A 72089-nucleotide genomic window follows, 5' to 3' on the forward strand; every position below is an offset into this window, starting at 1 on the left:
TAATAGGTGTGAGAAAAACTGCTCTCTATTCTGATAAGTCTGTAGAATAGGTTAGGTTAACTGTTTAATGGGGAGACAAGTTTAAATAAATAACCTAACCCATCACGGGTTATTCATCAGAAGAGCCCAATAATAATATCCATCAAGTGGTTTAGTGTTAGAATTAATATTAATTTCCAATAATTGATATATTAATAATTCAAGGATTACACATTCTAATTAAATGAATAATGCTAATTCATAAAATATCCAACAAGGAAGCGAGTGAAGGAACCAACGTGCATCACATTTTAATTCATAAAATATTCATTAAAATGTTGTTATATTTGCTCAAAGGTTCGGGTTTGGTAACCTTGGGAGCAATCAAGGAAGCAAGTGAAGGAACCCCACTGTGTGAAGCTGGATAACTTAGAGGTCAGGGCAACTTACTTTGCTAGATAATGACTTAGGCGTCGATAACTTCGACTTGCTTATTGTTTATGCTTATGATTGATTAAGTTGATCTGAAAAATGTTTTCTGAGTCTTCCGCCGTTGTTAATCAATAGAGACGTGTGTCTCCGTTTTCTAGGGCTTCGGCCGACATTGGTGTTGCTGATTGATTACTGTTATGATTGTTGATGATTGATTCACATGCTATACGTGCTAAGTGGTTAATCATAGGATGTGTTGATATATGTGCCCATGTTTTTCTGGATTGTACTAACTATGTTGTGCAATTATACATATATTTGTTGAACGTCAGAGTGTGGGGAAACGGGAAGTTATGCCATACTAGTGACGAGATTTTGAGAGAATGTAATCTGTCATCTAGCAGGTAGCATAGGTCTGATCTTCTATCCGTTTGTGTAGAGGTATGGAAATGTGATAGTGACACCACAATACCTTTTTCTTCAACATTGCATTGTGTCAGATCTTGGGATTTCATCTTGAAGACTTCTGACAAAGCTTTCTTGGCTTTTTCTTTAACGGAAAGTGTACTTGATTTTGACTTTGTAGCTTGTATTGGGTGTGAGCTTGATTCCTTAGATGATCTTCTGCTTCTTTCATCTCCACCTTTTTCAGACGATCTTTCTTTCATCATTCTTTAGTTCTTCAGACGACGATGATTCATGCTTCAAGCATTCGGCTCTCTTTCAGATGATTTGACTGTGAAGCTTGTTCTTCTTTCTTTCCTTCTGAAGCTACAGACTTCACTTCATGATAGACGTTGATTGCTTTAGACGTTCTTCTTTCATCGTTCTTTTAATCTCTGCAGACGATGCTTCTTTGCTTCAGTCGTTTTGCTCTTTAGATGATCTATCAGTTCAACACACCTTCATTTCTTTCTTCATTTGATCATTCCATAGTTGAGACTTTCAGCTTTGACTAAGTTCTTCTTCTTCTTCTTTAGAAATTGACTGTCTCGTGTTGCCTGATTTGGAGTAGATGTTTGTAGGCTTAGACAATAAGCTTTGTTTCATTTCTTCATTCCTTGTGTGAGAGAGAAAGAGAAAACTCTTGATGACTTGTTTCCTTGGTCAGCGTGCTTTAATTTGTAGAGTATCACGTGATGCATAGCATTTGACTTTCTCCTCAAGAATGTAAGAGATATTTCCATTTGAATGTGGCATTCTTTTTTCTAGACATTTCTTCCTTTGATCATAATTGAGATAGACGATGTAGTAGACGTTGAATACAGTCTTCTCAGATGATCCAATAGCTTGACTTGATCTTTCACATGGTAGTCCTCAAGCTTGATTCTTGCTGTGTAGAAGCTTGATGCTTGTGCTTTTCTTCGCATGAAAACGATCTTGATAATTTGACTATTCTTGTCTCTTGATCTTCTTCAACTTGAGTGTACTAGGAGATTTGACATTTCCTTTACTAATGTTGTTGCGTTGTAGCTCTGATCATCCTTAATTAGCTTATCCATGATGTGTGTTAAAGCTCTGATAATTCTTTTTCTTCTTTTTCTGTTCAGACTATTGAGTAGATAGGACGTTCCTTTGCTTGTACAGTCTGCCTTGATGCTTTGATTCTTCCTTTGACCTTCTTGCATAGACGATGATGCATGTTTGACTTCTTTAACTTGTTTCGTCTTCCTTTGATGTTGTGCTCTTGCTCGTTCTTGACTGGGTTAACTTCTTGTATATCCTTGTATGCTTTAGTCAGTTTTCTTCTTTAGAGATGTCGGCTTCTTGTTATCGTCTTGTATTACTTCTTTTGGACGAATCAGCGTGAAAAGTGTAAGTGATTTTCTAAAATGCAACTCACATGAAATATTTAATCAGTTCACTTACACTCTTAAAAATTTTTATCATTTAAAACATGATAGACGATATGTTCTATCCAAGAACATATAGATGAGGTACGGTACCCATAGTGAAAGGATCGTGATGTGAGAATCTAGAGAGAGTTTAGAGCGTAACTGCTTAGAGAGAGAAAGTAACTGAATTTCAAGCTTTTATTTCTCAAATGAGCTAAGAGTCACTTACAATTGGTAACCGTCCCCTATTTATATATTCGAGGGTTGGGCTTGACGCCCCTAATTTCTCTTAATGGGCCAGTCGGGCCTCCCGGGAGAAGGCCCGATTCCCTGGCTTGCACGCCGCCCCGGGCTGGCGCGCCTAGGCGAGGGACCCTAGGGTCTCGCCCAGTCCACAAGTCCACAAGACACCGAGTTCGAAGCATGAGAGCTAAGTGTGTCTTTTAAGAAGAAACCAGAGGCGACGATTATGAGAAAACTAACTAGTGCTAAAGCCTAGTGACTCAAAACAATCGCCAACATGGCTTGACAACTAAAGCCTAAGACTGATTTTTTCAATTTCCCCAGCAAGTTCCTTCGATCCTATGAGTCCACAAGTGGGCCCGTGGCGACAGTGCTTGGCTCCCTCGCCCTGCTTCAGCAGTGATCGCCATGGACCATGATGGATTGACGCGTGTAAGCCACATGCAATGTACTGAAATAGTACAAAGGTCAACGAATCTGTAGAATCTCAACCGCTACCTCTGATATGTCCCTTCAAATCATAATAAAGCCTATCAATTTGAATTCAAACCAATGAGCTTCAGCCGTTGTAACTTCTCATTTAATGTGTCGTTCCCGTCCCCCAACATCCACGTCACGCTCCCCTGAGTAATCATTTCATCTTGCCACGATGGGACACGATTTCCCAACCGCTATTCACCCTAACTCTTAAATTCCCCCTTGCCCTATCATTCACCACTTATTGCCAACTGCCCTCATACTTGCTCTTGGCTCTCGTACCGGCTTCCTTCAACAACTTCTGCAAACCCCGGCCCTTCTTGCTCCCCTTCACACAGCCTTCTTCCGGTTAGTTCTCCGTCCCCTCTCTCTTCATTTTTTTTATGATGCCCTCAACATGAGCCCTTCCCTCTATGGAGGAAATCAAAGCTCATCGCTTGGAAACCTTCGCCACTCTTCCTTCCCCTATCCAAGATGCTCCTAACCAAGGAATCCTTAATCAGCCATCAGAGCTTTCCACCAGCGACTCTATTTCCAACCTTGCCCGCAGGGCTGGCGGTCTCTGTAGCACCCTGCTGTTAGAGAACCTCCTTCGCACCACCGGATGCTGGGACCAAGACCGCCCCTGGCAACACCGCGCGTCCAATAACCCCAAGTGCTCCCATTTCTTCTTCGTATACGAGTATTTGTTTCTTGATCTTGGCATTAAACTCCCTTTCTCCCCATTTCTCACCCAAGTGCTGCGTGATGTCAATGTTTCTCCTTGCCAACTTCACCCCCACGCCTGGACCTATCTGAGGTGTTTCGAAATTCTCTGCAGTAGTGTCGCAGTAGCGCCTTCCCTTGCCCTCTTTTCCTTTTTCTTTGAAGTGGATTCCAAATCCCTGGGGTCCTACGACTGGGTTGCTCTGGCGCCCCGACCGGGTCGAGAACGGTTTGTTCCATACCAAGTTGGCTCCGAATCCCACTTAGCCCGCCGGTACTTCCGGGTCGTTGTTCACCCCACTTACCCCTCGGCATTCACGCAAAAAGAAGGGAAAGCCCTCTTCCCGTTTAACTGGACCTAATGTCCTAAGTCCATGGCCGGTCCCCCTAAGGCATTTCCCTCTTCCGGAGAAAGTTTTGCCTTTGGGGTCCTATCCCGGCTTCCCCGCCTTAGTTGCGCTGAATTACTCGGCGCTTCCCCAGGCTCCAAATTGTTCCCTCAATTAGGTTTCCCTTCTAAACGTCTCCTTCAAGCCTTCCGCTTAATCTTTTTGTTGCTGACGACTTTTTCCTTTGGCTGACCTGCTGAAGGCCTTCACCTCTGGGAACGTTAAGGCGCCCTCCTCGGCCCAGGTTGGAGGAAAAAGCCAAAGCTCGCCAGTGAGCGCCTGCTCACCCAAGAAGAGCAAACTAGGCGAGCCAAACCCTCAAGCTACTCCTTTGACTGGCGCAGGCGGAGGGCCCGTCGCGCTTGATCTTGTTGTTGCGGATAGCGCTCGCGATCCCTTGGTGTCCGACCATCATGGCGAGACTAGTGCTTCCCGGACTCCAGATGCCCCTCGCCCTGTGACCTCAGTGGAAGGTCAGCAATCACCCTCTTCCATCCACCTACCGTTTTCTTCACCTGTCCAGACAAGGAGATTGCTGTCTTGCGTGAGGAACTAGCGGGAAAGAGTGAGGCACTTGCCGAGGCCCAGTCGGATTTGGCATCCAAGTGTAAACTTTTGGCTGATAACGAGGCCGAAGCCGCCACCCTGGAAGAGAAAATAAGGGAGGAGGTTGCCCATGCGACTGCCAAGGAGCGTGTTCGCAGCTTACTTATCGCCAAAGCTCAAGTCAAGCTCCTCCATCCTACTAACAACCTTGACTCCTTGGGAGCCTTTAAAAGGGTTACTCCCGCTGGGTTGGAGGGTCCGGAAGACCCACCGGAAGTTTCTCATGTTGATCTCGAGGATGCTGTGGAACAAGAGAAAAAGATATGATGTTAATTTATTTTGAATAATTGTAATGCTACTTCTTTTGCTTTGTTTAATCGTTGTATTTTCGACTTTAGTTAATCAATTCAGTTTTATTTCCTATGTCTGTTTTAACGCTTCTCGAAGTTTTCTCTCGCACCCCTTTTAGTTTCTTTGTCTCTGAATTACGTTCGACGACATTGGTGGTGTGCTGGGTTTAACTATGACTTTTGCTCAGTTTTTGAACTGAGCAAAAGTTCACACTATGTTTCCTGTAAGATCAGGTGTGGCCTGACCAGTTTTGCTTGGCGAGGACTTACAGTTTCTCGGGTCCCAATGGCCATATAGGTTGCCCGAGACTTAGCCTAGTTAGGTTTGCTCGCCCATGTTTTAGGGAGGTTGTATGGATAAGAAGCTTATCCGCACACATCGCCGACGAGTGACGGCAAGTTGCGTCGGCTTTTCCGGAGCGATCCCCAAACATCAAGGTTGTGTTAGGATAGCCACCTTCAGGGAATTTTTCCCACCTAGCTCTTGCCGCAATTCAGTGTGATTGAAAGGGCTTGATACAATTTTTGTATTTTCAATCAGACGTTATAGTTAACAAACTCCCAATATGGAGAACAAGAACGTGTATTTGTTTTTACTATTTAGGCGATTTTGCCAACAAACTCCCGATATGGAGAACAAGAACGTGTTTCTTTGTTTTTAATCCAACAGTCTTCATGAGTCGCACTCAGCTGCTCGCCCTCGTGCCAAGCCGGGCTCTTCCTCAATCTTCAACCGTAATAGTACCTCAAGCTTTCCGCATTCCAAGACCGCGACACTCGCCTCTTGGATCTAGGTTCTCTTCTGGCACATCAACCTCGTTGCATCGGTGTCCTGTCGAGGCATTCTTTTTCCCATATCGTTGCACCGCGTTGCAATAGCATTCTCTTGCACTCTTCTGGTCCACAACAACTCTCCCAATACGCCCATCTGGTAACGGATACTTGACCGCCAAATGTGCTGTTGAGATCACAACGCACAAACGGTTCAAGGTATTCCGGCCGATTATCATGTTGTAGGATCTCACCGCTCCCAGGATTAGGTACCGTACCTTCAGCGTCTTAGCGTTCTCAAACTCACATACTATAGTATCAAGGTCGAGGACACCCCTTACCCATACTTGTTCGCCTGCAAACCCCACAAGAGTCCCTGCGTAGGGAGTAAGGTCTCCTTCGTTCAAACCGAACCGATCAAACGCGTTATCGTAAATGATGTCCGCCGAAGTCCCTTGATCCAGAAGCACTCGCTGTACATTGAGCTGGTTGACACGGAGTAGGACCACAATCGGATCGTCTAGGTGCGGCTTTATTCCGCAAAAGTCCACGGGCGAAAATGTAATGTCTAGGTGTGAAAAATCGAAAGGAACCTTCGTGACCGCGTTCACCGCCCTGGCGTATCGCTTTCTTGCTGCACTAGTGACTCCACCGCCGCCAAATCCTCCTGCGATCGTGCTCACATCTTTAATCGTTGAGGCCTTATCGCCCTGAGCTCTAATAGGTCCCCCTACCGCTATCAGATGCTCAACCGCGCGCTGCAAATCACAACATTCCTCTGTAATGTGGCCCATTGTCGGGTGGTAAGCGCACCATTCTTCCCTATCCTGCTGCTCCAGGTGGCTATTAACGTCACGAATTAACCATCTCCAATCTCTGTGTGCGTCCAACGCCTGAGATGATAGCAGTTCACCTCCCGATTCATTGCGCTGCATTCCACATGCGCGACGCGATGGTGGACCGCACGCGTGTCCCAGCCTTCTTCCACTTCGTCGACGATGTGTCTCCATTAAGCTTCACCATCGAACTAGGTATTCAACCAAAAATCCGAAAACCGAAGATAATTGCACATAAAATCGAACTTCTCTCAACCAAATCACAATCCACGTAGTCCGGGAATTGAAATCTACCGATCTCCACAAACGGCGCCAAATGTTCTATCCAAGAACATAGAGATGAGGTACAGTACCCATAGTGAAAGGATCGTGATGTGAGAATCTAGAGAGAGTTTAGAGCGTAACTGCTTAGAGAGAGAAAGTTACTGAATTTCAAACTTTTATTTCTCAAATGAGCTAATAGTCTCTTACAATTGGTAACCGTCCCCTATTTATAGATTTGAGGGTTGGGCTTGGCGCCCCTAATTTCTCTTAATGGGCCAGTCGGGCCTCCCGAGAGAAGGCCCAATTCCCTGGCTTACACGCCGCCCCGGGCTGGCGCGCCTGGGCGAGGGACCCTAGGGTCTCGCCCAGCCCACGATATGATTTGCGTTTGAACTTAACAATCTCTCTATTTTTCCCCTCTACCCGAAAAGTACTAGGGTGTATCCCTTTTGAACTCAAGTGACGGCACCCACTAGCTAGGATTGAAAGCTTTTAAAGATTATTGTTATATATTAATATTATGAAGGAAGCAAACTTGTCTATCTTTTTTCTACCCATAATACAAATGGTACCACATCCGAAAGGGAGATTCGTGTGCAAATTCTATAGCACAACAACTTTTTTTGTTTAATTAATGACAGTGAGAGTATGATATTACAGGTCAAAGTTTAAACTCCACTGATATTAAGTACTTAACTGCTTAGGAACATAATAATATATATATAAAATCATGGCAGAACTAATTATTTTAAAAGTTCTGAACTTGTTCAACTAAATTAAAGAAAAAAAATATGGACTCACTAGAGCCAGCCATACTTGATCTCCATCTGATATTGAACTACAGCAGAATAACACTACTGAGGGATCATAGTCGAGAATAGCGACACTGGGGCTGCAATATTTTATCAGTGCGCGCGTATTTTGTTGGGTTGTGATGAATGTTTATAGTACACTACAACATTTTCGGCTTTAGGCCACGCTATTCTCTTCAACGAACAGAAAACCGTGGCATAAGTACCGTATATGCCACGGTTCAGTAAATGTGCCCGAATGATGGCCACAAGTGAATGAAACTGTGGCATCTACGTTTGGATCAGCGGTTTAGTAATTGTGGATGAGTAATGGCCACAGCTTTCAAACCGTGGAAACCTTATCCCACTAAAACCGTGGCATAAAAATTTACATCTTAAAGCCCGCCCAACACAAAAAAATCCTTCCGCAAAAATTTTTGTGTATCCACGTTTTGAGTTTTTGCACTCAAAGGTTAATTTTTCTTTAAAAAAAACTGAAAGGTAATATGAAAAGAAAAACCCTTAAATAACATCAAAATTCAAATCCCTAATACTTCTCATCAGAACTTCAGAAAACAAATTGAACCCTAAAGGGAATGGCCAAGTCAAATTTGTTAACTTTCTTCATGATCTCTGCCATCGCTACCATTCTCGTGGCGGCGAGTTTGTTGCCGACGGTGGTCACCAGAGGGGACAGCCTCATGGCGACCGGGTGGGTACCGAGACGGCCACACTGAGGGCTCCATCGCGGAGTCCTGGAAGGTGAAGAGGGTGAGGAGTTCGAGCTGGATTCCGAGATCAACCGGCGCATTTAGCTGATACCAGATACATCAGCTACGGCGGTTTGAAGACCACCATCCCTTGCTCTCGACGCGGCGCTTCCTACTACAATTGCCGACCAGGGGCTCTGGCTAACCCTTACAATCGTGGTTGCAGCGCCATTGCAAGGTGCAAGGGTGGTTAAATTTCTCTTCAATTTCAATTTCAATGTTTTTTTCTTAAATTGGTTTTACGCTTTGTACTCTCCTATGTAAGTGCGACGTAAAGCTCCCTCTGTGCGACTCTTCTCTCCACGCTGAAAAACTATCGTAATGCCGTCTTCTCTGCTGAGGTATGTATTTATGTCTTGTTTCTGCCTTTTTCTCTTTCTGGGTTTTCATAAAAATGATTACTTTACTCTTTTCTTTTCCATGAATGCAGGGATCATGACGAGTGCTACCTCTGGTTGTAATAATACAACAATACAGAGTTCTCTTTCCTGAGAGCTATCAATTTTCGCCCTTCATTTCTGATTGTGTTTTCAAGATGCAAGCCGAAGCACAAAGCTAAGTAAGTAGCACTTACAGATTGACATTGGAAGCTGAAGTCCATTTCATCCTTATGATGCAAATTAGGGATACAGCTTACTTAGTTGAGGAAAAATTGGGAATGCTATTGCCTAGTTATATTTTGGTTTTAATGTTTGTTAAGTGAGCCTTGTAGTCATGCAGATGCAATGTTATGCTTATTCATTAATTCCTTGATATATCTTGCTTATAGTCTTGGTTTTACTGCACAATTGATATCTTGGAATGCAATTCTGCTGTAGCTTAATCACTTCTCTTGTGGGTCATTAAAATCATTGAATAGTTGCTTGCTGTCCTTGGAATCATACTGTTCTAGTTTTCATGTTGGGGTGGGCTATAGGCTTGGAGCTGTTTGTTTCCTTGGATCTTTAGCAGCTGCAAGATTCTTAACGTTTTATCCTATGCTTTCCTTAACTGTTAGCCTATTACGGGTTGATGAGGACTTGTTAATAGTATTAATTTCTTCTATCCTCTCTTTCTTTCAATAAAGGACGTAAGGGAACAAGAGGTAAAGATCGTAGAAAGTTTCTTGTGAATATTTTCTTGTAAAAATCTAGCTAGCAATTCAGAACAATAGACATTTGCTTGTGAATTTTTATTTGTGGCATAAAATGTGATACCAACTTCACCATCTATAGTTTTCTCTACTTCAATGATTTTTTTCTTTACTAGAAGTTCATCAAGTCCTCCTATTTTGTGTTTTCAGGTTGTCATCAAATGTGAAGAAGGAACCCAAATGAATCTGTTAAGATTTAGGTAATTCTCAACTAAGCCGAACTGGTTTGGTAACAACTTTTTTATCTTCTGATTGAAGGTTATAGCCTGATAATTGAAAATGAGCTTGACATGTATATAGTTTAGCTATGGCACTGGATAACTTGTGCAGACAAGTACTCTATTTTGAACTTTTAGTACTAATTGTTAATATTCTCTTGATAACTTTAGATCATGTTGAAATTTTTTTTGTCCATTTTTTACATGGCAGACTATACTGGTTTGTTGCAATTGAAGCTGGAATGGCTATAAACATTTTCTATTGTCTCAAGATTTTGAAGTCTCCGCATATCCACTTTTCCTGGCTTCGGATTTGGACATAAAGAAAGGGCACATACTTATCCATTTGTTTTTGCAATTTTAACCCGTGGTCAGAATTTTATCCTCTTTTCTATGCTATTTTATTGAGTAACCCCAGATGCTTGCTGCTATGGCTTGTCATAGGCTGAGATGTGATGTAAGTAGGCTAAATAAAAACTAGACTCTCTTCACTTTACCTTCTTCCTGAACATTTGAAGTCTTTCATAACATCCTTTATTTGAGTTCGTGGGTTTCTTTTGATTGTTGTTTGGTACCTCTGTTTTTGTTTTCTTTTCATTCAATGTTTTGGGTTGCCAATAATACTTTTAGAGGACAATTGGATCTACATGCTAGGTAATATGCAGTTAAGTCAATTTATAGAAATTTCTTATCATGTTAGCACATCTATATCATTGCATTAGGCTTAAAATTTCCATGTTAGATTACAACCGCAGGTGAAAAAAAAGTAGCTTAAAAGGTCCTAAAAAGCATTTGTGGTCTAATTTTTTTTGAAGAAACCACTTAATGGCAACGGTTAAAAAACTATGGCGTAAAAGGAATTAATAAAAATGGCAAAAAGTAACCGTGGCCAAACTTCTCAATAAACTGTAGTTGAAATTTCTATAGCCACGGTTTCCTAAATGCGGTATTACATAAACCGTGGCATTAAGCTTTTGAGCGAACCGTGGCTTTAAAAACACAAAACCGTGGCACTTGAGCTTGGCCACGGCCACATACACTGCGACACAAAAACCGTGGCCAAACCGCGGCGTAAGCTTTCAACCACAGTTTTTTAACATGATGCCGCGGTTTTCTGTCTGCGGCAGAAAGCCAAAAATGTTGTAGTGGTATGTCCTAAATAAGAGCTACCCCAGATAGAGCTCTCACCTCTCCCATACCAAATTTACATTGTTGATTTGCGAAAAAGATATGTGAACCACTCATTCTTGCGAGACATGCGTGCACATGTAGTTTGTAATGATTTTAAACCGTTATAAATTGTAGAATTTATAAAGAAATTAGTTCTGGGGTTTGTGGTGCAGGGTTATAAAGAATAATGTTGTGTGAACGTATCTATTTCACCTTCATCTTAATAAGTAAGTATGAACATAAATGAGAGAAATAAGTTATATAATGTATGATGTGACAGAATGTATAAAGAGAAATAAAAAAACATGTGTTGAAATGATATGGGAGAGAAAACGAAGTGTGGATAAATCATTACTCAATTATAAAATCATAACAGATGGTAGGGGTGTACAAGAGACGGGTTGGGACGGGTTTTGGTTAACCCTAACCCGGCCCTAAATATTGATCGGGTCAATTCATATACCCTAACCCGTCCCTAGACCCGAAGCAACCCGACATTATGCGGGTCCAATTTAGGACGGGTCTCTGTAGGACGGGACCGGGTTGGCCCGAGGGACAATAAGTTTTTCGGAACAAGTTAATTTCCGACTCACGCGTGGAATCAGTGTAAGTGTGACAGGAGTTTGATATTTGAGAAAGATTAATGAAGAAGAAAGTTCAGGAATTGCTCGAGGAATGTGGCGTTGTTTCTTTCGGAGCTAGTGCGAGTCGTCTGCACACCTGCCTTATGGCGAGCATGTCCAGAATAGGCTAATTTCGCTTTTAAAGCAATGTTTAGGCGATATTTCGAATTCTTGGAAAATTTAAAGATTCTCTTTATTTTTCCTTCGACCAGCATTTCATTTCGGAACTCTGGACTGTACGCACGATAGTATTTACTTTTCGGATGTCCGCCGACGCTAATTTCTTTTCTTCGAAACCTCAGTTTTGAGCGAAGGATGAAGAATTTTTCTATTCGGGACTTCTAACGAAGATTCCGTCCGTGTTGCCAAACTTGTTTCGACATTTCCAATCTTTCTTCTGTTGGAAGTTTTGTCGTCTGAGCATCACAGCAAAAAGTAGTTTTTCGGGACAGACTAACTTACACCGCTTTTGGCGTTTTGGATATCGTTTTTCCTAAATCTTAGATATTTGTTTTGAGTTCTGGAATTCTGACGCCAGAATCTCTCTTAGAATTCCACGGTGATCGTGCTGCAAAAATCGGAATCGCGAAATTTTCATTTTCCCGCGATTTCGCCTGCCTATAAATAGCTCAAAAAGCAAAAATTCCTTCATTTTCTTCCTATTGTGGCTGAATTTCGTGGAGAGCAAGGGGGGAGGAGATTTTCGCGAAAACTTGACCAATCTTCGCGCAGTTCGTCCCTACTTCTAGGTATCGAGGTAACTAACACGATTCCTACCTCTGATTGTTGTTTCTGTTGCGTTTCTAAAGTCGTTTCTGTGCTCACAGTTTTGAGCTTTTTCTAAAATTGTTCGATTTCTTCGATTTCTTGGTTGGGTTATGTTCCTTACGTTCCCCTGAGTCTAAAACCTCTGTCAGTAAACGCTGATTGTGATCCAGTTGTCCAGGATCTGAAAAACTGTTTCAAAACCCTTTTTGTCTCACATTTCGAAACTTTATTGTCGAAAAGACTTAATCTGACTTCGTGCCTTTAGGATTTGTTGTCACGGATGTCATGAGGATCATTGCTGTCAAATTTGTTTTCAGAACTGATAACTTTGAAGTTTTGAGCCTTTATTTTGGACCAAAATGCCCCTGGATAGTTGTATTTCGGCCCGATTGTCCGAAAATTGTTCCGACAGTTTCTTTGCCTTAGTTTTACCCTAAAACTACCTTGTGAATTGATTTGATCGAAGAAAAAGAGCCGAAGCCCTTTTCTCCTTATGGCCGTGGGCTATTTCCTAAGGGGGGGAGAGTTTTTCGTTTTCGAAAACTTGTCCTTTCGTACCCGATTGTCGTATTCTGAAGCTTTAATGCTTTGTCTATCGTTTATGTATTTTTTGCGATCGATCTAATCGATTTTGTTTGGTTTCTGCTTTGTTTTCCTCCGAGGTTCAGTTGAAGGAACTTTGGAATACTCAGAGCAATTGTTTGAGGAGAACTTTGTTTGCGAAGCTGGAACAGCTCGAGGTTAGGGCAACTTGCTATATTTAGCTATGATTGCATGATAGGCGTCGATAAATTCGACTTATGCTTTATCTGATGTTGTTTATGATGATGATTTATTGTTATGATTGTTTTCATAACTTATGATATTGATGATGTGTTGAATTGAGCGTTTTGACGCAACTTCGGAGTGGAGGTTCATTGACCTGGTGATCTTTGACATTTCGGGTTGGATGAACAACCCTAGGCAAGTCCGAATGTGGGGTTTGAGACTTAGCCATTTGTTGGGATTCGTTGGAATTCCTAGACTTTCCCCGGGAAATGTATTTTGGGTGGTTGATTTTTTGGAAACTTAGAATGATAGAGCTTTCGAAAAATAAAGACTTGGGAAACTTAGACTTTGAGAAATAAACTCATAATTTGACTAATTTGAATTGAAATCATTTTTATTAACGTTTAAGCATAGGAGAACTGAAGGGGAAAAATATTTACGAAAGGCGGGGAAAAGTCGACCTTTGTTGTGGGTTTGGAGAGTTATCGGAATTGGGAAAGCCACTAAGGTGAGCTATGGTGATGATTGAAAGTCACCGAGTACGTTAGTACTCTTGGGGAGTGTTGTGGAGCCGTGTTGTATTGACCGACACTAACTCTTGGGTTGTTTTGAGTTTGGGTCGGAGCAGTTTTTGACCATCGAGATTTGATGAGTCAGATGACTCAAGAAGTCATCAAGGGTGATCGCACTCCTTTCATAATTAATTGTCTTTTGTCGCCGAATCGACATATACCTTCGGGTACAGTATATCTATATACCTTCGGGTACAGTATATCTATATACCTTCGGGTACAGTATATACCTTCGGGTACAGTATATCTATATACCTTCGGGTACAGTATATCTATATACCTTCGGGTACAGTATATACCTTCGGGTACAGTATATCTATATACCTTCGGGTACAGTATATACCTTCGGGTACAGTATATCTATATACCTTCGGGTACAGTATATCTATATACCTTCGGGTACAGTATATCTATATACCTTCGGGTACAGTATATACCTTCGGGTACAGTATATCTATATACCTTCGGGTACAGTATATCTATATACCTTCGGGTACAGTATATCTATATACCTTCGGGTACAGTATATCTATATACCTTCGGGTACAGTATATACCTTCGGGTACAGTATATCTATATACCTTCGGGTACAGTATATACCTTCGGGTACAGCATGCCTTCGGGTAACTCGGGCATTCGTTGGAGGGAAAAGTCAACCCGCAGGGTTAGGACTGATCCGACTATGTCAAGGTTGTAAGTGACACCCGAGGGTTATGGTCGGCACAATGCTAGTGCTAGGACCGACTCGATCGTGCCCAACCTATTTCTTTCGGAACCTTCTTAATTGACGTTGCATTGACATATCATGCACTCTAACTATATCTGTTGAGATATTGATGATTTGATGTTGATAAACATCGTTATGTGTTTTGATGATTGAATTGTATTAGGGAGTTGATACAATACACAACTTATATGTATATATACAACATATATATATACCCCCTTTATCGCATGTTGATTGTATATCTATTGTATTCTGTAAGTTGACCTTAGCACCTTGGCTTTGTTTGTATGTTTGTGTTTGGGCGGTCGGCCTGCTGCCAGGCGTCTGTCAGCCGGTTCGTGATGATTCGTTGTGCGGGAAAGACCCGGAGCGAAATGTCTATTACTGAAGCTTTCGACGAGGACCCGGACTTCATGGCTGATCGAGGGAGAGTCGATAATAGTAGTGTGGGTTATGGGTGGTTAGAGTCTTTTGAGTTGGTTGTCACTGTCATAGCTCTGATTCGTCTTACTTTTGGGACCGGGTAGGTTCCCGATATATGGCTTTTTGTGTGGTTCTCTTGCTGAGGATCACAGAGAGTCTGTCGGACTATAGGGGTCTTGGGTTGAGGCCATTTTGAGGCCGACTTTCTCTTGGATAGTGGTATATTTGATGCTTTTGCGTACAGTTCTGGTTTGTATATATTCGCCTACGGGCACGCTACCTTGGAGTCACTGCGTGTGCGCGTGACGGGATAGTGCAGCAGAGGCTGTACCTTTGTATATGTTGTATATCGGTTAGTTTAGTTGTTGGGCTTTGTCTTTATTTCTTTATTGCTTTTATTAAAAGGAAACAATCAAAAAAAAAATTACCTGTTTTCCGCGTAAAGTTTATTTTTGGTTATTAAAGTGACACCTGGAAATCGGGGTGTTACAAATTGTAAAATTTAAAGATAATAACATACTAAAAGAGTTATAAGTTGGAACTATTTTTTAGAAGAAATAACTTGAAAGAATCCAATTCTTTCATAATCTATTGCACTTGAGAGATTTACATTTTGTTTGATCATTTCTTCATTTGTCTCACATATGCATAATACACACACATGATTTTCTTTTGTTAGAGCATGCAAGTGTCAATAGTTTGACCAACGTTTATTTAATTCATAAGGTAAATGTTAAACATTTTAATTTCATCTACATGGTAAGATAAATTTGAGCACCATGTATCACATTTTAATCATTATAACAAATTAAAATTTTATAAAATATATATGTGGGATGGGCCGGGTGACTCGAGTGTCAACCCGACCCTACCCGAAGTCGGGTAACTCAAAGATCAACCCGAACGTGGTCTCTTTTAATAATCGGACCAGGTTCAACCCGACCCTAAAGGCTTGGGCCGGGACGGATTGGCGGGTAGGGCAGAGTCTTGTACACCCCTAACAGATGGTACATGTCACAGGTGTCGCGGTATTTCAATGTGCATGAATTAGTGTTGTTTCGCTCATGGATTGCTCTATCTCTATGAGTCATACCGTCAGCATACTAAACACTTTTAAAATATAATATAAAATCGTTAAGGTGAGGGGTATAAGCCCTCCAAATTATAAAAAATAATAATAATTAAAGTGATCCTTACCTAATAATTTAAGTTTTTAGATAATTAATTATTTAAGAATCAGGAATAGAATGAAGATAATCCTATTCTTTTGAGAGATTCCCTAGCTCTTAATTTTAAAAGTTTATGATTACCCTTTTAGTTTTAATATGTTTATAAGTGGTTTCGCTGTTTATAGTTTACGGATTGTATAACATAATTAATTGTTCATGCAAGTAAACTCTTTGGCCAAATTAAAGTGACAATTAACCAGCTTAGTTGTTCTCAAAAGCTCAAATAACTCCAATCAGATTAGGTTGCAAGGAGTTTCATTTTCATCCCTATCGATCGTCTTCAATTAGTGGAACTCTGCAATAACTCTGCATAGTGCATAATAATGAATCACATCACACTATTATTGGTAAAAACAAAACAAATAAATGAAGGAGAGGGAGGGAGAAAGGCTTGATTCATGAAGCCTTGTATTGTGATGTGTGCTGCTAACACAATGACTCAAGTCGATCACAGAGTCGACCAAGAGACAGTAATAGTGGTAGGACACGCGTTCTGATTCTCTGACAAAAAGGTTCGCGCCCCGGTAAAGGCATAAACCCCTGCACTTTTCAGGAACAATTGGCTGCGTGGCTAGTGGATTTAGATGACACGTCATGCATAAAGGTATGACACGTGCGCCACTGCAGGCGTTTAGCTCTTTGGATAAAGATTGGATTATTTTTTTTACCCTCGAAACACTCATAGTCATACCTAAATAGATATATGAAGAAAAAATAGATAAATATCAGGGTGGAACCATAATTTTCACGGTGGGATAAAAAAATTAAACAGTGTATTTATATGTACGTCATTTTTGGTGAATTACGTGATTGAAAACATTATAGATTTGGGCTTAGCCCTCCTTGTAAAAAAAAACATTATAGAAAATTTATTGTGGAAACGGATAAAACAAATTAAAATAAAATTTGCTCTATCCGTCATGATTTGGTTGGCCGTAATTTCAATTTTTTGGTTAAGGTGGGTGCATCCCGATACTTACAGCTCCTCCATGTCCAGGACCCTCTCTCTGGCATGAAGGTTTTGCTCCTAGCCGAACCATGGTAGCTAGGCAGTAGAAAATTTTTTTTCTGTTTTGTTTTGCTTTGGTTCTCTTTGTATTAAGCATAAAAAAAATTGTATAAGAAAACATTTACTATGATTTAAAAGAATTTTTTTTCTCACAAACACTAATAGTTTTGGTATCATGAATTACATTTTTCATTACCTTTATACCTTTTTTTATTTATTTTGACATGCAAACAAAGTGTAAACATAATTAAGTGTCTTATGACTTACGAGTAGGGGTGTTCATCAGATATTTGATTGATATGATGAAACTGATGAACTGAACCAAATTAAAACAATTGGATTAGATTTTTTCTATTCAGTTCTAAACGATAAAACCAATGAAGATTCGTTCGTTCACGGTTTGAAAAATTAAGAATTGATAAACCGAATCGATAGAATATATATATATATATATATATATATATATATATGAATATGTATCGTAGAAATATTTTTATGTTAGACTTATTATGTTTGTTAGACTTATTATGCTTTTATATTATATTATTAATTTGTAATGGTACTAATATTAAACACTACTTTAAGTCTTTGTACATTGTTTTTTTTTTTTTGGATAATCAAAGTTGTATTAAGATGAAATACTAGGGGTATTTCAACCCAAGTACAAAGAAAAAATGGAATATACAATGATCAAAGAAAACATAGCACAGTAGCAAAAAATCAGCATACTAAAAAGATCCTATGTCCTCACGCTGCCAGTAGCAACAAGGACAGCAGCAAAGGTAACAGAACCCCATGGCAAAAACACGAAAGAGACAAGGAGACAAGGGGAGGCTATGCATCCATAACAAATAGGAAGCTCCAAAGCTAATTCAGATCAAAGCCCCGCTACCAACACTTCACAGTAAATTAATAAAGTGCATAGGTTGACACTGCCACTCATAGAGGGAACATGCAAATCCCTTAAGTCTACCCTTCATCCAGCTCCAAGACTTAAACTGAATCACATCTAGTAAATTTTCTAGATTAATTGAAGTCCCTCTGAATATATTGGCATTCCTAAGACCCCAAATACTCCAAATAGTGGCCAACCAAACCAACCATGCTCCATGTTTCTGGGATTTCGTCCAGCAGTAGAAAGTATGCTGGTGAAAGTGTGCATTGCCTTCCATTGGGGTCACCGTAGAGAAGCCTAACCAGCTGTAGCAGGCCATCCAAATTCTCCAAGTCACCGAACACGAAAATAAAAGATGAGAAGAAGATTCCTCATGCTGGTTACAAAGAGGGCAAAGACTCTCTTGAGAGGAATGAATCACATGTCTTCTCTTTAGATTATCTTTGGTTTGTATTCTATTAAGAAGGGTTCTCCAAGCAAAGGCAAGAATGTTTGAAGGTGCTGGAATGCCCCACAATTCCTTGAAAGCAGCATCAGTGCAGTTCAGTTCTGGTCCCTGCAGGCAAATATAAGCAGATTTGACTGAGAAATGGCCATCCGGAAATTCGATCCAAACCCATCTATCACTAACATCTGGTCTCAGTATAAAAGACTGCAAAATGGACAGCAATTGATCACATAATTCCAGCTCAAAGTCTCTTAAATTCCTCCGCCATTTTAAGTCCCAAACCCAAGTTCCATGCTCCCAAAAGCCCACCTGACTGATGCAATGTTGCTGCTGGAGAGATAAGGAGAACAATCTTGGAAATTTTTCATTGAGCTTCCAGTCATGTAACCAAGGGTCCATCCAAAACAGAGTTTCGTTACCTGCCCCTACTTTTCTAATAATGTGCTCATCAAACCAATGTCCATTCCCTTCAGGAAAACACATATTCTTTAAATCTTGCCACCAAACCGAAGCTTTTGAAGGATTGAGGCAGTTATATTTAGCTGACAGAACCTTACGCCACAAACTATCCTTGTCCCTAAGGTATCTCCATCGCCACTTAGCCAACAAAGCAAGGTTAAATCTCCTCCAATCCTTAATTCCCAATCCACCTTCTTCTTTTGATCTACAAATTTGATCCCAACTAATCCACGATATCTTATGATTGTCCTCCGAACCACCCCATAAGAACCTTCTCATAATCTGATGACAAGTGTTAATAACCCCAATCGGTGCTTTGTAGAAAGAGAGGAAATAAAGGGGTAAGGAGGATAAGACACTTTTTATCAAGCAAATCCTTCCGCCAAAAGATAGAGTTTTATTCTTCCACAAGGCGAGCCTTTTCTTGACTCTACTAATCACAGGATCCCAGAAAGATAACTTTCGGGGATTTCCCCCCACTCGGAGACCAAGGTATTTGAAAGGGAGAGTAGAAGTCATGCAGTGTAAGACCGATGCAAAATTTCTTAGAGTAAAGTCCTCTACGTTAACACCGATTAGATTACTCTTGAAGAAATTCACTTTCAACCCGGAAGCTAGTTCAAAGCATCTCAAAATGCATTTAAGGGTCACCACATTTTGAGTCGACGCTTCCCCAATGAAGAGGGTGTCGTCTGCGAACTGAACCATAGAGATCTCTACTTCTCTATCCCTTCCCAATCTTACTCCTCTTACGCTCTACCGATCTCTTTAAGAGACCATTGAGACCTTCAGCAACTACCCGAAAAAGGAAGGGTGCCATGGGATCACCTTATGTATTGTTAAGTACATTGTTAAGTACTTAAGTTTTTTATTATGGATTATGGATTTGTGATTAAGCTATGACTGAGTTATTGATTTGCAATTTTTATGTATTGTTAAGCTGTGAATCATATGTGATTGCTATATATTCAAAGTTGTGGAATTGATATTGACAAAAAAAGAAGAAGTTGTAAAACCGATGAACTGAATATATCCAAACTGTTCATCATCGGTTCGGTTCTGTTTATAACTTTTTTCTAACAATCAATCAAAACCGAGCCAATGAATTTTGATTTGATCGATTTTTAGTTTCACCTAAAACTAATCCAAACCGAACCATGACACCCTTTTTTATGAGTGCAAAAACATAATTAATGAAAAAAATATTTTCTATTTCACTTTTTCGTTAGAATACATCAACTACAAAATAACTTACATTTATCTTTTATCTCTCGTGTTACTAATATTTATCATTTCTTAACCAATGAGTTTTTGAGTGTTATATTTAAAATTAATTTTACTTCATTCTACCCAACCAACATTTTTTTAAACTTACTTTTGCTTATGATTTTCAAATCCAGATTCAAGTTTTATACTTCATTTTATCAAACACTATTTTATTGAATGATGATCCAAACAGACTCTACTTGTATAAATCAATTGATATAGCTGATATTTTTCTAATGCAAAAGGAATATTTAATTAGTTTGAGTAATAAGAGATACTAACCAACCTATAAGTTTGTCGAAATTGAAAGTGAAAATAAATTAAAATTCAACAGTTGTTTGTGTTCTCAAAAAAATGTAGAAAATAACACATGATAATTGATAAGGATTATAAATAATGATATTATTTATATGTATAAATTTACTAAAATCTCAATTCATACACTGAAGTTGTATTTAGCCCAATGGTAAGGCCGTGTATAAACATTTTGTGACCTAAGACGGAAATGTTAAAATGACTTTCTCTTGATAAAAATACTGAATATATTATATACATTATCAATTTTTATGTTAATCTTCTAGCTTTTTTGAATCGTAAAATCATTTATCAGAGTTTTGTAATCAAGCAATTCAAACATTTGCTCTCAATAAATAAATTAGCTAACTCATCCAATATATCTTATAACATTGTTGACCTTAAAATGATTTAAACAATTTTAATTTTGAAAAACCGCTGAATGCAGGGATTGTCAATAAGATTCTTTTTTTTGGTGCTTCGGAAAATATGTCAATAAGATTCTATAGACAATAAATACATTTAAAAAAGAATCTAAAGTTTTAATACAACTCAATAGTTCCATAGAAGAGTTAGTTTCTTTTGTTAACATTTCTTTTAATACTTTCAATTTTGAAAATAAATTAAAATCATCAATGACAGAATATTCATTAAACTTTTAAAATTAAGACTCGAAGTTCTTAATTAAGATCATCAATTGCCATCCCCCGCAAAGTTTTTTTTCTTTTTTTTTTTCTGTTCAATATAGTCAAATTAGTGACAGTTTTGATAGTTTGTAACGCACCAACGAAAAATTGGTAACTTTCTGACTGTTTTTCCTATTGATGATGGTAATAATTTCCGATGAGTCTAACATTAACGTGTTTTTTACCATCGATTTGTTATGTAAATTAACAGTACGTTTTTTAGTGATTAGTAACGGCCAACATTTTTCTGGTAGTGAATTAATCATTACACTACAACAAAACTGGTGTTTAGCGACGGACATTTTGCGGCGGTTACGCAAAAACCGACGCAAAATGTAAACTTGAGGCACTTTTTCAGGCGGTTATGCAAGCCGCCGCCACTAGTTGAGATCGCGTTTTTTCATCTCAGGAAATACCCACCACACCTTCACCTCTCTCAGCATCGTGATTCTTCTCAACATCGTGATTCTTCTCAACATCATGATTCTTCACTCCTCTCTCAGCATCGCGATTCTTCTCAGCATCGTGATTCTTCACCTCTCTTAGCATCGTAATTCTTCACTCCTCTCTCAGCGATGGCGAACACCTCAGAAGCAAAGCTCACGTAAATGGCGTTCCAGATTGAAGCTCAGTCATTGATTGAAGGTAAGAACTTCGTTTCATCTCGCGAATTGATCAGGAATTAGGAATTTTAGGTTTTAGATTTCAGGTTTTTGATTTGGATCTGTTTGTTTTGGTTAGGAATTAGGGATTTTAGGTTTCAGATTTCCACATTCTCATCAAAACTGGTGTTTGTGCTCTTGGTTCTCAGTTCTCACTCAGATTTTCATCTTGGGTTTAAGTTTCTTCTCCTCGTAGCTTTGATTGAAGGTAAGCACCTAGTTCTTGGTTTCAATTTCTTCTCAGTTATGCTTTCACTTCACTTAGTGAATGTGGTTTCGTAACATAGTAGCTTCTAGCGTTGATAGTTCAAGCGTTGATTGCTATTTCTTTGAATTTGTACCTCTGTATGTTTCATCTTTCATCATCCTTTTTCTTATCATTGATTGAGGCTTTGAAATTTGAGTTAACTAAACCAAAGTGCTATATCTGTATGTAATGATTCCTGAAACCTTGGCACCACCATCAATCTGATTTGCATCTTACTCCTTTCATATTACTGATAGCCGCAGTCAAGTTCTTATTAAATTCTTTATAAAAAACAAAGGTGTAGTAACTCACCATGTCTGTTAAGGGAAAAATAATCTGATCAAGCTTGCATGTTCTTCTACTTGCAAGCTACAAGTGGTTTTATGATAGCTAATAAGACGGGGATGCTAGTATAAGTGTATAACTCCAATCTCTAAGCTCTGCTCATAGCCATTTGCTCAGACAGTGTGAGTATCTTCTCTTGTCTATTGCAGAAGATCGAATCTGATGACAAATTTTAGCTCATATATTTTATTAATTCTAAGGTGATTTAATCAGAGACACTCTTTTAATTGACAGGTTTACTTCATGCCCTCTTGAACTTTTACCACTCTCATCACACATCCCTCCCATCCAGGTAATGCTTCTACCATTAGTGAAAGTGCATCCCATGCTTCAGCACATAGTGAGCCCGTAGTTCCTACTATCTCATCCATCCCATCCATCCCATCCATCCCATCCATTAGTGTTGCATCACAAAGCCCCCAAACTGCACACTCATTTGACCAAAATGACAATCTTACGGAAGTTAACAGCCCAATTCCTCAACCTGCGCATAAGAAGAATAAGTCGGAAAGATATTGGACAGTTGATGTTATTGGTATGAAATTTCTGATTTGTATATAGTTATATTCAAGGTTGTTAGACTCGCGAGTTAACTCGCTGACTCGGTAGACTCGCGAGTCTACATAGGAAAAACGAGTCGACTCGCTGCCAGACTCGTTTTCTGGCCTGACTCGGTCTGACTCGGCCTGACTCGGTCTGACTCGGTGACTCGGTCACCGAGTCAAGTTTTTTTTTTTTTTTTTAAGTTAAAAAATCCCAAATTTATTAAAAATCCCTAAAACTAAACCTATTTTCAACCTCTATCGCGTTCCTCTTCCTTCTTTGCTTCAAAAAATCTTGGATGCTCTTATAATTAGATTATATGTTTGTATTTATTCTTCATGTGACAAGGTTACTTAGTAAATTTTCATTTCTGGCAGACTCGAGTCTCGTCGAGTCTACGAGTCGAGTCTACCTACCCAAAACGAGTCTGCTTAGACTCACGAGTCTGACAACCTTGGTTATATTAGTAGAATCTGATATTTGACTTAACTTAAGTCTAGTTTTCTCTATTACTTCTTTGTTAACATTTTTTTGTTTACTCTACATGTAGATGAGGATGGAGTAATTACAGTAGAAAGTTTACAATTAGCTACGTGAGAGGCATGGACTTTGGTGTTTGTCCATCTCAAGTGTTGAAATCTGCTAGCAGCTCTAGTAGCTCGCAATTTGCTGGCATCACATTGGCTGAATGGAATGCCATGAAATCAGAATTGCAGGAGAGCAATGCGAAATTTCAAGCTTTAGAGGAACGAATGAATTCTTTCATGCAACAGTTTGGAGGTCAAGGGCCACCTAACCAGGTATTGAAGCTTTAGATTTCAAGTGTGTTCATCTTGTTTCAATGTTTCCCTAGCTCTTCACTGTTTTCTATTTCTCTTTCACTCTTATCTTTGTGACTGAACACTGGAAAAGTTGATCAATTTATGGTGATAATGCTAATGTGACCTTACTTCTATTTTGTAGAGTTAAGTACAAGTCCAATTTATAAGTAAAAATTTCCAAGATTGTTGTATGTGATGTTTACTTCAGATTGATTCAGACTATAAATTGAACTTGTACTAAGAAAGAGTTGAAGTGATTGAGTATTGTTTATTTGAACTAGTAGTAATCTTTTTCTTTTCTTGGTTTTTACAGGTCAATTTGCCATGACTGAACCCTCCAAGGACATCCTACTTCTATTTTGTCATATTTAGTATTTTGCATTAATCCCCTATCCACACTTATTATGTGATAAACACTTATTTTGTAAGTTGTACTTGATCATATTATACTTCTATTTTGTAAGTTACTTTTTATGAATCCTTTAAATACATTTGGGTGGATGAAAGTGCTAGTACATTTAGCATATTTCCAAGGTGTTTGGAATTGGTTGATTTCTTTGCTACTGTTTATAAATATTATAAGCTTCATTTTATTTAAAGAGATCATTTTATAAAGATTATAAGTTTCATTTTATTTAAAGAGATCATATTATAAAATATTATAAGCTTCATTTTATTTAAAGAGATCATTTTATAAAGATTATAAGTTTCATTTTATTTAGTGATTAAATATATAATTTGACTTTTAAAAAAATTTGAAAAACTATTTTAAAGCTCCCTGTAGCAAAAAAAAAAACTCACTGAAGAACTTTGCGGCGGTTTCTAACCGCCGCAAAACAGAGGCGGAATGAATTACAGGTTTTACGGCGCTTTTAACCGCCGCTATATACTGCAGCGATTATTCCAACGCTTGGATATAAGCGCCGCAGAACGGCCCCCGACGTTCGTAACTGCGGCGCTCGAGGAAACGCCCCAGTATACATTCTGCGGCGGTTAAAACCGCCGCAAAATGCTTCCAAAAGCGCCGCAAAATGGCTTTTTTTTGTAGTGTTACTAGTGTACAAGACAAGAATATTGTGATTACCACCCAATATAATTCATTCATTAGTGAAGTCATTTAGCAGCCCAGAGGAAGGAAAAGTTTATGAATTATGATCCCTAGTGGAAAGTTAGAGGGGGGTATAAGGTGCATCTTAATTCTTACCCTGTTTGGAACAGAGAACCCTCAAAATATGAAAGCCCCTCATTTCTGTCCCAAAGCCATACTTCTTCACTCAATGCTCTTTAATCAAAATTGGTGCTCAAGACTACATTACTGTCACATACATGTTTTTATTGTATTATATCCTGATGAAGAAGTCCATCAACCTTGCTGAAGTGCTTCTAAATGAACTAGGATTATTCCCGTGCGATGCACGGTGTCTCTAATTTGTATGTGTCACAAAATAATTATATGCGAAGGATGTCGATTATGTAATAAACATAGTTAATGTGATTCGAATTGTCAGAACTTAACCATATCAATTAATTATCTTTATATCTCTTTTTTTTTTGTACATCGGAAAGATAAATTGCGCCCTATAGAGATTCATCCCTGGATCTACCATTCTCCAACTCATATGTCTCTCAGCTCTTGCCACTTGTGTTTTCATTCAGGAACCTCTATTTCTATTATAATTCATCTTAAAATACTTTTAAGAAATATTTAAAGTCTATATACAATTTTTTATATATAGTAAATTCTAAAAGTATCTTCTTTTTTAAATATTTTTAAAAGTATCTAAGACTGTTAAAATTTGTTTGTTTTAATTGAGTATCTCTGATAATTATAATTATCATTACTTTCATATTATAATAGAATTTGTTTAGTACACTGTAAGCTGTTGCAGGTTGAAGTCAAGGCTTGAAGGGGGTGGTGTGAAATGATTGCTGGGTCTTAAGATGTGGATTGAAGGTGCTGCTATTCGGTTTTTTTTTAGACCAAAGAGGTGCTGTCATCTGAGCTTGTGTCTAGCCTACCCTGGGTTTTTTTCATGAGTGTGGTATGGATGAATGCAAGGAATTTTTGAGCTGGTGGTGGAGGCCATGTGAAATATTGGTGTTATCTTTTGGAATGTGGTAATTAATTCATGGGATTGGCATAAGCTTTGGTGAGTGCGTGCTGATGGCTGCTTTTGTTGGTGGTTCTGGCTTCTTTTTGGATTGGCAAATGATTGGAGAGTAGCAGGTGGCTAATGGAATACAAATTTGGAAGGGATTAATTTTTGTTTGATGCGGTTGTTGATGTTCTTGTCTGTTTTGCTTTTTGTATTAGTTTGGTTTGCTGCAGGTGGTTTTTTTTTTTCATTTGCTCTCTATAGTATGTGTACTCTTTTTCCTACTCAAAGTTTTTATCCCAAATGAGTTTTTCTTAGAGAGGTTTTAATGAGGCACATTCTATAGATAAAGAGTTGGGGTGTCTTTTGTTTCATAAGAGTGTTGTTCTCACGAAATTTTGCATTATTAATATTCATTTTGTTGTAAAAAAAAAATAGAATTACAATTATTATTGGATTAGATACTACACATTGTTTTCCGAGGCTGAAATTTTGCAGGTTATGTATTTTGAGATAGAAACTAATTTCATTTATAAATATTATTTTAAAAGGAAATATGCATTAACAACATGAAATGATTTTTTTAAAATAAAAAACATGAAATAATTGAAATCACAAATTTGGGTTTCTCACTAAAGTAATGAAAAAAGTCAGGAAATTCAAGAATATGTAACATTAAAGCATCCTTCATCTAACAACCTAATAATTATACACGGAGAAGTAAATCTACAATTTACTAAAATGAGTTAAGAAATTTACAAATAAATTCTATAATTTATTAAAATAAATTGAGCAATTTACACATTGTACCGCCATGGAAAAAATTTGACTTATTTTGAGACGCATGAGTTACTGTTATACTGATTATGTTATAAGGATCTTCAATACATAACACTATATAGATTAAGCAGATGAGTAGAATGATATGGACCAATAGTTCAAGAATGCTAAAGAGGTTATAACACATTGAATAATATCCACATTATCAAATTAGTTAATAAATATGTTCCGGGCAAAGTTCACAAATCCATCATGGCACAAGAATAGATAATCATATTTTGTTTTTTCATTGTTGAGAAGGGGCTTGCATGTTTAGTATCCGGATAGAACCAATCAAAGGAAATAAAGTTTTTTCGTGAAAATACTGGAATAGGAGAAAGAATTCTCAAATCCTTTGCCCTCAGTTCTCATATATAGGTTCCTAAACGCATCATTTTTATCTTGCTCCTTCTATTTCTGAACCTCAGTTCGTAGCACCCCCTAGATAGAATCTAACTAACTAATTAATGGTGGGCTGAGTACGTAGTGATCCTTATAACTGCCGACCGATTCTGATTTCTGATCTGTGGTGTGGGAGAAGACTAAGAGAATAGTTTTGTGTGCTCCTTGTATTCCATAGGCTTGAGCTTGGCCTTCAAAAATTAGGGTGGGGAGTACAATATTTTATCGTTGTAAGAAAAATAAAGTAACTATATCACCAACATTAAAAAGGTGTGGATTAAGTTTAAGATTATTGCTTTGTAAGTTGTGCACCCGCTTAAGATTACAAACAATGATTATGTATCCCTTATTTTTACCTTGAAGCTTGTTGTATGTCTAAACAGTCTCTCCTACTCTTCCTCGTTAAAGTCATGAACCACAAATATAAATAATTAAGGTGTAACATATCCAGAATCATTACATAGTATTTGGTTGAAGGGGAGGCAGAGTAAGGGAGTTTTATTTAAAAACAAAAAACTCATCATGTTTGGTTCAGTTTTGATGAGGGGAGAGGAGAGGAATGGAGGGGGGGGGGAACCCTCATAACTCAAATTTGACTACCCTCCAAAAGTAGGGGAAATGAAGAGGGAATATTTCATTAGACAAAAATACCCTTCTTGAGTTTTAAAATCTTTTAAAAGTAACTAAAGAATTTGTTTTGAAAATCCTCACCTCTCCTTATGAACCAAACATAAATCCCCTCCCCTCTATTGAACCATAGAGACTATTAAGCACACATGAAGAGTGCAAATTCAAGAATAAAAAGAGGTGACTACAATATAAATGGAAGAAACATGGTACAACTAAGTTGCAGAAACATTGAATCCGGATCCTCTCCAGCGGATGCATGTGCAGCAGCGTTTTGATTGGTCCTCAATAAATCATTTAAGTTATCTCCCAATTTCAATTTAATCCAAGCCTTTGAATATAAAAATCAATGGTTAGGATGTGGATGTAGGGGCTGGAGGGAAAAAAGTGCTGGAGAGGATCCAAATTCCAGAAACATTAGGTGGGACATCCTTTTTCCTCAATATTGATTTCACCTTGAAGATTTCCCCCTAGATTTTAAGCTTAACAGGTAAGGGTTTTATGAAAAACACTGAAACAAAATCATAGATTAAAATAAACAACCCAAAGTAATTAATTAATCGTAACAAAAAAACCATTTAGACAAATCATAAAAATAGATGAAATAAGAGTAAAAGGACAAACATTGAAGTCTTTTCTAATCATTCAGTTCTCTAACCTATCTATCTCCTAGAAAAAAGAAACATTTTTAGTGTTTTAAGATTCAGCCATCCTAAAAAAGGTTTGAATTTCACTATCTTTAGCCTTTTTTAAGATTCAGCTCATACGTTTCATTTCAGCTATCACAACGTCTCCGACAAGTGTGCTATCTCAAGCTGCAGTTGAAACAATTGTAAATTCCTTGAAACCTTACATTTCAAGTCTATGCACATCAGAAAACTTGGCAGAATGTGAAGAAGCTGTATTGAAAATAGCAAGATTGTTGAAGGACTCAAAGACTAATCCTCATATTCATTCTTATTTATCAAAGCCAACTATTATAAATGGTTTAGTGGAAATTCTTTCAGCTTCTCGGAATTTATGTGCAACGGCCAGTTCAAACAAAATGTAGGAGGGGACCTGCTAAAGTGTAGAACTGGCCACCTCAAACACATAAATGACATGAATTAGTGATTAAAATGACATGAAAAAAATATGCATGTGCAATCTCTTTTATTTGTCCAAAATTTCGTTATCACGAGCAATCTCTTTTAATAACTAACATGACAAACTAAAATTTCAGATTTCAAATGAGATATACTATCAAACCAAACCAAACCAAACCAAACCAAGTAGGTTAGAGAATATCTTAAATTAAATAGAAACCATCAAGCAGCAAGAATGTGAACTATTCTTCGTCTAAAGTGACTTCAATCTATGACTCACCCCTCAACATTGATGAGAGCCAAGTTATCAATAGTTGCAAATCCTTTGACAAAATTTTTCAGGTTCATCATATCTTCATTATCATTAACAGAAGGATGGCGGATCTTTGTTCCAGGAGCAGCGAGGTTGAAGATATTCCTTATTAAGATCGGTATGCCATATTGCATCACAGGAATGATTGTGTGAGGATGTAAAACATTTGCACCAAAATAAGGCTGCACAACAGGAAGTTTCAAAGTTAATCTCCTTAATTTTTGTGAGCACAAGGGGCGTAGAGGCTTTCCACAGTCCAACTTCCCATTTCCCATGCCTCTTGATAAGACAACGTCTTCAAAATCACAGCCTCACTAACTGCAAAAGATATCACGTACTATTTGTGCTGAATCAATACTTCATGTTAAGAAATTCAAATACACAACAAAAGGAGCAGATGTAGAACTTCATCTTGGTTGTATAAAAAAATTCTCATAATCTACTCACTGTTCAACTAACACATAAACCATATTATCAAACCTATCCAAAATGACATTTAAGCATAATTAAACGAACCAAAACCAGAGGTAATGAGGACAAACCTGTTCTTGGTGAACTCTTGAATTTGCCTTCCAATCCTCTGCCAACTTAAATGAAGCTAAATCAAAACTTTCATTGATGTACAATGTCACCAACTTATCATCACCCATTTAGAAGAAAAATAATCAATAACTTAAGAATCAAACTAATATGCATTTGTATTTTTACAAAACTAGTTCAAATCAAAACACTATCAACATTAATTTACAAAGCGTGTTCAAAATATGCACACTTCAGAAAGGGAAAACTGTATTGGGGAGTAGGATGGATGAGGGGAAGATCAGAAGGCAAGTGATGAATTTATAAGCATTAATTTGGGCATGCGACCAGCTGGTTTTGATAGCTTGAAGTACCTAAAAAGCGTTAACCGTGCAGCTTTAAGGAGGAAATCATGGAAAAGCGATAGAGAAGAACGACGGTTACTGAAACTTCGTAGGTTATAGCACCATCTTTAAGCGAGAATCTATGAAAGGGAGATGCGGGAAGGACGATACAGCTGTGAGAATAGAAGCTTTGGCCCATGGAATAGGCACGGGAGGACGGGTTGTGGATACGACAGTAGATCTTCGCTATTGTGATGAGCGTTTGCTGCGACGCTGGCGGAAAACGGTGAGGTCAGCTAGAGTGATGACGCGGAGGGGGGCAGGTTTTCTGAACTTTTCTTTTAACCTATGGCTAGCTCAAATGTATAGTGGATATCCAACAAAGCCCAAAAACTGATTGGCCCAGAAACATGAAACATGCCCATGAACAGTGCAATTGCACCTTGCATAAGTTAGTAGATTTGAAAAATTCATTTCTAAGAATAAGTATGTGTGAAAACTTCCCCAATGGAGTTCTTGTCTCTAGGCTTCTATGGAAAAGAGAAGAAATTTATGAGACTGGAGTAACCTTCAATAATCTGCCAACTCCAATCGGCCTAAATTTATGAGACTGGAGTTAGATCTATGAAAATTGTACCAAAATAGATTAAAGGATCTGAAGCTGTGCATGTTGAGAATATGCTGCTGATAATAAATCTGAAAAAGAACAGTTGTAATGTCTGCAATCGCAGTTGTTACCATCACAATGATGATCCTAAATACTCACTTTGACATTTACTTAATTAAATAGATAATTTGATCTATAACCAATAACTTAAATCTGCACCTAAAATAAATGGTTGATATTGATGAGTACGAGAGACTTAAAATAGAAAAAACTATGATTTAGCTGATCAATTCACTATAAGTACAAAGGGCTCATCTCAAATAATGTCATATTACATAGCTACATAAGTTGCAAGAAGAAAAAAAAAACCATTCCTCCATTCCTTTGTGGGACTAAGGAGCTTCTCTATGTATAAATGGTGGAGTCGGCGGGTTCATCATTCCATCCTTACCTCTTTCAAGATGCTCTTCTCCTAAAGTACATAGAAGCCTAACTGGACTATAGCATCCCTTTGAGACATTGCTTGAACTTTGAGGACTAGATGCCTTTATCACAGAAGGGAAAGAGTTGTTACCCAGAGGAGAATTTGTGCAAGAGTTAGTTGATACTACTACATCTTCCCTTGCCAAAGGTGAAATTGAAGGTTGTTCACTATCAATTTCTTTCCTGCAGAAATTTTCTTCCACTAGATTATAGTTATTCCCAGTCCTTGCTTCTTGAGCAAGAGAGCACCAGCAACAGCATAGCCAAAGTGTGCAATCAGAAACTGAAGGTTTGCCAAAACAGAAGTCATAGACAGGTAAATTGAACCTCTTTCTCATTCGAATCCTCCAAAACCCGCCATATAATAAACCGAAAAAACAAAGGACAATTCCAACAGCTACTATTGCCTGTCTAACATTGTCGTCATCAATATTAACCGAAGCCAATACAAAAATCCAGAAAGGAGCCATACACAGCAGCATGAAAGTAGCAATGTGAACATACATGTTTCCAAAGCCAAGCCTCTCCATATTCCACCCGAAGACACAGAAAGTGCAGAAAAGTGAGAGATATGATAAGGAAATATCATTCCAAATGTCAAGTACTCCACCACTCCAATTTGGTTTTTTTTCAATAACTCTTTGTTGATCTTTGGATGCAAATGAATATTTTTTCACCTGTGCTTCTTCATCCATCTCACAATCGTAGTCCTTCCCGAGCGGGCTAAGAATGGCGTACAAGCCGGCAATCGCAGGCGCGCCGATTGCGAAAGATACACAAATTCCAACTCCAATGGCAGGTCTCTCAGCCCTTTTATACCCCAAGTTTAGACCACAAAGTGCATATTGAGAAAAACAGTTCAAGTGAAGGAGAATGACCACTACCATCATATGTGCCCATTCATGAGGCTTATGAGTTCCATTCTTGCTATACACATTTCTTAGTCTAGAGATGTCATTTGGTCTCCACCTGAACAGAAGAACAAGATGGTGAAACCTCTTTGGGTGTTGGTACAAACACATAAGTGTAAACAGTGCATTGAGTATTTGGTTATTCACTTCAAACCATGCATTCCTCTGAGACTTACTCGGTAGAACCGCATTCAACATTCCTGTCATGACAAGGAACAGAATTGCACCCGATACAGCAACACAGATGATCCACACAAAAAGCGCCATGTTCATCGGGTTTCTGATCCATTCCAAGCTCATTTTCTTGATTGAACCCCAGTCAAGTTTCCGGGAAAACACGCTACTGAAACGCGATTTTAGGCTATCTGAAAGAGGAGAAGACGCAGATTGTGATATCTGGTCTTTCACAGGCTGTTTGAATTTGGCAGATGCAGAACAAAATTTAACAAACTTCATTTTGTCAAGAAGAGAACTCAAGGAGCTTCTATGAGGATTTTCACTGCAACTCTGAAATGTTTCCCTAGAAGTTGAAAGATTTAATGAAGCAAAATCATTCACTGGAGTCCCATTAGATTCTTCAATTTCATCTTTGAGATTCCCAATCCCAATACCATTATCAACTGAAACCATAATTCTGATATAAGACACCAAGCTTTCACATCAAAATCAGAACAGAATCATCAATGGTATGTGCATAGAACAATTGCTGCCAAGGCAAAATTTCTAATCCATAAGAAAATTCATCCAGTGAATCCATAAGCAAAGAGGACAATTAATCCAATCAAATAAAAATCCAAGACTGGAAATTAATTACTAGAAATATCTCATGGTAAATGAAGAATATTATAAAATAAAAATAAACAACTTCAGAACTAGAATCTTAGTAGCCAAAGTTGGAAATGAAAACCCCAAATCTAAATCTATTAATACAAGAAATTCATCTCACAGAACAGTGACAAACATCAGACCAACACCCAAAAATATGCATAGCAAACAAACCATATGATCCTGAAAAGCAAATTGTTCCCACAAGAATTTTTTTTTCCCAGAATACTAACAATCAAATTTCTAAGGCCAAAAAGCTAGAGAAAAAAGGTAAAGATGCAGAAGATAGTGTAAAGTGAGCTAGACATACCTGTTAGCTGAACAATCATGACGAAAGTGCTTGAATGCAAGTGATTCCCTCACACACAGATACAAAATTGAACCTAAAGGCTAAAGCATCACACACATGCAAAGAGTTGGCAAAACAAGAATGGTTCTTTCGTACTAGTGGTAGGTGTAACAGGTAACGTTAACAACACAGTGACCAACAAATGAGAAATGGATTAAAGGTTTTCTTCTTTAACGTTCAAATATTACTGCTGGTCACCGGTTTTCACCTGCCAGAAAAAGGAAAAAGGAAGAAAAGAATGAAAATATGGAACTTTCATTTTGGCTGTGGAAAATAATACAGACAAATAATAGCAAGCTAATAATGGTCATTAACCATTTGCATTATTTGTACCATTGATGTCTCAACAGCTTAAGCTTTTGATATAAGTGTTTGTTTGACATGGTATCATATCCTCTATGACTTAACAGTCTAAAGTTCGATCCTTACTCCTCTTACTTTCTAATTAAAAAGTAGAATTTAAGCACATGATAGATGAGTATGTGCATTCATTCACATTTCAAACCCAAAGAACTCTTCCGTAAGATGACGTATTAAAATATAATATAAAACTATCGATGTGATCCTTACCCAACAGCTTGAGCTTTTGGGATAAGTGGTTTTTTTTTTACAGAAAATAAATTCTCTCTTATAATGAACAAAGAAGAAGAAGAAAAAAAGTAGAAGCAAGAAAAAGAATGCCACAAAAACTATTCGTTTTATCATGATTGAAAAAGGGACCAGAAGATAAGATATTAATCAATTAATGTCAAAAAAAAGTAAAAAGTTGCTGCCCTGGTGATGCATTTTCGCATTTTCTGTTTGAATCCTTCCTTTTCAAAAAGAAGTCGGAAAGGAAACCCATGATGCAAGGTCAAGAAATAAAACAAAAAAAAAGCAAAAAAACAAAAAAAAAACAAAAGAAAATGATAACGGTACTCCCTAGATACACACTCTTGCTTTGGCCGACATAGGTTACAATAGCACTAAGCTTTGCCCCAAAGAGGCATAGAGTGTTGGGTTGTGTAAAAATATTAGCATTACCACTACATGTAAATAACTTCTCAATTGGAATCCTCTAGCTCATGGTCTCCAAAACTCTACAAATGTCCGTCTTGGATGTTTAATTACGTTTAGACTTTAGAGAGTTTAGAGATATATCTTGAAAATTGATGTACGTTTAATTAAGATTATATCGTCCCGAATAATAGCTCAAGTGGTAAGAGTTGAGAGACATATGAGTTTGGAAGGGGAAGATTCATGGATCAATCTCTAGAGCGGATAATTTATCTTTCCGTTGTAAATAAAAATAATTATATCTAGTTATTTTAGTGCTTTCTTATTTCTTTCATAATTAAACTAGATTTTTTATCTATTTGTTTCTTATATTTCAATATAAGTTGTAATTATTTTTTCACTTAATGATGTCAGAAAATTGAGCATTGATCTGCCAATTTAACATGTTCCACTCTCTCTAACCTATATTTTTTAACCTTGATAAAATTTACAAGGCCCTCTCAATTGGAATTAAGAGGATTAGAAATCATAATCAATACAATTCAGTTAGGGTTAGAGGGAAGTTAGAGATCGGTAGAGTAATGTTCAATTTTCTATTTTATAATGTTAATCGAAATCACTCACACTGCTTGACATAGGTTACATTCTATAAAAATAGTCTTTTTTAGCCTCTAGAATAAGCGTTGCCATGTCACCAACACTCCGGAAAGGAGACACTTCAAGAAAAATATTATGGCTGATCGTGTTCATTTTATACTCAAGATTTCAAATTTGAGCATGCATGACGGTTGTTGAGAGATGAGTTAAAGTGGAAGGATAATCTTTCAATGTCAAATATTCAAGTAGACAAAAACATTTTTTTGATGGGTCGTACATCATCGTCTAACCCAAGCACACCAATCAATTATTCAGAATATGAGCATGCACAACCATCAATCTGCCTACCGAGCAAAAGCAGCTAATGCATCTTCTAGCAACATTGACATGTTAGTCGTGAAATCTTATGTGAAGGAAAAACATGATTTGATGTCAAAAGACCACTTGTCTAGGTTTTATGATATTCTCCTAAAAAACACATCTAAGATGTCTAAGCAATAATCATACGGCCATATATAGTCAGTCAGGCGAACATTAGTAAACTTATTCTAGATCAATACCATAATATTTTAATTCTAATTTCTCAATTATGCACTAGAGCAATATTGATGGTTAAGTGTATATCTTTTTTTTTTTTTTTTTAAATCAAGGTGAAGTGTTTATAAGTGAATGAAATGTTATTTTCACAATCCTTGAGGGTGGTAAGTGTATTTACTCTAATTTTATTATTCTATTTTTTCATTATGTACTAGCCACTATTATAATATTATTATTCTAATGTACTAGTCAATATATATATATATATATATAAATACTCTGGAGGTCCCTGAAATTGTTTCCCGTACGAAAATAAGTCCCTAGAAAAAAAATTTCCGATTCTGAATCCCTGTAAATTTTTTTAATCAGAATAGGTCCCTACTCGTGTTTCCAGCTTATGTGCCTTAATTTTCGCTGATTCAAATATTCCACGTGGCTTTTATATTTTTTTAAATACACATTGATTAAAAAAAAATAAAATTAAACATTTAAATTTAAAATTAAAATCTTATTAACCTAATTAACCCTAAATCTAAGGGTTTAATTTTAAATTTAAAAGTTCAATTTTAGATTTTAAATCTAATTAGGGATTTAGGTTAATTAGATTAAGGGTGTAATTTTAAATTTAAATGTTTAATTTTATTTTTTTAATCCATGTGTATTTATAAAAAAATCTAAAAGCCACATGGAATCAATGACTCAGCAAAAATTGAGCCACCTAAGCTGGTAACACGAGTAGGGATATTCTGATTAAAAAAAAATTCAGGGATCCGAAATCGGAAAAAAAATTTCCAAGGACTTATTTTCGTACAAAGGAATAATTTCAGGGATCTCCAGAGTATTTAAGCCTATATTTTTTTACAAATGTACTAGTCAATATTATAAAACGAACCATTGTAAAAAGCCGTTGTAAAAGCCGCTAAAGTAGAGTTAGAAATCTATTTGCATTTAGTAACGCATTCAATCATCATATATGTTAATTAATCGCGATGTGCCTATCAAAAATAAAATTTCGTGATGCTTTTTTTCCAATTTTGAGTTCTTGTGGCATCGAATTAAAGCAACTTTGAAGGAGGTTAATATACTACTAACAGGTCGCATAAACGACCAAAAGAAGTTACAGCAATTTTGATCCATATTTGGAGAGATCAGACTCAACCAACCCCGGTCAAATTCGTTTCTTGAATTCAGTCAGATCAATTCAGTTGAAACCATAGCAAGTACACAATCTGAAAGTAGGTGTGTAAGATAGAACAACAAACACAGACAATCATAATACAGAGCAAATCATCAAACATCAAGCCCAATCAACAGAATACTAAGGTGCAATTTAAGTAAGATCATCCTCCTCAAGCTCTTTGGCTTTCAGCTTTTCCTTCACCCTCAAAAGAAGTGTGGTCTTCCAAGAATCCTGCACAAGCAAAGGGGCAATGTGGATAAAGCTACTCATGGAATACGAAGAGGGGAAAATATCACAAAGTAAAGGAAATATTTTCAGTAATTCTAGAGGATGGAGTCTTCGGTACTACTTCCACACATTATGATACATACCCATGTGGCCATGTATGGTTAGTTATCCATGGTTTTTAAAATTTTAAATTTAAATTCTTAAAAACTCAGTCTTCAGAACTATGGGAGTACTGAAGATTTACCCCAAGCCCCAAGGTCAGACTTTTAAGTCACAACAATTCTAAACTAATTCAGACCAGTTAATAAGTATGCCTTGTATACAGAAAACAAGGGCACAAGAGCCAGTATTTCAGACGCAATGGTTATTTTTTAACCTATATGCAACTTCTTTAAACCAAAAGATAGATAGTAATCGTTACAGGAATTGAGCAAGGTACATGAGGGAAAAAGAAAACACAACATCGTCTCCAGGGAGCATAAACGCTCAAGAATACTTACAAAGCACTGGAAGGATAACATAGAAGATAAGATACAGAAATAATATTTTCATGGTTTTCTTTTAACATAGAAAAGAACCAACATCCAACAGGCAAGCACCAGATGAATATCTGACCAAACTCAGACCTACTAAAGAAGCAATCTGCGGCAATCCATCTCTTTTAATTGTTAAAGTTGAAATGTTCCAAAATGACCAAAACACCAAATGTTTCTAAGCATAACCATGCTGACATGCGTCAAATCAAACCATTTTTTGTGACATTATTTTAGCATTCAAACAAGACTGCTTGAAATTCAGATAAATAATTCTTACTGAAAAGCAACAGAACATAAAAATTTCAATCTAGGTAATCAAATAGAACTTTAATTTCAGGGGAAATTTCCAAACATCCACAAGTTAATGAAAACGTTTCTATTTAACTGGCCACAAAACGAAGATTTCAATGATGAAAAGTTATGCTTATTCTGTTATAAAATGTGGATGAAAGCTACATTAGAATTGTATTGTTAAATTCGAACTACATAGGAAATGTTGATTCCAAATTAAATTTTTTGGAGCTTACCAGAGGGGTCATGCTATCAAAATCCTTGACAACATCAGTAAACTTCACAACATCTTCTTCATCAAGTGCAGCAGCAATATCCTACTCAGAAAAAAATGTATTTCATCCGGAAAATATAAGTAACCAGACAATAAAATACTCACAATGATATAATCAATACCACACTTTAATAAAACATTATGGTAGTGCAGGAGCAATTGAAAAGTCCAAATATAATGATCCAATTAATTTGGTCTTTAAAAATTCAAAATGAAAATTCAAAATATTGACCTACCGCCAATAATCTATATTCACGTGTTCCCGAAAATGTCGGATCTAATTCCTGCAAAAAAAAAGATATATCCAAAGACTTGAGCAACTAGTGAGATGATCAATCTCAATATGTGAATTGTTGAAAAGTCTTATAGACCTGATATCTCTCTAATGCATTGGATATGGCAACAACATCGCCTTTACAGAGTTGGCAAATGCCAGCATTAAGGAGATGGCCTTTCACTCCGTACTTCAGCAAATTATTGCTAAGAGATTGGCGAGCTATCTCTTCATAAATCTCAATAGACTTCTGATATCTGAAGAGTTATCATAAAAGTGAAACGATTAATATTCAGTTTAACATAAAGCAAAAGGAAAATATGGACTGGATTTCTTTTGTAGCTACTGCCCCAACTAGAGCACATCATACACAAATGTCCAACCAAATATGTAACAGCTGAATATTTATTCCTTTCTTAAGCTTTGTATGTACCTCTTGAAACATATATAAGCTGTTTTCGTTATACTTTTTACTGCACTCTAAATCATTTATATTCAAGCATATTTTTTCGTTCTTATAATTAGTTATCCTATAGTTTGAGTGGCCGTCTTTGATTATATATGGCATATTGCAGTACACAAAACAAAAGTCCACAGCATTTTATAATCTATCTCTTATATTTGCAATATTACAGGCATTCTTTACCAAATATAGTGTACATTACTACAAATAAGTATCACTGTTACAAATGAGTATCACTGTTATTTCAGACCCTAAATTTTAATTATTTCCTGCATTGCACAGGTATTACCCTAGCATATTACAAACTAAATGCATCAATGGACAAACTTTTGTTAAGACCATGCATACAAGTCAACATAATATGGATTGCAGAAAAAAATATACTAGACTTCTGTTAAGATAAAGATTCTTGAAGTCAAACAATCTACTGTAACCTGAGCAAATGTTAATCTGGGAGGTAGAGTGGCATGGAACCATGCAAGCTATCAGGATAATTAGAGAGATAAATATGCAGAAAGTAGAAAATCTTACTGCTCTAGCTGAGCAGCAAATTGGGCAACTTTTTGCTTGCACTGATTCGCAGAAGTTGTCACTTCTTCATTTTGAAAAAAATCAGCTGCTTTTTCAAAGTAAACAACCGCCTGCTCAATGTTTTGTTCAGACTCATGTAACTCAGCAATTTCCTGTGTGTGTAAAAGTGAAACCCAGTTATGACATGTTCACAGAGATTCCAGTACCGTTTTATACTTCAATATAGTTAATTAAACAACAATCAAAAGCCAGAAACTGCAATAAAGGGTAACGAAAACATGATATCCAATAGAAGGGATACTAAAGATAACCAAATATGCCATCCAAGCCATCATTAATATAAATTATGCTGAAACATAACGTTAAAGATACAGTGATATACCTTCAAATATCTAGCAGCCATAGAGAGTCTACCAATATCACAGAAAATATTTACAGCATGGTCTAAGCAAGATACAGCCTCTGTATTCATAGAGAGAAGAAAGAACATGACATCAGAAATGCTTTATATTTCTTTCCAGGCATTTCCAGCTAAGCTACATAATCAAGAAATTGAATATACTAATATAATAGTCAGCAAGTAACAAATCAAAATATGACACTGAGACAGCCATTAAAGAAAAGAATCAGATGGAACTCAATTGTCAACAACTTAAACTTGCGCAAATTAATTTCTATATCTTGATTATTGAGTAAAACAAATCTAGACAAAAGTATGAATCCCTGCTTACAGCTTATTTAAACATAGGGAAAGCTCAAATAATGAAATAACATAAGGATTTCTTATATCATTTGATCATGCAAAAGGGAGGCAATGGCTTTCCCTGATTTGAATTAAAATCATCACAGAAATATTAACGCTAAAAGAAATTAGCCTAGCTGCATGAAGGCTAGAGCAGCATTTAAAGCAGAAATTATAAGTGAGAAATAATATCCAAAAAAGAGAATGAAAGGATAATGAATTCACAGCAACTGTCATTTTCACTTGGAGTGCACAGCAGATGATCGATGCCAATAACATTAATGAATTTACATTTAAGGTAGATTTTGGTCTCAACAGTATATACTTTACACTCATTTCAGTTTTGGTCGCTACAACTTAATTTTCTTGGTTATAGATCCCTATAGTTTCATATATCTCTAAGAATTTGATCCATCATAAAGTAATCACTTAATAAGTTAACCTACAAGGACCAATCCTGTATGCAAAATAAGAAACATTTGCTTAGATGAATAGAAACCCAAATGAGTGTGGAGACTATAAGTACTAATATTTACTTCAAACCTTATGTTAATGCAACACAGAAGTTGCTTTGCATAGGAGTTCAACAATCAACACAGTAGTAAGTTCAAAATAAAGTAACTACATTACCAACAAGAAAACAAAGTTCTAGAGCATATAACCGCTACATGCATACCTTTTATGTTAGTCTTTTTATAGCAATGTGCAGCATCAACATAAGCCTGTGCAGCTTCATGTTTACTTTCCAACTACAAACATAACACCACAATGTCATTCCATGCTCATAAAGCAAGATAAAACCACACTCGCAAAACTCAAAATCGCGCCCTTTACCTTCAAATGACAACTTGCCAGCCTTAGGTATGTCGATCCCGCTTTGTCCCCTAAAATACAACAAGATCAAATCACAAACAACATCAACAACAAAAACAATTCCAACCCATTTCACTAAATTCCATTTTTCGAACTTCTCGCAACTAATTAATCAATTAAAAATCATCCTAACAATTTATTTCACTAAAAATGAAGCATTTCGAATCGGAAACTGGACACAACAACAACAACAATAAATTCAATTGCAAAAAGGGGGAAAATGGAAAATACATGATTTGGCGAGCTTGAAGGAATTGGCAGCTTTATCGAAGAGATCAGAAGCGTCTTCATATTTGGAACCAAACAAGCCCCAACCATTGAGCTTCTTCTCAGCTTTCTTCTCGAATTCCTCCGCCTTCGATAACTGATCGGCCATTTCACTCCGATCGGAACGATTCAACTCACTGTGTTGCGAGCAGAATGAGATGGTGGATGAACACGATTGAAAAAGGAATGGTTCAATTCACTCTGTTGTTGTGTTGACACAGACTAGTCTAAACCCCAAAACTTCTAATGGAAGAAGGAGAAAAAGGTAGCAAAGGGATATAGAGAGAGAGGGGGGTTTGAAACAGAATTGTCAATTCTTTTTTCTTTTTTTTGGGAAATTGTTTCCTGGCTTGTTGTTGGGCTAGTTCTGGTTTTTAACTGAACTCATTGGTACCTGCCTGCTTATGAGTTTGGGCTTTGGGCTTGGGGCTTGGGCTCTTGCAATATTAAGTATTGTGTGAAAACAAGAGTTATTAAATATTTGACCATAAAAAAGTGTGATCAAATAAGCATTAAACAATTGATGAGAGACCATACACAATGTGGGATGAGTACGGAAAATATATTGTTTGGTGTGACCATTTTCTATTTTCATTTTTAAAGAAAATAGAAAATAAAGCAGAAAACATGTTTGTTGATATTTAAAGAACCCGGACCAGAAGCCTATACGAAATCTCTTATGTTTGGATTGATGGAACATAATGGAGCGGAACGGAGCGGAGTATAATGGAATGAAATGGAGCGAAATGGAATGGAATAAAAGTCTCATCCCATCGTTTGGGTATTTCATGATGGAACGGAACAAAGTTACCACTCCATTATTTGGATGATGGAAGAAGCGGAATGAGTTATAACTTTTTATTCCAATATTACTGTTACTTCAAAATAAAATATTATCCTTAAACTACTTAAATAGCTAAGAAAATAATTATCCTTGCTTAGATTTCATCATATCTATTTACTCGAATTAAGATATATTCTCACCATTTATCTACATTTAAACATATAATATGCCAATTTTTTTATGAAATATACTGAATAAAAGAACACTATCAAAACAAATGAAAAATAGAATGAAAAACAAGAAAATGAAAATAGAATGCAACAAATGGAAAAAAATTAAATCTATTGACAAATAAAATAATATGTTTAATTATATAATAATTTACCACAATATATAAAGGTTTAAGACTTTTATAAGAAAAAAGAGAGTAATATTTAGAACAATATGTTACCTAATGTTAATCTTGCTAGATATGTTACGTTTTTTTTCTTTTTAAAACACTGGGTATCAATATTTGACTCTAATTATATTTGACTTTGAAGGTATGAAAAACGGTAGAAAGGGGGGTTTGAATAACGTTTTCAAGATAAAACTTTCACCTTAAAGATTTTAACAAATCTTTTCGAGAACTAAGTGCTAAAGATAAGAGATAGAAAAGCACCCAAGGATTTTTATCCTGGTTCACTTGATAAATCCCTCAAGCTAATCCAGTCCACCCGTTAAGGTGATTTCTTCCTTCTTAGAATGAAGGCAATCCACTAATCAGGTAAAGTGTTACAACTGCACTTGAAACCTACAAGTGACTAACAATTACACTGACTTAGCTCACACTAAGATTCACTCTCTTAGTCTTCTCTAGGATCCGATCAACCTTGATCTCCTAAAGGTAACTAAACAAACTGTTTAAGAAAGAATGTTTACAAGAGATTTGCTTCTGAAAAGCTAATAGTAAACACAATGAATTCAGATGAAAGAATGCTTAAAAGGTTTTTGAATATAGCTTGCGCGTGTGTAATTCTTCCAACCGCATCTTTCAAACTTCAGCCTCTATTTATACTCCAAGGATTAGGGTTTGAACGCTGCATGCAAATGCTACCGTTGGAGGGCAGTTCTGGAAATTCCAGCTTCTGCTGTGGCTGAGAACGTTAGGTAGGTCGTCAGGATAGTACATATGCTTTTGTACTTGGATAGTGACTTGACCTTTAAACCTAGGAGACTTCTGATCAGGGAAATGCTTCATGTTGGAACTTATGAAGCCGGTTGATCAGAGTCAGAGGGAAAGAACAGATCCTCTGACCGTTGTATCTTCTGATTCTGACCTCAGAGGGAAGTACATGGTCTTCAGAGTTTCTTGCTTCTGGACATCAGAGTTTCCACTTTTCAGCTTCTGGATCTTCAGAGTCTTCTACACCATCAGAACATCTGAACCTTTAGAGTTTCTTGGTTGTCAGAACTTCTGGATCTTCAGAACTTCTAGTGACTGAGTCCATATCAGAGCTTGTATAACTTCAGATCTTCTGAAGCATTTCTACTGTTCAGAGTGAACATAGATGTTGCGAAAGCGTTGCTTGGGTCACTCTTTATGCACAGTGCTTCTGATTTGTGTGAGATTGAATTGAGGTAAGAGCCTGTAAATAGCACACTCAGAAAAACACGTTAGAGTACCATAATTGTTCATACTCAAATGTTAACTTGTAATCATCAAAACATAGAGTTGTACTACTCGATCAAAACTTGATCTTACAATCTCCCCCTTTTTGATGATGACAAAACTAAGTATTTTGATGAACAATTCTTAAACAATAAACTGAATTCACTCAGAGTTTAGAGATATAGAATAAGACTTATCCTGATGTGAATAGTTTATTTTACTCATTCTGAATCCAAGTCACAGCTTGATTCTGAGTACAGCTCCCCCTGAATCTAAGACTTAATGAAAACGTTAGAAATGTCTTTGATTCTGAGCTAAATAATGTAAGAGTTCAGAGTGAAGGCGCATGACATAGATGAAATAGAATAATCAGAGCGCATAAGTATTCAGAGTCAACGTTAAGTGGTATCAGAGTCAAATATATATCAGAGTCAAATATAATTAGAGTCAAATATAATCACTTCAGAAGAAGTGAAAATGTATTCCTTGTATTTGCCCAGTGACACATCTATGGTCATAAAAGTGGAACTCTTAAATTCTCCAAAATAAATCACACTACACATCAAAAACTAGGTGTACTCCCCCCTTTTTGTCATAAGCAAAAAGTATGGGGTGTGAAAAACTCAGCTTGAAGTACAAGGTACTCCCCCAGAGAAGGTCTAAGTGAAAAGATGGAGAAATTAACACGGTAAGAATGAGAGTTACGCGAAGTAAAGAATGAAGTTAATGCAGGAGAAGAACGTTTACCACCGGCCACAGGAGTAAAGAGAACTTCAGTTACCAAGGACTTAACCTCGAGAAACTGTAGGAGCAATAACTTCCAAGAAGCGAATGAAGCTTATATAAAGCGAGTTAGAGGAGGGTAAGCTTCACAACTCGATCAATTCCATAAAAGGAAAAATATGGCATCATACATGGTAGCACTGGAAGAGCTCAGAAGGAAGGCCTTCGAGGAGGACTTGTTCCTTAACATAAGGCATCCAGAGGGTACAAAAACCATTCCAGAGCTGACGAGGACACTGCTTGAGGGGGATCTTTGTCCAGAGCTGAAGAATGACTTGAAGGAATTCCTTGCCTTCGTGGAGGAAGTTCAAGAACTCAGCCAGCTCGAGCTGAGGCTGCTGGAAGAAAAGGAAACCATAGAAGGGAAGCTCAAGATAACAGAAGAGATTCTGGAAAGGGATGAGCTAAACGTCGATCTCAACAACATCCAGTATGCACTGGATCGTCTGGAGAAAGAGAGATCAGAGCAGCGCCAAGAGTACAGAAGAATGAGGAGGGATCCTCCATTCTAGATTTTAGGAAGAAAAAAATGTATGATGTAAACACATAATGATTATGAATAAAGAAAACAAAATTTTGCAAACACAATGTGACAAATATATATATATGTATGTGCAAAGATAATCACAAACTAACAAAGCATAATAACTAAAGTAACTTAAAAAAAATAAAAAGAAGTTAAAATAAACAAAATTTAAGAGAGAAAACGAAGAGATCCTAAGACTATGGTTTGTCAGAGCGACGCAGAAGTTCCTTAAGAATTTGCTTCATGTCCATCAGCAGAGACTCATGTGTATCAAGACGTTGTTCCATGAGATCGAGTCTGGATGAGCTTGACTGTGTGGAGCTAGAAGGAACATTCTGAGCAGATTGATGAGCTGGAATGGAAGCAGAAGCAGCAGGAGTAAAGACCACTGGTGCAAGTGCTTGGCATCTAAGGGCTTCAGCTTCAGCTTCAAGTCTCTCTGCTTCTAATCTAGCTTGTTCAGCTTGAGCTGCTGCTTGACGTGCAGCTTCCTCTACTTGCTCTTGCTTTCTTCTGGCCTCATGAACAGCTTCAAGTAGCTTATGTCTTTGCTGCTGTTCATGAAGAGCCACTCTTCGTGCAAACCTCTGCTTAGCAGCCTCGATCCTCTGATCCCTTTCTGCAGTCAGATGCCTCATCATAATAGGAACCTGGGCTACTAGCCAAGTACTCAGACTATTCCACTCTTCAGCAACAGATTCAGCATTCTCACTCAGGTCAGTGTGACCTTGCACATTGCGTAGCATCAATGAAGCTTCATGATTAAAAACATTGATGCACTCAAAGAGAGAGGTTGGTCTGAGGTAAGTGTAGGGAACTATGGAGAGGTTGGTTTCAGGAGAGGTTGGGTGATTGCTACTGTTTGCCTCAGAAACACCTTGAGGAGAGCCAATGTTAAAGGTTTGGACATGTGGTTCAGAGGCTCCAAGGCGAGGTTCAGAGGTTTCAACTAGAGGATGAGGTGATCTAACCGAAGAGTAGTTAGACACAGAGTGTTCTGGTTCTGGTTGAACTGGCTCTTGATGGACAGGGTCAGGTTGAGCTTGTTGAGCCAAAGGATCTGCCTCATGTAAAGGGTCAGCCAAGATAGGTTCATCTGGGTCAACTAGACGTTCAGGTCTAGGTCCAGGATATCTCCTAGGGCTTGGGACCGTAAGATAATACTCGGGGATGGCAGACACTTTTTCTTTTCTGACCTCCATGAATTTACGAAGTGACTCGGAGTTATTGGAAGGTGAGGAGTCAGCAACGTTGGTTGGGAATGATACAGGAGTGTAGGCAGTGGAAGAATCTGTATCAGTGGTTCTGGCAACCAGGCGTTCTGATGCTCTGGGGACAGAGTGATCAGACGTTCTGGGTTCAGGTTCTGGTTGGACAGAAATTGTGAGTTCAGGTCCAGAGGGTTCAAGAATAATAGGTTCTTGTCGGATTGTGATGGGTGAGGTTGGTTCATCTGGACGTGGGGTTTGAAGCATATTCCACAGAGGGGCTTCTTGTTGGGAAGGTTGGAAAAAGGAAGACCTTGGGGAATTTGGTGGGGATGTGGCTTGGACAGCAGGTTGAGACTCTGGGATTGTAGTGAGTTGGGTGGAGGTGCGTTTGAGGAGGGTAGAAATGGGAAGTGCATCAATAGAATTTAAATCATCATCAGATTCAATGATAGTAGACTTACTTGTACGCACGGAAGAGCAAGTCACTCTGGCAGAAGTCTCCGTCCTGATGAGTGCAGCAGCAGGTTCCACACGTGTAGGCTTCACCACGATTCTGACTTGTTTCTTCTTCTTCTTGGGAGGAGAAAGACCATCCTCATTATCACCATCATCACCATCATCTGGCTTGGTGGTTTCATCATGTTTCCTCTTAGGCTGGTCAGCCTTCTTCTTCCTCTTCAGAGGGACATCAGATTCCTTAGAGGATTCTTCTAAGACCATCTTCCTCTGAACTTTCCTCTTGGGAGGAGAGTCAAACTCTTGAGCTGGGGGCAATCTTCTGAAGAATTCATCAACATCAATCTCAAACCCTTGGTTCTTCAGATCATCAATGTAGCATAGAATAGCCTCTGGGTTGTCTGCTTGTGTCCACAAAGGGAAATCATTCAGAGGCACCCTTCTTTGTCTGATTTCAGCAGACGTATCTTCATGAGCAGGGGCTATTTTCGTCTTGACCAAGCTCATCTTCTTCAGGGAATTGGCAGTGAAGACATCACTGACTATTGTAGACAAATCTTCAGTGCAGCCAGCATTGATCAGATCTTGTACGAAGTTGCTCTCAATGAAGAGATCTGATAGCAATCTCCCAAATGGAATGTACTTGATGGCAGACTTGATGGAGGCAGTAGTCCTTGACTTCCTGATACATTCCTTCAGGTAAGAGAACAAGAAGAAGGGGAGACAGATCTTTGTAAGATCAAGTTTCGATCTAGTAGTACAACTCTATGTTTTGATGATTACAAGTTAACCTTTTGATATGAACAATTGTGGTACTCTAACGTGTTTTTCTGAGTGTGCTATTTACAGGCTCTGACCTCAACTCAATCTCACACAAATCAGAAGCACTGTGTATAAAGGGTAACCCAAGCAACGCTTTCGCATTCACCATGTTCAGCATGAACAGTGGAAAAGCTTCAGAAGTTCTGAAGCTATACAAACTCTGATGTGGACTCAGTCGCTAGAAGCTCTGAAGATCCAGAAGTTCTGATAACCAAGAAACACTGAAGGTTCAGATGTTCTGATGGTGTAGAAGACTCTGAAGATCCAGAAGCTGAATAGTGGATACTCTGAAGTCCAGAAGCAAGAAACTCTGAAGGCCATGTTCTTCCCTCTGAGCTCAGAATCAGAAAATACAATGGTCAGAGGATCTGTGCTTTCCCTCTGACTCTGATCAACCGGCTTCACAAGTTCCAATATGAAGTATTCCCCTGATCAGAAGTCTCCTAGGTTAAAAGGTCAAGTCGCTATCCAAGTACAAAAGCAAGTGTACCTTCCTGACGACCTACCTAACGTTCTCAGCCACAGCAGAAGCTGGATTTTCCAGAACTGCCCTCCAACGGTAGCATTTCCCATGCAACGCTCAACCCTAATCCTTGGAGTATATATAGAGGCTGAAGATTGAAAGAAGCGGCTAGAGAAGAAGTAATACACACGCGCAAGACATATTCAAAATATTCTAAGCTTTCTTTCATCTGAAATTCATTGTGTTTACTATTAGCTTTTTAGAAGCAAATCTCTTGTAAACAATTCCTTGATAAACAGTTTGTTTAGTTCCTTTAGGAGATCAAGGTTGATCGGATCCTAGAGAAGACTAAGAGAGTGAATCTTAGTGTGAGCTAAGTCAGTGTAATTGTTAGTCACTTGTAGGTTTCAAGTGCAGTTGTAACTCTTACCTGATTAGTGGATTGCCTTCATTCTAAGAAGGAAGAAATCACCTTAACGGGTGGACTGGAGTAGCTTGAGTGATTTATCAAGTGAACCAGGATAAAATCCTTGTGTGCTTTTCTATCTCTTATCTTTAGCACTTAAGTTCTCGAAAGATTTGCCAAAATCTTTAAGGTGGAAGTTTTGTACTGAAAACGTTATTCAAACCCCCCCCTTTCTACCGTTTTTCATACCTTCAATTGGTATCAGAGCGCAAGTTCTGATTACCACACCTAACAGTGTTCAGTGATCCGGGCCGGTGTGAAAAACAATGGCTGCCACCACCAGTGAAACTCAAAGAGATGGTTACAACGCAAAGCCTCCTATGTTCGATGGTCAAAGGTTCGAATATTGGAAAGATAGACTGGAAAGTTTCTTTCTGGATTTCGATGCAGATCTCTGGGATATTATTGTGGATGGCTATGAGCGTCTAGTTGATGCAGATGGCAAGAAGATCCCAAGGTCAGAGATGACTGCAGATCAAAAGAAGCTGTACTCACAACATCACAAAGCAAGAGCAATTCTTCTAAGTGCTATTTCCTATGAGGAGTACCAGAAGATTACAGATCGTGAGTTTGCTAAAGGCATTTTTGATTCTCTGAAGATGTCTCATGAAGGAAACAAGAAAGTCAAAGAATCAAAGGCATTGTCTTTGATCCAAAAGTATGAATCCTTCATCATGGAGCCAAATGAGTCCATTGAAGAAATGTTCTCCAGATTTCAATTGCTTGTAGCTGGCATACGACCTCTCAACAAGAGCTACACAACAAAAGATCATGTCATAAGGGTCATCAGGTGTCTTCCTGAAAGTTGGATGCCTTTGGTGACTTCAATAGAGCTCACGAGAGACGTTGAGAATATGAGTTTAGAAGAACTCATCAGCATTTTGAAATGCCATGAGCTGAAACGCTCAGAGATGCAAGATCTGAGGAAAAAGTCCATAGCCTTGAAATCCAAATCTGAAAAGGCTAAGGTTGAGAAGTCAAAGGCTCTTCAAGCTGAAGAAGAAGAATCTGAAGAAGCATCAGAAGATTCTGATGAAGATGAGCTGACTCTGATCTCCAAGAGACTCAACCGCATCTGGAAGCACAGGCAGAGCAAGTTCAAAGGCTCTGGAAAGGCAAAAGGAAAGTATGAGTCCTCAGGCCAGAAGAAGTCTTCAATCAAGGAAGTCACATGTTTTGAGTGCAAAGAATCTGGGCACTACAAAAGTGATGGTCCAAAGTTGAAGAAAGACAAGAAGCCAAAGAAGCACTTCAAGACGAAGAAGAGTCTGATGGTGACATTTGATGAATCAGAGTCAGAGGATGTTGACTCTGATGGTGAAGTCCAAGGACTCATGGCAATTGTCAAAGACAAGGAAGCAGAGTCAAAGGAAGCTGTTGACTCTGACTCAGAATCAGAAGGAGATCCTAACTCAGACGATGAAAATGAGGTATTTGCTTCTTTCTCTACCTCTGAACTGAAACATGCTTTGTCTGATATCATGGATAAGTATAACTCTTTATTGTCTAAGCATAAAAAGTTGAAAAAGAACTTATCTGCTGTCTCCAAGACTCCTTCTGAACATGAGAAAATTATTTCTGATTTGAAAAATGAAAATCATGCTTTGGTAAATTCTAACTCTGTGCTTAAGAACCAGATTGCTAAGTTAGAAGAAATTGTTGCCTGTGATGCCTCTGATTGTAGGAATGAATCTAAGTATGAAAAGTCTTTTCAAAGATTCCTAGCTAAAAGCGTGGATAGAAGCTTAATGGCTTCAATGATCTATGGCGTAAGCAGAAATGGAATGCATGACATTGGCTATTCTAAACCAATTAGAAATGAGCCTTCTGTGTCTAAAGCTAAATCCTTGTATGAATGCTTTGTTCCCTCTGGTACCATATTGCCTGATCCTGTACCTACTAAAATTGCTAAAAACCCTCTTAAAAAGGGATCTTTCTCTATGACTAAATATCATGCAAATATTCCTTTAAAATATTATGTTGAGACACCCAAGGTGATCAGAACCTCTGGGGTAACTAACAAAAGAGGACCCAGAAAGTGGGTACCTAAGGACAAGATTATCTATGTTGCAGATATCCTTGATAGCTCCACTGAAACACCAATCATGGTATCTGGACAGTGGATGCTCGCGTCACATGACGGGAGAAAAGCGTATGTTCCGAGAGCTGAAACTTAAGCCTGGAGGCGAAGTTGGCTTCGGAGGAAATGAAAAGGGTAAAATTGTTGGTACTGGTACTATTTGTGTAGATAGTAGTCCATGCATTGATAATGTTTTATTGGTAGACGGCTTAACACATAACTTATTGTCTATAAGTCAATTAGCTGACAAGGGTTATGATGTTATATTCAATCAAAAGTCCTGCCGGGCTGTAAGTCAGATCGATGGCTCTGTTCTGTTTAACAGCAAGAGGAAGAACAACATCTATAAGATCAGATTATCTGAGTTAGAGGCTCAGAATGTGAAGTGCCTTCTGTATGTTAATGAAGAGCAGTGGGTATGGCATAGACGGTTAGGGCATGCCAGTATGAGAAAGATTTCTCAGCTGAGCAAGCTAAACCTTGTCAGGGGCTTACCCAATCTGAAGTTCGCTTCAGACGCTCTTTGTGAAGCATGTCAGAAAGGCAAATTCACAAAAGTCCCTTTCAAGGCAAAGAATGTTGTCTCAACCTCAAGGCCGTTGGAACTTCTGCATATCGACCTTTTTGGACCAGTGAAAACTGAGTCTATAGGTGGCAAGAGATATGGGATGGTTATCGTTGATGACTATAGCCGCTGGACATGGGTAAAGTTTCTAACCCGCAAGGATGAGTCTCATGCTGTGTTCTCTACCTTCATTGCTCAAGTGCAAAACGAGAAGGCTTGTAGGATTGTGCGTGTCAGAAGTGACCATGGTGGAGAGTTTGAGAATGACAAGTTTGAGAGTCTGTTTGATTCCTATGGAATTGCACATGATTTCTCTTGTCCCAGAACTCCTCAACAAAATGGTGTTGTTGAGAGGAAGAACAGAACTCTTCAGGAGATGGCTAGAACCATGCTCCAAGAAACTGGCATGGCTAAGCACTTTTGGGCAGAGGCAGTAAATACAGCATGTTACATTCAGAACAGAATCTCTGTGAGACCAATTCTGAATAAGACTCCTTATGAATTGTGGAAGAACATAAAACCCAACATTTCTTATTTTCATCCTTTTGGCTGTGTTTGTTATGTTCTCAATACTAAGGATAGATTGCATAAATTTGATGCTAAGTATTCTAAGTGTCTATTACTTGGTTATTCTGATAGATCTAAAGGTTTTAGATTTTATAATACTGATGCTAAGACTATTGAAGAATCTATTCATGTTAGATTTGATGATAAGCTTGACTCTGACCAGTCAAAGCTAGTTGAAAAGTTTGCAGATTTAAGCATTAATGTTTCTGACAAAGGCAAAGCTCCAGAGGAAGTTGAGCCAGAGGAAGATGAACCAGAGGAAGAAGCTGGTCCCTCTAACTCACAAACTCTGAAGAAGAGCAGAATCACTGCAGCTCACCCTAAGGAATTGATTCTGGGCAACAAAGACGAACCAGTCAGAACCAGATCTGCCTTCAGACCCTCTGAAGAGACCTTGCTGAGTCTGAAAGGATTGGTGTCCTTAATTGAACCCAAGTCCATAGATGAAGCTCTTCAGGACAAGGATTGGATTCTGGCCATGGAAGAAGAATTGAATCAATTTTCCAAGAACGATGTTTGGAGCTTAGTGAAGAAGCCTGAGAATGTTCATGTTATTGGAACGAAATGGGTATTCAGAAACAAGCTAAATGAGAAAGGAGAAGTAGTCAGAAACAAGGCAAGGCTAGTTGCTCAAGGCTACAGCCAGCAGGAAGGAATAGACTACACTGAAACATTTGCTCCGGTAGCAAGACTGGAGGCAATTAGACTGTTGATCTCCTTCTCAGTAAATCACAACATAGTTCTACATCAGATGGACGTAAAGAGTGCCTTCCTAAATGGTTATATCTCAGAGGAAGTCTATGTTCATCAACCCCCAGGTTTTGAAGATGAAAAGAAACCAGACCATGTGTTCAAATTGAAGAAATCACTCTACGGTCTGAAGCAAGCTCCCAGAGCATGGTATGAGAGACTTAGCTCATTCCTTCTAGAGAATGAGTTTGTAAGGGGTAAAGTAGATACAACTCTTTTTTGCAAGACTTATAAAGATGATATCTTAATTATGCAAATTTATGTTGATGATATTATATTTGGTTCTGCTAATCAATCTCTATGCAAAGAATTTTCTGAGATGATGCAGGCTGAATTTGAGATGAGTATGATGGGAGAATTAAAGTACTTTCTGGGAATACAAGTTGATCAAACACCAGAAGGAACATATATCCATCAGAGCAAGTACACTAAAGAACTTCTAAAGAAGTTCAATATGCTGGAATCTACAGTGGCCAAGACTCCAATGCATCCTACATGCATTTTGGAGAAAGAAGATAAAAGTGGTAAAGTATGTCAGAAGCTCTATCGTGGAATGATAGGTTCACTTCTATACTTAACTGCATCTAGGCCAAACATATTATTTAGTGTTCACTTATGTGCTCGTTTCCAATCAGATCCAAGGGAAACCCACTTAACTGCTGTTAAGAGGATCCTAAGGTATCTGAAAGGCACCACTAACCTTGGCTTGATGTATAAGAAAACATCAGAGTATAAGCTTTCAGGTTATTGTGATGCTGATTATGCTGGAGATAGAACAGAGAGAAAAAGTACTTCTGGAAATTGTCAATTTCTGGGAAGCAATCTAGTCTCATGGGCAAGCAAGAGGCAATCAACCATTGCACTATCAACTGCAGAGGCAGAATATATCTCAGCAGCAATATGCAGCACTCAGATGCTCTGGATGAAACATCAGCTGGAGGATTATCAGATCCTTGAGAGCAATATCCTAATTTATTGTGATAACACTGCTGCAATCTCGTTGAGCAAGAATCCTATCTTGCATTCAAGGGCAAAGCACATTGAGGTAAAGTATCACTTCATTAGAGATTATGTGCAGAAGGGCGTACTTCTTCTGAAGTTTGTTGATACTGACCATCAATGGGCAGATATCTTTACAAAGCCCTTAGCAGAGGATAGATTTAATTTTATTCTGAAAAATCTAAACATGGACTTTTGTCCAGAGTGAAGATGGATCAGAACCTCTGACTATGATACTTCTTGATCAGAAGATGTCTAGTCCAGAAGGTAACTCAATCAGAGTGTGTGTGCCCACTGGTACTGACTCTGAAGCTGAGACAACAACACGTGTGTCAGAATTTCTGATGCATAATTCCTTGTGCCCGTGTGACAGTCTGTTATGATTGCGTGTAGATATGCTTATCTCCTGTGTGTGATTGTGTATTTTACTGTTACTATCAATCTTTAATTTTCAACCGTTGATCTTAAAGTGCTTTTTGAATCAACAACGGTTATTTGATAAAACCCACTATACACACACGTTCTCGTTCACTTCCGGTTTTCACTCTCGCACTCTCTGCTTTTCAAAACCGCCTCTTTCTTGATTTCTCTCTCGATCTCTCTTCATCCTTCAAACTTCATCTTCTACCTCAAACCTTCAACCTCTTCAAAATGGTGAGACAAACCAGAAGATCTGCTGCAGATGCACCTCAGTTCCCTCACATGGTAGTCGGTTTGGCAACGGGTCAAAGGGGCTCTGAGAACCCGGCACAAGAACAAGTTCAAGTTCAAGAGCAGATTGTTCCAATTGCAGAACGGGGCTGTGCCGTTCACTGCGTATTTGCTCCTGAGGAACTCCAAGTCCTGGCAGAATGGAGATTCGACCTCGACAACCTGGCTGCAAATGGGTTTGATCTTCGTCCTGAAGTCCAAGCTCAAGGTTGGGGAAACTACTTCAATCGACTTCGAGGACCGGTGTATGAGAAACTGGTAAAGGAATTCTGGAAGCACGCAGACTGCGATGATACTCAAGTGGTCTCTCACATTCTTGGCAGGAAGATCATCATCACTGAGAAGTCATTCGTGAATCTGCTAGGAGCAGAAACTGCTTATGGGTATCGGTTCCAACTGACGGAATCGAAGCTGAAACCCAGCACCAAAGACAAAGTCAACCAGGCCTTGTACACCACTTTCAAACCGGGCAAGACGAGTTACAAAGTGATGGATCTTCACCCCAAACTCAGAATCTGGCACAAGATCCTGCTCAACTGCATCAATCAGAGACCGAAGGGCAGTTCCCCAGATTACATCAACTTCAACCAGAAGGCGATGCTGTTCTTCATTCAAGACAAGGAGAAGATCTGCCTTCCCTACTTCCTGTTCTCCTACTTGAAGGAATGCATCAGGAAGTCTCGCACCACCGCCTCCATCAAGTCTGCAATTAAATATATCCCTTTTGGGAGGCTGCTCTCAGACTTTCTCATTGAAAGCAACTTGGTGCAAGATTTGATCAATGCTGGTTGCACAGAGGATTTGAGCACAATTGTCAGTGATGTCTTCACTGCAAACTCCTTGAAGAAGATGGGCTTAATCCAGAAGAAGATTGCTCCTGCTCATGAAGACACATCTTCTGAGATCAGAGGAAGAAGAATGCCTCTGAATGACTACCCTCTGTGGACTCAAGCGGACAATCCTGACGCCATCAGATGCTATGTTGAAGACCTCAGGGCTCAAGGTTTCGAAATTGACCTTGATGATTTCGTTAGCAGACTACCGCCAGCTCCAGAGTTTCCTTCTCCTCCCAAGAGGAAAGCTCAGAGGAAGATGGTTCTGGACGAATCTTCTGAGGAATCTGATGTCCCTCTGGTCAAGAAGACAAAGAGAAAGCCTGATGATGGTGATGATAGTGATAGTGAGGATGGTCCTCCAAAGAAGAAGCAGAAGAAGGTCAGAATCGTGGTGAAGCCTACTCGGGTGGAACCAGCTGCTGAAGTGGTCAGCAGGACTGAACCTCCTGCCAGAGTGACTCGATCATCAGCACATACAAGTAAGCCTGCACTTGCTTCTGATGATGATTTGAATTTATTTGATGCACTCCCTATTTCTGCCTTGCTCCAACACTCCTCAAATCCCCTCACTCCTATTCCTGAATCCCAGCCAGCCGAACAAACCACCTCTCCACCACATTCCCCAAGATCCTCCTTCTTTCAACCTTCTCCTACTGAAGCACCACTCTGGAATTTGCTTCAGAACCCAACCTCTAGGTCAGAAGATCCAACCTCTCTCCTTACCATTCCATACGACCCATTATCTTCTGAACCAATCGTCCAAGACCAACCCGAGCCCAACCAAACAGAACCACAACCCAGAACGTCTGATCACTCTGCTCCCAGAGCATCAGCACGTCCTGCTGCCAGAACCACGGATACAGACTCTTCAACAGCCTTCACACTTGTATCCTTCCCAATCAATGTTATTGACTCTCCTCCCTCCAATACCTCTGAATCACTTAGAAAATTCATGGAGGTTAGAAAAGAAAAGGTATCTGCCTTGGAAGAGTATTACCTAACCTGTCCAAGCTCTAGGAGATATCCTGGCCCTAGACCTGAACGTCTAGTTGACCCAGATGAACCTATCTTGGCCAATCCTATCCAAGAGGCAGACCCCTTAGTTCAACAAGCTCACCCTGTCCCTGACCAACAAGAGCCCATTCAACCAGACCCTGAACCTGAACAATCAGTGTCTAACCAATCCTCGGTTAGATCACCTCACCCTCTGGTTGACACTTCAGACCCTCACCTTGGAACCTCTGAACCCAATGCTCCCATGATTAACATTGGTTCTCCACAAGGTGCCTCTGAAGCCCATAGCAGCAATCACCCAGCCTCTCCTGAACCCAACCTCTCCATAATTCCCTATACTCACCTTCAACCCACATCTCTCTCTGAGTGCATCAATATCTTCTATCATGAAGCCTCTTTGAGGCTCCGCAATGTGCACGGTCAGACTGATCTCAGTGAGAATGCTGAAAATGTGGCTGATGAGTGGAACAATCTGAGCACTTGGCTAGTGGCTCAAGTTCCGATTATGATGCAGCTCCTGCATGCAGAGGGCAGTCAGAGCATTGAGGCTGCAAAGCAAAGGCTTGCTAGGAGGGTGGCTCTTCACGAACTAGAACAGAGAAATAAGCTTCTCGAAGCTATTGAAGAAGCCAAGAGAAAGATAGAACAAGCAGAAGAAGCTGCACGTCAAGCAGCAGCTCAGGCTGAACAAGCCAGACTTGAGGCAGAGCGTCTTGAAGCTGAGGCTGAGGCAGAGCGACTTGCACCGGTTGTGTTTACTCCTGCTGCTTCTGCTTCCATTCCAGATCCTCAAGCTGCTCAGAATGTTACTTCCAGTTCTTCTCAGCCAAGCTCTTCCAGACTCGACATCATGGAACAACGTCTTGACACTCATGAATCCATGCTGATTGAGATGAAGCAAATGATGATGGAACTTCTGAGACGCACTGACAAACCTTAGTTTTTAGGATCTCTTCTTTTTCTTCTTTTTCGTTAACTTTGTTTTCCTTTTGTTAAACTCTGTTTCTTTTTATTTATTTATTCTCTTTTGTTCGTTTGTGATTATATATGCATAACTATATACTTATGTCACATATGTTTGCTAAACTCGTTTTATTCATAATTGTTTTGTGTTTACATCATATTTCTTTCCATCATATAATCTAGAATGGAGGATCTCTCCTCATTCTTCTGCACTCCTGGCGCTGCTCTGACCTATCCTTCTCCAGACGCTCCAGTACATGCTGGATGTTGCTGAGCCTGATCTTTAGCTCATCCCTCTCCAGAATCTCTTCTGAAGTCTTGAGCTTCTCTTCCAAACTCTCTTTCTCTTCCAGCAGCTTGAGTTCAAGCCGGCTGAGTTCTTGCACCTCCTCCACGAAGGCAAGAAATTCCTTCAGGTCTCTCTCCAACTCTGGACGCAGGTCCTCTTCCAGCAGTGTCCGCGTCAGCTCCGCGATGGTAGTTGCACCCTCTGGATGCCTGATGTTCAGGAACAAGTCCTCTTCAAAGGCCTTCTTCCTCAGCTCTTCTAGTGCTACGTTGTATGATGCCATTTTTTTCTTACTGAAAATTATTCGAGGTGTGAAGCTTACCTTTCTCTCCAACGCTTTTTATAGGCTTCACTTTCTCTCTGAAAGTTAATGCTCTTACAGTTTCTCGAGGTTAAGTTCTTGGTAACTGACCCTTCTATTTACTCACTTGACCGGTGGTAAACGTTCATCCCTTGCATTAACTCTTCTATTTATTTTCGCCTAACTCTGATTCTTACATCGTTTTCATTTTCTTTTAAACTTAGACCTTCTCTAAGGGGGAGTACCTTGTACTTCAAGCTAAGTTTTTCACACCCCAAGTTTTTTGCTTATGACAAAAAGGGGGAGTAAACCCAGTTTTTGATTTGTAAGATGTGTTAGTGTGATTTATTTTTCTTTTGGAGAATTTAAGAGTTCCACCTTCATGACCATAGATGTGTCACTGGGCAAATACAAGGAATACATTTCACTTCTTCTGAAGTGATCCTAAGTTGACTCTGATACCCAAGACTCTGATACCTTGTCCATGACTCTGATCACTTATGCGCTGTGATTATTCGTTTTTCATCTATGTCATAAGTTTTTCACTCTGAACTCTCATATTTTTTAGCTCAGAATCTAGACTTTACTAACGTTTTCATCAAGTATTAGATTCAGGGGGAGCTAAGCTCAGAATCAAGCAGTGACTTGAATTCAGAATGAGCAAGATAAACTATTCACATCAGGATAAGTCTTAATCTATATCTCTAAACTCTGAGTGAATTCAGTTTAATGTTTAAGAATTGTTCATCAAAAATCTTAGTTTTGTCATCATCAAAAAGGGGGAGATTGTAAGATCAAGTTTCGATCTAGTAGTACAACTCTATGTTTTGATGATTACAAGTTAACCTTTTGATATGAACAATTGTGGTACTCTAACGTGTTTTTCTGAGTGTGCTATTTACAGGCTCTGACCTCAACTCAATCTCACACAAATCAGAAGCACTGTGTATAAAGGGTAACCCAAGCAACGCTTTCGCATTCACCATGTTCAGCATGAACAGTGGAAAAGCTTCAGAAGTTCTGAAGCTATACAAACTCTGATGTGGACTCAGTCGCTAGAAGCTCTGAAGATCCAGAAGTTCTGATAACCAAGAAACACTGAAGGTTCAGATGTTCTGATGGTGTAGAAGACTCTGAAGATCCAGAAGCTGAATAGTGGATACTCTGAAGTCCAGAAGCAAGAAACTCTGAAGGCCATGTTCTTCCCTCTGAGCTCAGAATCAGAAGATACAATGCTCAGAGGATCTGTGCTTTCCCTCTAACTCTGATCAACCGGCTTCACAAGTTCCAATATGAAGTATTCCCCTGATTAGAAGTCTCCTAGGTTAAAAGGTCAAGTCGCTATCCAAGTACAAAAGCAAGTGTACCTTCCTGACGACCTACCTAACGTTCTCAGCCACAGCAGAAGCTGGATTTTCCAGAACTGCCCTCCAACGGTAGCATTTCCCATGCAACGCTCAACCCTAATCCTTGGAGTATATATAGAGGCTGAAGATTGAAAGAAGCGGCTAGAGAAGAAGTAATACACACGCGCAAGACATATTCAAAATATTCTAAGCTTTCTTTCATCTGAAATTCATTGTGTTTACTATTAGCTTTTTAGAAGCAAATCTCTTGTAAACAATTCCTTGATAAACAGTTTGTTTAGTTCCTTTAGGAGATCAAGGTTGATCGGATCCTAGAGAAGACTAAGAGAGTGAATCTTAGTGTGAGCTAAGTCAGTGTAATTGTTAGTCACTTGTAGGTTTCAAGTGCAGTTGTAACTCTTACCTGATTAGTGGATTGCCTTCATTCTAAGAAGGAAGAAATCACCTTAACGGGTGGACTGGAGTAGCTTGAGTGATTTATCAAGTGAACCAGGATAAAATCCTTGTGTGCTTTTCTATCTCTTATCTTTAGCACTTAAGTTCTCGAAAGATTTGCCAAAATCTTTAAGGTGGAAGTTTTGTACTGAAAACGTTATTCAAACCCCCCCCTTTCTACCGTTTTTCATACCTTCAATCTTCTTCTTATCTTGAATGAAAAATAACATCGCCTTCTGGCAGAAGTTGATGTAGTCTGGGGAACTGCCCTTTGGCCTCTGATTGATGCAGTGTAGCAGAATCTTGTGCCAGATTCTGAGCTTGGGATGAAGATCCACCACCTTGTAGTCAGTCTTGCCCGGTGTGTATGTGGTGTACAGAGCCTTGTTAGTTTCATCCTTGGTTCTGGGTTTCAGCTTCGATTCAGTTAGTTGAAATCGATACCCAGTTTCAGTGTCTGCACCCAGCAGATTTACAATTGACTTCTCAGTGATGATGATTCTCCTTCCAGCAATGTAGGAGACCACTTGAGTGTCATCGCAGTCGGCATGCTTCCAGAATTCCTTGACCAATTTGTCATAAATTGGTCCTCTGAGCCTGTTGAAGTACTCTTCCCAACCCTGAGCTTGAACTTCAGGACGCAAGTCAAACTCATTTGCAGCAAGGTTGTCTAGGTCGAATCTCCATTCTGCAAGTACTTGAAGTTCTTCAGGAGCATACACGCAGTGAACGACACAGCCCCGTTCTGCGAATGGGATCATCTTCTCCGACGCTTCTCCTTGATTAGGATTCTAATGACCCATTTGGCCTGTAGCTTGACCCACTACCATGTGAGGGAACCTGGTTGCCTCGGCAGCTTCAGTTCTGGTTTGTCTCACCATTTTGGAGTCGGTTGAAGGTTTTGGGTTGAAGATGAAGTTGAAAGATGAATAGAGAGCGAGAGAGAGATCGTGGGTAAGAAGTTTTGAAAAACTGAAGAGAGAGAGAGTAAAACCGTAAGTGTAGGAGATCGTCTGTGTATAGTGGGTTTTGACAAATAACCATTGTTGATTCAAAAAGCAATTTAAAATCAACGGTTAAAAATTAAAGACATGATAGTAACAGTAAATACACCTATCACACGCAGGAGAGAAGCACATCAACACTCATTACAACAGACTTGTCAGCACGGGCACAAGGAACTATGTATCAGAGATACTGACACACGTTTACTGTCTCAGCTTCAGAGTCAGCACCAATGGGTACATAAACTCTGATAGAGTTACCTTCTAGACTAGACATCTTCTGATGAAGAGGTATCATAGTCAGAGGTTCTGATCCATCTTCATGCTGGACAAAAGTCCATATTCAGATTTTTCAGAATGAAATTAAATCTATCCTCTGCTAAGGGCTTTGTAAAGATATCTGCCCATTGATGGTCAGTATCAACAAACTTCAGAAGAAGTACGCCCTTCTGTACATAATCTCTAATAAAATGATACTTTACCTCAATGTGCTTTGTCCTTGAATGTAAGATAGGATTCTTACTCAATGAAATTGCAGCAGTGTTGTCACAATAGATTGGGATATTGCTCTCTAGGATTTGATAATCCTCCAGCTGATGTTTCATCCAGAGGATCTAAGTGCTGCATATTGCTGCTGAGATATATTCTGCCTCTGCAGTAGATAGTGCAATGGTTGATTGCCTCTTGCTTTCCCATGAGACTAAGTTGCTTCCCCGAAATTGACAGTTTCCAGAAGTGCTTTTTCTCTCTGTTCTATCTCCAGCATAATCAGCATCACAATAACCTGAAAGCTTATACTCTGATGTTTTCTTATACATCAAGCCAAGGTTAGTGGTACCTTTCAGATACCTTAGGATCCTCTTAACAGCAGTTAAGTGGGTTTCCCTTGGATCTGATTGGAAACGAGCACATAAATGAACACTAAACAATATAGCAGGCCTAGATGCAGTTAAGTATAGAAGTGATCCTATCATACCACGATAGAGCTTCTGACAAACTTTACCACTTGCATCTTCTTTCTCCAGAATGCATGTAGGATGCATTGGAGTCTTGGCAACTGTAGAATCCAGCATATTGAACTTCTTCAGAAGTTCTTTAGTGTACTTGCTCTGATGGATATATGTTCCTTCTGGTGTTTGATCAACTTGTATTCCTATAAAGTACTTGAGTTCTCCCATCATACTCATCTCAAATTCAGCCTGCATCATCTCAGAAAATTCTTTGCAAAGAGATTGATTAGCAGAATCAAATATAATATCATCAACATAAATTTGCACAATTAAGATATCATCTTTGTAAGTTTTGCAAAAGAGAGTTGTATTTACTTTACCCCTTACAAACTCATTCTCCATAAGGAATGAGCTGAGTCTCTCATATCATGCTCTGGGAGCTTGCTTCAGACCATAGAGTGATTTCTTCAACTTGAAAACATGGTCTGGGTTCTTCTCATCCTCAAAACCTGGGGGTTGATGAACGTAGACTTCCTCTGATATGTATCCATTTAGGAAGGCACTCTTAACATCCATCTGATGTAAAATTATGTTGTGATTCACTAAGAAAGAGATCAGCAGTCTGATTGCTTCTAGTCTTGCTACTGGAGCAAATGTTTCAGTGTAGTCTATTCCTTCCTGCTGACTGTAGCCTTGAGCAACTAGCCTTGCCTTGTTTCTGACTACATCACCTTTCTCATTCAACTTGTTTCTGAACACCCATTTTGTTTCAATTACATGGACACTTTGAGGCTTCTTCACTAGGCTCCAAACATCATTCTTGAAAAATTGATTCAATTCTTCTTCCACGGCCAGAATCCAGTCCTTGTCCTGAAGAGCTTCATTAATTGACTTTGGTTCAATTAAGGACACTAATCCTTTCAAACTAAGCAGAGTCTATTCAGAGGGTCTGAAGGCTGATCTGGTTCTGACTGGTTCGTCTTTGTTGCCCAGAATCAATTCCTTAGGATGAGCTGCAGTGATTCTGCTCTTCTTCTGAGTTTGTGAATCAGAGGGACCAGCTTGTTCTGGTTCATCTTCCTCTGGCTCAGCTTCCTCTGGAGCTTTGCCTTTGTCAGAAACACTTATACTTAAATCTGCAAATTTCTCAACTAGCTTTGACTGGTCAGAGTCAAGCTTATCGTCAAATCTAACATGAATAGATTCTTCAATTGTTTTAGCATCAGTATTATAAAATCTGAAACATTTTGATCTCTCAGAATAACCAAGTAATAAACACTTAGAAGACTTAGCATCAAATTTATGCAATCTATCCTTAGCATTAAGAACATAACAAACACAATCAAAGGGATGAAAATAAGAAATATTGGGTTTAATATTCTTCCACAATTCATAGGGAGTCTTATTTAGAATTGGTCTCACAGAGATTCTGTTCTGAATGTAACACGCTGTGTTTACTGCCTCTGCCCAAAAGTGCTTAGCCATGCCAGTTTCTTGGAGCATGGTTCTAGCCATCTCTTGAAGAGTTCTGTTCTTCCTCTCAACAACACCATTTTGTTGAGGAGTTCTGGGACAAGAGAAATCATGTGCAATTCCATAGGAGTCAAACCGACTCTCTAACTTGTCATTCTCAAACTCTCCACCTTGGTCACTTCTGACACGCACAATCCTACAAGCCTTCTCGTTTTGCACTTGGGCTATGAAGGTAGAGAACACAGCATGAGACTCATCCTTGCGGGTTAGAAATTTTACCCATGTCCAGCGGCTATAGTCGTCAACAATGACCATCTCATATCTCTTGCCACCTATAGACTCAGTTTTCACTGGTCCAAACAGGTCGATATGCAGAAGTTCCAACGGCCTTGAGGTTGAGACAAAATTCTTTGCCATGAAAGGGACTTTTGTGAATTTGCCTTTCTGACATGCTTCACAAAGAGCGTCTGAAGAGAACTTCAGAGTGGGCAAGCCCCTAACAAGGTTTAGCTTGCTCAGTTGAGAAATCTTTCTCATACTGGCATGCCCTAACCGTCTATGCCATACCCATTTCTCTTCATTAACAGACAGAAGGCACTTCACATTCTGAGCCTCCAACTCAGATAATCAGAGCCATCGATCTGACTTACAGCCCGGCAGGACTTTTGATTGAAAATAACATCATAACCCTTGTCAGCTAATTGACTTATAGACAATAAGTTATGAGTTAAGCCGTCTACCAATAAAACATTGTCAATGCATGGACTACTATCTACACAAATAGTACCAGTACCAACAATGTTACCCTTTTCGTTGCCACCAAAGCCAACTTCTCCTCCAGGCTTAAGTTTTAGCTCTTGGAACATAGGCCTTTCTCCCGTCATGTGACGCGAGCATCCACTGTCCAGATACCATGATTGGTGTTTCAGTGGAGCTATCAAGGATATCTGCAACATAGATAATCTTATCCTTAGGTACTTATTTTCTGGGTCCTCTCTTGTTAGTTACCCCAGAGGTTCTGATCACCTTGGGTTTCTCAACATGATAATGTAAAGGAATTTTTGCATGATATTTAGACATGGAGAAAGATCCCTTTTTAAGAGGAGGTTTAGCAACTTCAGCAGGTAAAGGATCAGGTAAAATGGTACCGGAGGGAACAAAGCATTCATACAAAGATTTAGTTTTAGGCATAGAAGGCTCATTTCTAATTGGTTTAGAATAGCCAATGCCATGCATTCCATTTCTGCTTACGCCATAGATCATTGAAGCCATTAAGCTTCTGTCTACGCTTTTAGCCAAGAATCTTTGAAATGATTTTTCATACTTAGATTCATGCTTACTATCAGAGGCATCGCAGGCCATAACTTCTTCTAACTTAGCAATTTAATTCTTAAGCACAGAGTTAGAGTTCACTAAAGCATGGTTATCATTTTTCAAATCAGAAATGATTTTCTCATGTTCAGAAGGAGTCTTAGAAGCAGCAGATAAGTTCTTTTTAAACTTTTTATGCTTAGACAATAAAGATTTATACTTATCCATGATATCAGACAAAGCATGTTTCAGTTCAGAGGTTGAGAAAGAAGCGAATACCTCATTTTCATCGTCTGAGTTAGGATCTCCTTCTGATTCTGAATCAGAGTCAACAGCATCTTTTGACTCTGCTCCTTTGTCTTTGACAATGGCCATGAGTCCTTGGACTTCACCATCAGAGTCAACATCCTCTGACTCTGATTCGTCAAAAGTCACCATCAGACTTTTCTTGGTCTTGAAGTGCTTCTTTGGCCTCTTGTCCTTCTTCAACTTTGGACAGTCACTTTTGTAGTGCCCTGATTCTTTGCACTCAAAGCATGTGACTTCCTTAATTGAGGACTTTCTTCTGACCTGAGGATTCAGACTTTCCTTTGGCCTTTCCAGAGCCTTTGTACTTGCTCTGCCTGTGCTTCCAGATACGGTTGAGTCTTTTAGAGATCAGAGTCAGCTCATCTTCATCAGAATCTTCTGATGCTTCTTCAGATTCTTCTGCTTCAGCTTGGAGAGCTTTTGACTTCTCAGCTTTAGCCTTCTCAGATTTGGATTTCAAGGCTATTGATTTCTTCCTCAGATCTTGCATCTCTGAGCGCTTCAGCTCATGACACTTCAGTATGCTGATGAGTTCTTCTAAACTCATACGCTCAACATCTCTCGTAAGCTCTATTGAAGTCACCAGGGGCATCCAGCTTTCAGGAAGACTTCTGATGACCCTTATGACATGATCTTTTGTTGTGTAGCTCTTGTTGAGAGGTCGTATTCCAGCTACAAGCAACTGAAATCTGGAAAACATTTCTTCAATGGACTCGTTTGGCTCCATGATGAAGGATTCATACTTTTGGATCAAAGACAACGCCTTTAATTCTTTGACTTTCTTGTTTCCTTCATGAGACATCTTCAGGGATTCAAAGATGCCCTTTGCATACTCACGATCTGTAATCTTCTGGTACTCTTCATAAGAGATAGCACTTAGAAGAATTGCTCTAGCTTTGTGATGTTGTGAGTAAAGCTTCTTTTGATCTGCAGTCATCTCTGACCTTGGGATCTTCTTGCCTTCTTCATCAATTGGACGCTCATAGCCATCCACAATAATATCCCAGAGATCTGCATCAAAACCCAGAAAGAAACTTTCAAGTCTATCTTTCCAATATTCGAACCTTTGACCGTCGAACATGGGAGGCTTTGCATTGTAACCATCTTTTTGCGTTTCACTGGTGGTAGCCATTGTTTTTCACACCGGCCCGGATCACTGAACACTGTTAGGTGTGGTAATTAGAACTTGCGCTCTGATACCAATTGTGTAAGATCAAGTTTTGATCGAGTAGTACAACTCTATGTTTTGATGATTACAAGTTACCATTTGAGTATGAACAATTATGGTACTCTAACGTGTTTTTCTGAGTGTGCTATTTACAGGCTCTGACCTCAATTCAATCTCTTACAAATCAGAAGCACTGTGCATAAAGATAGACCCAAGCAACGCTTTCGCAACATCTATGTTCACTCTGAACAATAGAAAGGCTTCAGAAGATCTGAAGTTATACAAGCTCTGATATGGACTCAGTCACTAGAAGTTCTGAAGATCCAGAAGTTCTGACAACCAAGAAACTCTGAAGGTTCAGATGTTCTGATGGTGTAGAAGACTCTGAAGATCCAGAAGCTGAAAAGTGGAAACTCTGATGTCCAGAAGCAAGAAACTCTAAAGACCATGTACTTCCCTCTGAGGTCAGAATCAGAAGATACAACAGTCAGAGGATCTGTGCTTTCCCTCTGACTCTGATCAACCGGCTTCACAAGTTCCAACATGAAGCATTTCCCTGATCAGAAGTCTCCTAGGTTTAAAGGTCAAGTCACTATCCAAGTACAAAAGCATATGTACTATCCTGACGACCTACCTAACGTTCTCAGCCACAGCAGAAGCTGGAATTTCCAGAACTGCCCTCCAACGGTAGCATTTGCATGCAGCGTTCAAACCCTAATCCTTGGAGTATAAATAGAGGCTGAAGTTTGAAAGATGTGGTTGGAAGAATTACACACGCCCAAGCTATATTCAAAAACCTTCTAAGCATTCTTTCATCTGAATTCATTGTGTTTACTATTAGCTTTTCAGAAGCAAATCTCTTGTAAACATTCTTTCTTAAACAGTTTGTTTAGTTACCTTTAGGAGATCAAGGTTGATCGGATCCTAGAGAAGACTAAGAGAGTGAATCTTAGTGTGAGCTAAGTCAGTGTAATTGTTAGTCACTTGTAGGTTTCAAGTGCAGTTGTAACACTTTACCTGATTAGTGGATTGCCTTCAATCTAAGAAGGAAGAAATCACCTTAACGGGTGGACTGGATTAGTGCTTTTCTATCTCTTATCTTTAGCACTTAGTTCTCGAAAAGATTTGTTAAAATCTTTGAGGTGGAAGTTTTATCTTGAAAACGTTATTCAAACCCCCCCCCCTTCTACCGTTTTTCATACCTTCAATTGGTATCATAGCGCAAGTTCTGATTACCACACCTAACAGTGTTCAGTGATCCGGGCCGGTGTGAAAAACAATGGCTACCACCAATGAAACTCAAAGAGATGGTTACAATGCAAAGCCTCCCATGTTCGACGGTCAAAGATTCGAATATTGGAAAGATAGACTTGAAAGTTTCTTTCTGGGTTTTGATGCAGATCTCTGGGATATTATTGTGGATGGCTATGAGCGTCCAACTGATGAAGAAGGCAAGAAGATCCCAAGGTCAGAGATGACTGCAGATCAAAAGAAGCTTTACTCACAACATCACAAAGCTAGAGCAATTCTTCTAAGTGCTATCTCTTATGAAGAGTACCAGAAGATTACAGACCGTGAGTATGCAAAGGGCATCTTTGAATCCCTGAAGATGTCTCATGAAGGAAACAAGAAAGTCAAAGAATCAAATGCGTTGTCTTTGATCCAAAAGTATGAATCCTTCTTCATGGAGCCAAACGAGTCCATGGAAGAAATGTTTTCCAGATTTCAGTTGCTTGTAGCTGGAATACGACCTCTCAACAAGAGCTACACAACAAAAGATCATGTCATAAGGGTCATCAGATGTCTTCCTGAAAGCTGGATGCCCTTGGTGACTTCAATAGAGCTCACAAGAGATGTTGAGCGTATGAGTTTAGAAGAACTCATCAGCATACTGAAGTGCCATGAGCTGAAGCGCTCAGAGATGCAAGATCTGAGGAAGAAGTCAATAGCCTTAAAATCCAAATCTGAGAAGGCTAAAGCAGAAAAGTCAAAAGCTCTTCAAGCTGAAGCAGAAGAATCTGAAGAAGCATCAGAAGATTCTGATGAAGATGAGCTGACTCTGATCTCTAAGAGACTCAACCGAATCTGGAAGCACAGGCAGAGCAAGTACAAAGGCTCTGGAAAGGCCAAAGGAAAGTCTGAAACCTTAGGTCAGAAGAAGTCCTCAATTAAGGAAGTCACATGCTTTGAGTGCAAGGAATCAGGGCACTACAAAAGTGACTGTCCAAAATTGAAGAAGGACAAGAAGCCAAAGAAGCACTTAAAGACCAAGAAAAGTCTGATGGTGACTTTTGATGAACCAGAGTCAGAGGATGTTGACTCTGATGGTGAAGTCCAAGGACTCATGGCCATTGTCAAAGACAAAGGAGCAGAGTCAAAGGAAGCTGTTGACTCTGACTCAGAATCAGAAGAAGATCCTAATTCAGACGATGAAAATGAGGTATTCGCTTCTTTCTCAACCTCTGAACTAAAACATGCTTTGTCTGATATTATGGATAAGTATAACTCTTTGTTGTCTAAGCATAAGAAGCTGAAAAAGAACTTATCTGCTGTTTCTAAAACTCCTTCTGAACATGAGAAAATCATTTCTGATTTGAAAAATGATAACCATGCTTTAGTAAATTCTAACTCTGTGCTTAAGAATCAAATTGCTAAGTTAGAAGAAGTTATTGCCTGCGATGCCTCTGATAGTAAGCATGAATCTAAGTATGAAAAATCTTTTCAAAGATTCCTGGCTAAAAGCGTAGATAGAAGCTTGATGGCTTCATTGATCTATGGCCTGAGCAGAAATGGAATGCATGGCATTGGCTATTCTAAACCAATTAGAAATGAGTCTTCTGTGCCTAAAGCTAAATCTTTGTATGAATGCTTTGTTCCCTCTGGTACCATATTGCCTGATCCTTTATCTGCTGAAGTTGCTAAACCTCCTCTTAAAAAGGGATCTTTCTCCATGTCTAAATATCATGCAAAAATTCCTTTACATTATCATGTTGAGAAACCCAAGGTGATCAGAACCTCTGGGGTAACTAACAAGAGAGGACCTAGAAAGTGGGTACCTAAGAATAAGATTATCTATGTTGCAGATATCCTTGATAGCTCCACTGAAACACCAGTCATGGTATCTGGACAGTGGATGCTCGCGTCACATGACGGGAGAAAGGCGTATGTTCCAAGAGCTAAAACTTAAGCCTGGAGGTGAAGTTGGTTTGGTGGCAACGAAAAGGGTAAAATTGTTGGTACTGGTACTATTTGTGTAGAAAGTAGTCCATGCATTGATAATGTGTTATTGGTAGACGGTTTAACTCATAACTTATTGTCTATAAGTCAATTAGCTGACAAGAGTTATGATGTTATCTTTAATCAAAAGTCCTGCCGGGCTGTAAGTCAGATCGATGGCTCTGTTCTATTTAACAGCAATAGGAAGAACAACATTTATAAGATCAGATTATCTGAGTTGGAGGCTCAGAATGTGAAGTGCCTTCTGTCTGTGAATGAAGAGCAATGGGTATGGCATAGACGGTTAGGGCATGCCAATATGAGAAAGATTTCTCAGCTGAGCAAGCTAAACCTTGTCAGGGGCTTGCCCACTCTGAAGTTCGCTTCAGACGCTCTTTGTGAAGCATGTCAGAAAGGCAAATTCACAAAAGTCCCTTTCAAGGCAAAGAATGTTGTCTCAACCTCAAGGCCGTTGGAACTTCTGCATATCGACCTTTTTGGACCAGTGAAAACTGAGTCTATAGGTGGCAAGAGATATGGGATGGTCATTGTTGACGACTATAGCCGCTGGACATGGGTAAAGTTTCTAACCCGCAAGGATGAGTCTCATGCTGTGTTCTCTACCTTCATAGCCCAAGTGCAAAACGAGAAGGCTTGTAGGATTGTGCGTGTCAGAAGTGACCATGGTGGAGAGTTTGAGAATGACAATTTTGAGAGTCTGTTTGATTCCTATGGAATTGCACATGATATCTCTTGTCCCAGAACTCCTCAACAAAATGGTGTTGTTGAGAGGAAGAACATAACTCTTCAGGAGATGGCTAGAACCATGCTCCAAGAAACTCGCATGGCTAAGCACTTTTGGGCAGAGGCAGTAAACACAGCGTGCTACATTCAGAACAGAATCTCTGTGAGACCAATTCTGAATAAGACTCCCTATGAATTGTGGAAGAACATAAAACCCAACATTTCTTACTTTCATCCTTTTGGTTGTGTTTGTTATGTTCTTAATACTAAGGATAGATTGCATAAATTTGATGCTAAGTCTTCTAAATGTCTATTACTTGGTTACTCTGAGAGATCTAAAGGTTTTAGATTTTATAATACTGATGCTAAAACTATTGAAGAATCCATTCATGTTAGATTTGACGATAAGCTTGACTCTGACCAGTCAAAGCTAGTTGAGAAATTTGCAGATTTAAGTATAAATGTTTCTGACAAAAGCAAAGCTCCAGAGGAAGCTGAGCCAGAGGAAGATGAACCAGAAGAAGAAGCTGGTCCCTCTGATTCACAAACTCTGAAGAAGAGCATAATCACTGCAGCTCATCCTAAGGAATTGATTCTGGGCAACAAAGACGAACCAGTCAGAACCAGATCAGCCTTCAGACCCTCTGAATAGACTCTGCTTAGTTTGAAAGGATTAGTGTCCTTAATTGAACCAAAGTCAATTAATGAAGCTCTTCAGGACAAGGACTGGATTCTGGCCGTGGAAGAAGAATTGAATCAATTTTTCAAGAATGATGTTTGGAGCCTAGTGAAGAAGCCTCAAAGTGTCCATGTAATTGAAACAAAATGGGTGTTCAGAAACAAGTTGAATGAGAAAGGTGATGTAGTCAGAAACAAGGCAAGGCTAGTTGCTCAAGGCTACAGTCAGCAGGAAGGAATAGACTACACTGAAACATTTGCTCCAGTAGCAAGACTAGAAGCAATCAGACTGCTGATCTCTTTCTTAGTGAATCACAACATAATTTTACATCAGATGGATGTTAAGAGTGCCTTCCTAAATGGATACATATCAGAGGAAGTCTACGTTCATCAACCCCCAGGTTTTGAGGATGAGAAGAACCCAGACCATGTTTTCAAGTTGAAGAAATCACTCTATGGTCTGAAGCAAGCTCCCAGAGCATGATATGAGAGACTCAGCTCATTCCTTATGGAGAATGAGTTTGTAAGGGGTAAAGTAAATACAACTCTCTTTTGCAAAACTTACAAAGATGATATCTTAATTGTGCAAATTTATGTTGATGATATTATATTTGATTCTGCTAATCAATCTCTTTGCAAAGAATTTTCTGAGATGATGCAGGCTGAATTTGAGATGAGTATGATGGGAGAACTCAAGTACTTTATAGGAATACAAGTTGATCAAACACCAGAAGGAACATATATCCATCAGAGCAAGTACACTAAAGAACTTCTGAAGAAGTTCAATATGCTGGATTCTACAGTTGCCAAGACTCCAATGCATCCTACATGCATTCTGGAGAAAGAAGATGCAAGTGGTAAAGTTTGTCAGAAGCTCTATCGTGGTATGATAGGATCACTTCTATACTTAACTGCATCTAGGCCTGCTATATTGTTTAGTGTTCATTTATGTGCTCGTTTCCAATCAGATCCAAGGGAAACCCACTTAACTGCTGTTAAGAGGATCCTAAGGTATCTGAAAGGTACCACTAACCTTGGCTTGATGTATAAGAAAACATCAGAGTATAAGCTTTCAGGTTATTGTGATGCTGATTATGCTGGAGATAGAACAGAGAGAAAAAGCACTTCTGGAAACTGTCAATTTCGGGGAAGCAACTTAGTCTCATGGGAAAGCAAGAGGCAATCAACCATTGCACTATCTACTGCAGAGGCAGAATATATCTCAGCAGCAATATGTTGGGTCCAGGTGGGCCAGCATCCTGCCTGCAGGTAGCATTCGAAACGGGGTGCTGTCTGCTACGCTATAAGAAATAACGTTGCGCCCTCACTAACACCAATTGGTTTTGGCGTAGTGGTAAGCGCGTGATCCTACAAGTGGTATCAGAGCCAGGTCCCGTGTTCGAATCCCACGGAAGGCATGCTGTGCAGCTAGTTTGGCTGGCAGGTGCTGGGGGGGGGATTGTTGGGTCCAGGTGGGCCAGCATCCTGCCTGCAGGTAGCATTCGAAACGGGGTGCTGTCTGCTACGCTATAAGAAATAACGTTGCGCCCTCACTAACACCAATTGGTTTTGGCGTAGTGGTAAGCGCGTGATCCTACACAATATGCAGCACTTAGATCCTCTGGATGAAACATCAGCTGGAGGATTATCAAATCCTTGAGAGCAATATCCCAATCTATTGTGACAACACTGCTGCAATTTCATTGAGTAAGAATCCTATCTTACATTCAAGGACAAAGCACATTGAGGTAAAGTATCATTTTATTAGAGATTATGTACAGAAGGGCGTACTTCTTCTGAAGTTTGTTGATACTGACCATCAATGGGCAGATATCTTTACAAAGCCCTTAGCAGAGGATAGATTTAATTTCATTCTGAAAAATCTGAATATGGACTTTTGTCCAGCATGAAGATGGATCAGAACCTCTTACTATGATGCTTCTTCATCAGAAGATGTCTAGTCCAGAAGGTAACTCTATCAGAGTTTATGTACCCATTGGTGCTGACTCTGAAGCTGAGACAGTAAACGTGTGTCAGTATCTATGATACATAGTTCCTTGTGCCCGTGCTGACAGTCTGTTGTAATGAGTGTTGATGTGCTTCTCTCCTGCGTGTGATATGTGTATTAACTGCTACCATCATGTCTTTAATTTTTAACCGTTGATTTTAAATTGCTTTTTTATCAACAACGGTTATTTGTCAAAACCCACTATACACACACGTTCTCCTACACTTACGGTTTTACCTTCTCTCTCTTCAGTTTTTCAAAACCTTATCTCCACGATCTTTCTCTCTCTCTATTCATCCTTCTCCTTTCTACCCAAAACCTTCAACC

At 38.8% G+C, this 72089-nt stretch overlaps 3 protein-coding genes across 5 annotated transcripts; all 3 read right to left on the reverse strand.

Moving 5' to 3' along the window:
• Positions 1-5702: 5702 nt before the first annotated feature.
• LOC130724995 (uncharacterized) lies at positions 5703-6737 on the reverse strand. Its single transcript, XM_057576257.1, has one exon. It carries the CDS (start codon positions 6735-6737, stop codon positions 5703-5705), a length of 1035 nt encoding a protein of 344 aa, XP_057432240.1.
• Positions 6738-30761: 24024 nt separating this feature from the next.
• On the reverse strand, positions 30762-33305 carry LOC130724382 (uncharacterized). Of its 3 annotated transcripts, none has more exons than XM_057575597.1 (2): positions 33035-33305; positions 30762-32519 (listed from the first exon to the last, which is right to left on the reverse strand). In XM_057575597.1, the coding sequence occupies exons 1-2, from the start codon at positions 33051-33053 to the stop codon at positions 30898-30900; spliced, it is 1641 nt and encodes a 546-aa protein (XP_057431580.1). In that variant the 5' UTR covers positions 33054-33305; the 3' UTR covers positions 30762-30897. The 3 variants fall into 3 exon arrangements, with proteins under 3 accessions (XP_057431580.1, XP_057431582.1, XP_057431581.1); XM_057575599.1 differs by having other exon boundaries at positions 30762-32533; XM_057575598.1 differs by having other exon boundaries at positions 30762-32605; positions 33035-33304.
• Positions 33306-36258: 2953 nt separating this feature from the next.
• Positions 36259-41165, reverse strand: LOC130724037 (alpha-soluble NSF attachment protein 2-like). The gene is made up of 9 exons (XM_057575197.1): positions 40827-41165; positions 40557-40606; positions 40399-40471; positions 39363-39442; positions 38981-39132; positions 38084-38243; positions 37949-37996; positions 37675-37755; positions 36259-36614 (listed from the first exon to the last, which is right to left on the reverse strand). The coding sequence occupies exons 1-9, from the start codon at positions 40969-40971 to the stop codon at positions 36534-36536; spliced, it is 870 nt and encodes a 289-aa protein (XP_057431180.1). The 5' UTR covers positions 40972-41165; the 3' UTR covers positions 36259-36533.
• Between the last annotated feature and the right edge of the window lie 30924 nt (positions 41166-72089).

The sequence above is a fragment of the Lotus japonicus genome, chromosome 6, assembly GCF_012489685.1.
Source record: "Lotus japonicus ecotype B-129 chromosome 6, LjGifu_v1.2".
Lineage (NCBI taxonomy): Eukaryota > Viridiplantae > Streptophyta > Magnoliopsida > Fabales > Fabaceae > Lotus > Lotus japonicus.

Excerpts from the sequence above, each read along its gene's own strand:
- LOC130724995 (XM_057576257.1), bottom strand. The coding sequence starts at position 6,737 with ATGGAGACACATCGTCGACGAAGTGGAAGAAGGCTGGGACACGCGTGC.
- LOC130724037 (XM_057575197.1), bottom strand. The coding sequence starts at position 40,971 with ATGGCCGATCAGTTATCGAAGGCGGAGGAATTCGAGAAGAAAGCTGAG. Across the intron at positions 40,472-40,556 it reads TGGCAAGTTGTCATTTGAAG|TTGGAAAGTAAACATGAAGC; the intron begins GTAAAGGGCGCG and ends TTATGTTTGTAG. Across the intron at positions 37,756-37,948 it reads GTGAATATAGATTATTGGCG|GATATTGCTGCTGCACTTGA; the intron begins GTAGGTCAATAT and ends TTTTCTGAGTAG.